The sequence below is a fragment of the Cupressus sempervirens genome, chromosome 10, assembly GCF_028749045.1.
Source record: "Cupressus sempervirens isolate cs-2001-9-10 chromosome 10, ASM2874904v1, whole genome shotgun sequence".
In the NCBI taxonomy this organism is placed as follows: Eukaryota; Viridiplantae; Streptophyta; class Pinopsida; order Cupressales; family Cupressaceae; genus Cupressus; species Cupressus sempervirens.
This window is the reverse complement of record NC_143127.1, coordinates 492,441,545-492,513,633: the sequence shown is the minus strand read 5'-3', so window position 1 is coordinate 492,513,633 and position 72,089 is coordinate 492,441,545.

Genomic DNA, 72,089 nt, shown 5'->3' with positions numbered 1-72,089 from the left:
AAATTTAGAGCTTGTTGTAGAAGTTGTTCCTTATCATGGAAAATTGGATACCAATGTTTTGTTGGATTGGATCTATATATGGAGAAGTTCTTTGAGTATGAAAACATTCCTGATAATAGGAAGGTAAAGATTTTAGTTACTAGGCTGAAAGGTCATGCTTCACTATGGTGAGAGCATTTGCAAACTGATAGGAAAAGGAGAGGAAAGGAGAAGATCAAAACTTGGCCAAAGATGGTGTAAAAGGTAAAGAACAAATTCCTTCCTATTGATTACAAAAGATGCAAAATTTGAAACAAAAGGACATGACTGTGAAAGAGTATACCGAGGAATTCTATAGCTTGGACATAAAATCTAGACATGTGGATGATGATTTTGAGAAAATTGCAAGGTGCATAAATGGATTCAAATCTAGAATTCAAGATGAAATAAGTTTTGTTAAGTTGGAAAGTGTTGAAGAAGCATATCAATATTCATTGAAAGCTAAGGACATCTTAGCAAAGAAGCATGAACAAAGACAAAGAGGTAGAGGTGGTAGATTCCAAAGAGGCAGAGACAAATCTTATGGTGAAGGTGGCAGATCTAAAAAATTTGTGCAGGATAAAGGAAAATCTAAATGGAAGAATGATGACAAAGATAAGACCGAGTGGAAAGGTGGTAGCTCATACCAAGGAGGTACTGGATCTTACCAAGGAAGAGGTAATTCTTATCCTAGAGGTGGTTTTCATGGTAATTATTTCAGATGTGGCAATGAAGGGCATAGATCTTTTGAATGAAAATCTTCTAAAAGTGGGAAAAATAATAGAAATGTTGTGATTCAAGAAGACATTGAGAGTTCACCAAGTGGACCTGAGGTTGGAGAGAATTTGATGGTGAGAAGAACCTTATGTAATAAACGAAGTGATGAGGAACCTGTCCATAGGAGAAGTCTTTTCAAGACCAGATGTAAGATGGTTGGAAAATGTTGCAAGGTAATCATTGATTGTAGAAGTTCTACAAATTTGGCATCAGAAGAGCTAGTTACAAAGTTGCAATTGCAAAGGCTGAATATTCCCAAACCTTATCATGTTTCATGGATCAAAGCTTAGCATAAGATATTGATAAGTGAACAATATGTTGTGAAGTTCAAAATTGGACATTACATTGATGAAGTTTTGTGTGATATTATTCATATGGATTTTTGTCATATTTTTTTGGGTAGACCTTGAAAATATAATAGATATGTTGTACATGATGGAAGATTGAATCAATATACTCTTTGGGTAAATGGGAAGAAACCAACATTGTTACCTCTTATTGAAAGTCAAGATGAGGTTAGTTGTACTGCAATAAAAGTTTGCATGGTTAATGGAAAGCGATTTGAAAAGGAAATAAAGAAGAATCAAGTCTATTTTGCTATAGTTCCTAGAGGATTAAGTGTTGGTAGCAATGACCAAGCAACAAAAGATGGTAATGACAAAATGACATCATAAATTATAGAATTGTTGAATGAATATAAGGATATTGTTTTAGATTATGGTAAAAATAGGTTTTGAAGGGACCCTGAAACCCTTTAACAAAAATAGAAAAGATTAAACATGAAGCACAACCAAGTTTTACAAGGACCTGAAACCTACTATTTAAACAATATCAAATTTAGGTTTTACAAGGACCTGGAACCTAGTTTAAACAACTAATTAAAACTAGATAATACTACCAAAAATAGAAACCATTTACCAGGACCAGTACATAAAACTAGGACAAGAACAAAATCTAGAGACCAAAGACTAGTGAATGTTGCTATTGCAGCTCTTTGATCATTTTGACCAGCTCTTTACCAATCTCTACAGTACCTTGAATCAAATCAGCAAGGATATTGTTGTAGATGATATTCCTAATGGTTTACCTCTAGTAAGAAGCATAAGTCATTGTATGGTTCTGATTCCTGGAGCTAGTTTGCCAAAAAAAGCACCATCTAGGTTGACACCTATAGAGAATGAAGAACTTAACAGACAAGTGCATGAACTGTTGCAAAAGGGTTTGATCAAGGAAAGTTTGAGTCCATGTGTTGTACTACTATATTAGCACCTAAAAAGAGTGGAGAATGGAGAGTGTGTACTAATTCCATAACTATTAACAAATCACAGTGAAATATAGGTTTCCTATGCTAAGGACAAATGACATAATGGATTGTTTGAGTGGAGCAAAGTATTTTACCAAGATTGATTTGAAGAGTGGTTATCATTAGATAGAAATCAGAGAAGGTGATGAATGGAAGACTGCTTTCAAGACAAAAGATGGTTTGTATGAATGGTTGGTTATGTCTTTTGGTTTGACTAATGAACCTAGTACTTTCATGAGGTTGATGAACGAAGTTCTGAAAAGATTTTTGGGTAATTTTTTTATTGTTTATTTTGATGATATTTTGATATTTAGTAAGACTAAGGAAGAACATCTTAAGCATATTAGACAAGTATTGTAGAGGTTGAAAGTGAAAATTTTTTTGATTAATCTGAAAAAGTGTTCTTTAATGCAAGAGGAGATTGTGTATTTGGGATTTCTGATTTTAGCTGATGGATTGAAGATAGATCCAGAGAAGGTTAAGGCTATTGTGGAATGGCCTACACCTAAGAATGTAGGTGAGGTAAGATCATGTCATGTATTGGCTAGTTTTTATAGAAAGTTTATAAAAAATTTAAGTGTTGTTTGTAATGCTATGATTGAGAAATGAGGGGAGATAAAAAGGAATTCAAGTGGAAACATGGAGCTGATAGGAGTTTTGAGACTTTGAAATAAAAGGTTGTTGAATTACCTATATTGACTTTGCCTGATTTCAACAAAGTATTTCAAGTTGAATGTGATGCAAGTAGTAATGCAACAGGAGTTTTTTTAAGTCAAGAAGGTAAACCCGTTGCTTTCTTTAGTGAAAAGTTGAATGATGCTAAAAGGAATTATTCTGTGTATGATCAAGAGTTTTATTGTTCAAGCCTTGAAGAACTGGAGACATTATTTGATTCCTAAGGAGTTTGTGTTGTATACTAATCATAAATATTTATAATACTTGGAAAGTCAACATAAATTGAATCAGAGGCATATGAAGTGGGTTAAGTACTTGCAGAGTTTCACATTTGTTATTAAAAATAAGAGTGGAGTTACTAACAAAGTTGTTGATGCATTGAGTAGAAGACATTCTTTGTTGACTGAAATGAAGGTTGAAGTTCTTAGCTTTGATGAAATGAAAGATTTGTATGATGTTGATCTTGATTTTTCTAAGGCATGGAGAGAGCGCAGAGCACGAAATCTGACAGATCACATAAGTATGATGAGTATTTCATTCAAGAAGGTATGTTGTTCAAAGCCATTCAGTTGTGTATTACTAGAGGTTCTATGAGGTTGAATTTGATTAGGGAAAAGCATAGTGGTGGAATTGCTAGACATTTTGGAATTGATAAGACATGGAGTTTGCTAAAAGAGAAGTATTATTGGCCACAAATGTATAAGGATGTTTAAAAATTTGTAAAGAGTTTTGGAGTTTGTCAAATTACAAAAGGAGTAAGTCAAAATACTAGTTTGTATACACCTATTACTATTCCTAAGAAACCTTGGAGTGACATCAATATGGATTTTGTTCTTGGATTACCTAAGATAGTGAAGGGGTATGATTCCATATTTGTTGAGGTGGACAGATTTTCTAAGATGGATCATTTCATACCATGTAAGAAGACATCAAATTCTGAGCATGTTGCTAAACTTTTCTTTAAAGAGATTGTGAGATTGCATGGATTACCAAGAAGTATTATTTCTGATAGAGATAGTAAGTTTGTTGGTTATTTTTGGAAGACTTTGTAGAAGAAGATGGATATTGAGTTGAAGTTTAGTTCTATATTCCATCCACAGATAGATGGATAGACAGAGGTTTTGAATAGAAGCTTGGGTAATTTGTTGAGATGTTTAGTTGGGAATAAGCCAAGTAATTGGAAAATAGTGTTAGCACAAGCTCAGTTTGCATCTAATAATTTTGTGAATAGGAGTACAAGAAAAAAACCATTTGAGATTGTTACTAGAATGCAGCTTAGAGGAGTATCATATTTGAGGGATGTTTCTTGTGAAGAGAAGAGAAGTGTTGCAAGAGAAGAATTTTCTAATTTTATGGAGTCTTTGCATAAGGAAGTGAAGTTGAGGTTGGAACAAAGTAATCAAAAGTATAAGGAGAATGCTGATAAGTCTAGAAGACATCAGGATTTTGAAGTTGGTGATGAGGTGATGGTTCATTTGAAGAAAGGAAGATTTCTTGTTGGAACATATAGTACGCTGAAGATGAAGAAATTTGGACCTTGTAAGATCTTGAAGAAGTTTGACAATGATAATGCTTATGAAGTTGAGTTACCTAATGACATGGATATATCTCCTATATTCAATGTTGCTGATTTATATAAGTATCATGAATCAGATGATGAAGTTGTTGTATCAGATGATTATCCTAAGAAGTAGATTGAAGAAGTTGAACAAATATTGGATCAGAGAGTTGGCAAGAGCACAAGAGGAAAATATTACTATGAATATTTGGTGAAGTGGAAGAATAGACCTATTGAAGATGCTTCATGAATTTCTCAATCTGAGTTGGTTTCAACTCAGGTTGTGACACCTCAATGATTAGGAGAATCATTTCTTCCAACCTTGGTTGTCTGATGTAGGAGCATCCTAGGTTTCCTTGTAAACCTACATTTTTTGTTCATTCTGTCAGTTGTTGCCAAGTTCCTATTATTGCTGAGTGTTAGCTGCTACCGAGTTCTAGTTGCTATTGAGTGCTGCTTGCTACTGAGTTCTAGTTGTTATCGAGTGCCAATTGTTGTTGAGTTACCCAGTGTATGTTGAATGACCCTTCATGTGTCGAGTTTTCTTTCTTATGTTGAGTGTTGGCATTTGGATGTAATTTCTATTAGCTGACTTGTGAGATTTATTTTGATCACAAAATTTATGTTAAGATCTTTCTTGGGATGTGTCTAGACCATTTTTGGGTTAGCCTTCCTCTTATGTAATGCTTTAGAATGATTGATAAGTTGTTTTGGAAAGTATATATAAAGTGTTTAGGCTTAAAGTTAGGCAAGCTTTTGGGGAAATTTTTTTGGGAAGAGGATTGGAGAGTAGAATTGGAAAGTGTGAATTTGTTGTTGGATCTTTGAATGTGAATGTATTTGTATTTGACCATAACCCAGAAGGCCTTATAGTTGGGTATTTATGATGATATTTTCATAAATCAATAAAGAATATTATTCTCCTTCTCTATGGTGTTGTTCTCTTTTGTGTTAGCTTTCATTATGTTAACTCTTGTAGGGTGGTTCAAAGAGCTACGTGTGCCTTTGGCCCTAGTTTTCCCCATCCTTCCTTATGTCAAATATGCATGAAAAAAAGAACTATTTGAATAAGAGAGTTATCTCTTTAGAGAGATTTAGAAAGATTCATGTAAGGATGTAGGAATATGTACCTGATGTATTATGAATTATTTAGTGTGAAGTAAACAATTATTGTCAAAGAAGTAAGAGTATGAACATGTTGTATTGAGACTTTTTAGTGTGTGGAAAACAGATGTTGGTCAGCAGTAGTAGTAGAACACTATTTGGTATTCTTGGAACTTAGATAGTTTTTCATCTATGTTGTCATCAATGCCAAAGGGGGAGATTGTTAGCATGAATGTTGATGATACTACTTTGGGGGAGTATCCTAGGCATTGGAGATTACTGACATCTTGCATTCATGTTTTACATTGATGTCAACATAGCATGGTTTCTATAAAGATTGGTTGAGTAGTACACATAGATCATAATGGTACTGACAATGGTTTGATTGTTTGGCAATGCACAATTATGGATATGTTTAGCATAATGTCTTGATAATGTGGTCAAGTGCGTAGAGTCTAAGTCAAAGATGTACATAAGTTGTACCTAATTTATACAAAGTAGTTCAAAGATAGAGTATTGGGAAGGTATTTCCTAATGTTTGTTTGCTATCTTACATCTTAGATGTAATGTGAAGATGTGTAGTTAGACAGTAATAGAGGATAGTCTATTGATGGTGTGTTGGCATTAAGTTACTATTTCCATTAGTGACAACACTTATCTATATCAGTATAGCTACCAAGCTTAGTACTCAATTTCCTACACTCACCAAGCTTAGAAGTGTTCAACAGTTTCCACTGAGCATCTTAGTATCCACCGAGCATCTCAATGTCTACCGAGTAGTCAGATTGAGCAGTCAGACTGTGTCATGAGAATTCAGTGTAAACCAAGCATGGAAGTTATAATGTTTATCGAGTGAAGCAAGGTAAACTCAACACTATATCTACCGAGTAACACTACATCTACTAAGTGACCAATGGTCACCGAGTTCAGAACTACATCGAGTGATTAGTATGGACCGAGCCTTCACTTCTACTGAGTGCATGACAATGTTGAGTAATGCAGTGGACACCAAGTATCAGAAGGTCACCAAGTTAGTTCAGTGAACCCAAGTTATTTACTATTGGGCCGACTCAATAATGTTTTGTTCACTTGTGTTTTAGCTAACCTTGCAATTATAATTATTGGAATGATATATATGTAATGTATTATATCATTTACAATGTATGCATGAGAGTATCAAGAGAAACATGCAATGTTTTAAAAAGTGAAAATGTGAATTAGTAGCAGAGCAAAATACTCAGCAAGGTCAACAAGGAATAGTAAAAGATTCATCAATCAAAAAAGGTGATTTTTACTTCAAGGGTCTAATCAACAATCAAGTTGTAAGTCAAATCTATTGTTTCATCATAACAGGTGAACCAGTTTCTAAATCCTTTAACAAGGTAGACTTAACAATCTTTTGTAAATCTCTTAACCAAGTGCATACTTCATTGTATGTTTTTAAAATCCTCTAACAAGGTGGACTTAGCAGTCCTTGTGCTCCTAACAGGGAAGATCATCAGAAGTGATCAATGTAAGCCTTAACAGGCCAACTTTATACTGCAGTATTGAAGTTTTATGGGTATCATCCCCACCCCAATTTTACTTTCTATTTGGAAGGTTTCTGGGTTACCAAATCACTGTGTACATGTGTTATGAATGTTTGATCTCTCATATATGGAGTAGATTAGATGAATGAATGGTGAATAGTATATATGGTTAAAGTGATGAATTGTTTTAAAGTTTTGAAGTTATTGATTCAGCCCTCCCCTCTTAGTAACGTGTCATATCTTGAATATTTTCAACAATTGGTATCAGAGCCTTGTGGTTCTCAAGATAAAGTTTGACAGCTTGAGCAAAGATCAAGGACAATGGAGATATTCAAACTTGACAAAGCTATTGAAAATGAAAAGCTAGATCTGGAAATGGCTATGGCTCAACTCAAAGAAGCAAAAGAGCTTATGTCCCAATCCCTGAAAAGAAGGAAGGAACTTGTAAGATAAATGAATGACCATTAGCATGTTGAAGAAAAGATTGAATACCTTTTACCATCAAGCAGTTCAGATGAAGCTAATGAGGCAATCAAGGAACTACTAGCAAATAATGGCTCTCTACAGGAAGAAGTAAGAAAGCTTAAAAGAGAACAAGAAATCCAATCAATCAGGCTATGTGAAGTTTTGCAACAAAGAAACAAGGCAAATGAAGACTTGGAGGAAAGAAATAATCAATCCAATCAGCATGAAGATCTTATAGATCAAATATCTAATGCAAATGAAGAAATTATGAATCTAAGATCTGAAAATGAAAGCTTGAGGAATGATTTAATCACTGAAAGACAAATCAATGAAAGCATACAAAGTGACTTAAGATCTGAAAAAAAAATCAATGAAATTTTGAAAAATGACTTAATCATTAAAAAGAAAGTCAATGAAAGGATAATGAAATCTCAAGCAGACATGACTCAATTAAATCAACAAAGTGAGCAAAATCTTCATAGAAGAAAAGGTAAAGCTAGTCTTGGTTATAAGGAAGAAGGTGAAACCTCCAAATAATGTGCCCAAAGGAATCAAAGACCTACTTGCAATCATTGTGGTAAGTTAGGTCACACATCAAAAAAATGTTGGAGCAATGGAAAAGGTAAATTCAATGGTAAATGCTATAATTGCAGTCAGCATGCTCATAAAGCTAATGAATGCAAGGAGAAACCAAAATTTAAAGGTAATTGTCACAAATGCAAGAAGCATGGTCACAAGGCATTCCAATGTAGATCAAAATCATTCAATCCAGTTGAAAAACTTGTTAAGGCAATCTTTGGATGGGATTACAATACCTGGTGCAGATGTCATTATTGTGGAGAATATGGACACATTGGCAAAGACTACTCAAGGCATCACTTGAGAAAAAGAGATACAACAATAAGATGTTATACATGCAATTAATCGGTCATATAGCCAAAAATTGCATGAATATAGGAAGAATTGAAAATGAAAAGAAAGCTAGACCTAATAACATTCGAAAGTAGATGAGGCAACAATGGATTCCTAAATCTACCAAGCAGAATAGTTCAAATGATGGCAATGTCACTCAAGAAGTGGGTGACTCCACCATTTCCATTAGATCCATAAACAAGGATATGGAACTGCATCTTCAAGTGACATCTCAAGCAGTTCCAAATGAAAGAAAGAAAAATGATCAAATCAGTATTTTAGATACAAAGGTTCACAAGAAATCGGGTCATACCAAGCATAGTCAGTCTCAGACTCATCCGAGCTAGGTCAAGAGTAACTAAATTTTTATTCAATCACCGAGTTGCAAGCTTCTACTGAGAAAGTGATTAAATGACAACTTGTCAAACACTATGTCATCTCAGCTACCTTTGTATCAAGCATTTATGGAAAAATTTTCATCAAAAGGGCAGAATTTGATTTCATTATTCATCATGATTTCAAAGCTAAGAGATTTCCAGGTGCACTCAAGCAAATTCCAAGCAATTCCAAGTGATTTTCTAGCAAAGAATTTTTTCAAATTTTTCTTACACCAACCAAGCAGTGATGACATCCGGGAGTAGCAGTAGCAGCAAGGCAAAGAAGGGTTAGGAGATGCTGGTAAAGGATGTAGAATGGAAAATGCCTAACTTCAAAATTGTTTCGACCATTGTAGAGTCACTTGACCCTAATGGAGCTCAATCTCAAATTCCACCAAAGGTACTCCTCATAAATGACATTCGTACTCATTTCAAATGAACTCTTCAAAAAATAGGAACACTAGAAATGGAGAATGCCCTGGGAGAACTGTGTACTGATGGAACCCTAAAACCTAAGCATAAGCACTTAGAAGAAAAAGGTTTGACCCATATCCTGCATCTGCCAAGAAACTTCCAAATTAAGTGGATTAGGTATATTTTGAGCCATGTGCACAATGTTTAGTTATGGTTAGAGTAGCCTATCATGATAAAAAAGAAGATGATTCACAAAATCACGGGTCTCCCTATGCTCAACAAAGTTAAGGTTACCAAAAACCCTAGGTTGGGATGAGTTACATAAGAAAACCCTAGCCGAGTGGGATGTCAGAGGACTGAAGATTAGCAATGTATCTAACATAGAACTCAGGTTTGGTATTCATATCATTGCACATAAGATATACAACTCTGGCAGACTAAATAGTGTGTCGTGTGAGGCTGTGGACTTAGCATATAAGATAGTTAAGAAGAATTTGAAGTATGACTTGTCTGAGCTATTGCTAAAGCAACTAAACAAAAACATGGATAGTATCAGATCATCAAAGAATAATCCCTATAAATTTGGCTACTTGTTAACTTGTTTATTTTTCTATGTTCAAAAATTCTTTCCATCCAAAGGAACTATTGTGTGGAGAAAAGATATTCCAATTCCATATCAGATTAATGAGTTCATTGTTGACATGGGTGAAAACTTTGAGAAGGTTATGGATAATTATTTTGAAGATTTCAAGGAAAGAATGAATAACAGGTTTTGAATTCCACCAAAATTGATTGAAAACTACAAAGATGATGTATGCTTCATGGTTGATTGTGATAGAGTATACATTTAGGTAGTCAAACCCCAAGTTGCATGGGTAAAATATCTTCCTTATGAGGTCAATATTGACAAAACTAGAGACATTATTGAAGCACTGGTGAATGAGCTTGTAGATCCTAAGATTCCTGCCTTTGGCACTTGTGATGAAGCAAAGGCTAGAATTGAGCTTGAAATCAAGCTACCCTAGGCTATAAGAAAAGGCAAGAGGAAGATAGAAAAATTGAAAACTGCAACTGGCCCTCTAATGCTCACTAAAGATAAAGGAGAGAATGAAGAAGAAGAAGAAGAAGAGGAAGGTGAAGAAAGAGAAGAACATGAATCTAGAAAAGAAGAGGAGTCGCCTAAGAAGAAAAGAAAGATGTTTATCACCAAACCTCAGAAGAAGCCAACTGCAGTATTCTCAAGGAGAACCAGGAAAGACAAGAAGGAGATTGCACTTGTCAAGCCTCCACTCACATCTGAGGAAAGGCTAAAATAGTTAAGGATTGGAACAGGTATCAGCAATTTTAAAGCTCTCAAATATGAAACTCGGACTCCTACAGAACAAAAGGAGATTGAAGACTTGGTAATGGAAAAGTTAGGAGCTTGAAAATTCTCTCCTAATCAATTTGCATCTCAAATTCCAGCAGTACTTCTTGACAAAATAAAAAATTAGATGGGAGAACATGGTACAAACTATCAAAGATATATTTGAGCAAAAACTGAAGGAATTAGTACCCAATCTGACAGATGTAGAAGTCAAAAAGGAATTGAAAGATCATGAAGGAAGAATGAATAAGAGATTCAATACTTGCCTCATATTATTAAAAGACATTGAATCAGTAGTCAAAAATGCTACAGATGTTTGGAATGATGCATATCATCTCAGGAAGCCATCAGATGATCTTGTTGAAATTAAGGATGATGATAGCAATGACAATGATTATTTTGATAGCACTCCATCTATTATGGTTACACCAGGATAGCTACATGCACTAATGGAAGAAAAGGAGGAAGAAGCACTTGAGGAAGAAAGAGATGAAGAAGATCTAGTAAAAATTGCAACAGAAGTTATTGCATCCCTTCCTCACTCTCCACCAAAGATTGGTAAATCTACTATGGAGATAGCTTCTGCAAGTGAAATTGTGAGCACAACAACAGTCACTTCAATTGCTCAATCTTCACTAGCCACATCCTAGCTCCAGGTATCTGAATAGAAGTGCCAAGCACTTTATCTACCAAGCTTCCTGTCACTTCTTCAGCTACCGAGTTAGTTACCTTAGCTCCTTCACCATCATTTAGTGTAACAGTAAGTTCTACAATTTTCTCTTCATCAATTCCAGTAAGTTCTATAGTTTTTCTTTCACCAACATTATCTATATCCACTACAACTCTAATCAGTACAAATACTACTATGGGTACTCTACCGAGTGTGACACCATTTTTGGGAAGTGTTTCAATTTTTGATCTGGTTAGCACTTCTATTGGCATTCAATCCTCGAGTCCTATCCCATTTTTCACTGCTAGCCCCTCTATCTCCACTATTGTGTTTGTTCCAAAGGTCAAACCAGTATTCACAGAAGTCAAACAAAAGCATCCATTAAAACTTCTAATCACTGGAAAGGAAATTTAAGAAGACATTGACTTAGACACAGAGATAGTGATACCAAAGATTGACTTTGACACTTCTATCATTGAAGAGATGAGGTTAGCTAGTCAACTCATAGAGATGAAAGCTACGCAGAAGTAGTTAAGGTCTGAAAGGGATAAGGAGTACAGAATAATTGAGAATGCCAAAGATATAATTATAGAAGCTATAGGCTTTGAAGTAGATTCCACTCAACACATTTTAATTCAGTTAGAAAAGGTGGTACACAAATTTAATGAAGATCCTTTTGGACAAGAGAAAATAATTGAGAAGGCTGAAAGGAAATTTGATGACAAGGTGCTAGAGCATATTGCTCAACAGATAGCAATCAAGCAAGTTGAATTGTCCACACTTTTGGGTAATTTTGAATTTTTTTTAATAATGCAGCATCACTTTTTGCCAAACTTTGTGATCTTTCTAGTTTTACTAAAGAAATAAAGGATAAGCTAAATAAGATTGACATTGATATGCAATCAAGTGCATCTAAGCTAAAGGTGGATTCCTCCTCAAAAATCTCCCTTCACACCAAAGTCAGATATCTGGCAGATGTGCAGGCAGAACTATTGAGAGAGGAAGCAAGGATCTAGTCTACACTAATAGACATCTAGAACATGATCCTTCCTATCATGGATACAATGCAGAAACATATTGCTCATTGCAAAACATTGGTCCAAGATCAAAACTTCTCAGTGGCTGATCGCATGATCCAATTATCAGCAGAAGTTCAAATTGCTCTCTCCACCAGTCAAATTTTGCAGCAAACTTGGGATAATAATTTTGCCACCATCCTTAAGGTACATCAATATTTTCTATCTCACTTTGGTGTAGCCATATAAACTATATATGTAGTCCTTTGGCATTATTGTCAAAAAGGGGGAGAGATTCAACATAATAAATGGGGAGAGTTATCAGTATAAGTGAAAGGGGGAGTTAGCACTTGTACATAAGTATCTTTGTATATACATTATAAGTCATCAAGAAGATATATAGAAATGTATACGCAACAATTCTACAAAGATCAATTTTGAAAAACCAAAATTCGGTGAGTCAGGTTATGTACATATGTTTTGCCTTATAAGTGTTTTTTCACTAATGCCAAAGGGGGAGATTATTGGCATTAAGTTACTATTGCCATTAGTGATAACACTTATCTATATCAGTATAGCTATCGAGCTTAGCACTTAGTTTTCTACACTCACTAAGCTTAGAAGTGTTCAACAGTTTCCACCGAGCATCTCAGTATCTATCAAGCAATCAAACTGTGTCATGAGAATTCAGTGTAAATCGAGCATGGAAGTTATAATGTTTACCGAGTGAAGCAAGGTAAACTCAACACTATATCTATCGAGTAACACTACATCTACTGAGTCATCAGTAGTCACCGAGTTCAAAACTACATCAATTGATTAGTATGGACCAAGCCTTCACTTCTACCGAGTGCATGACAATGCCGAGTAATGCAATGGATGCCGAGTATCAGAAGGTCATCGAGTCAGTTCAGTGAACCCGAGTTATTTACTATTGGGCTGACTCAGTAATGTTTTGTTCACTTGTGTTTTAGCCGAACTTGCAATTATAATTATTGGAATGATATATATGTAATGTATTATATCATTTACAATGTATACCTGAGAGTATCAAGAGAAACATGTAATGTTTTGAGAAGTGAAAATGCAAATCAATAGAAAAGCAGAATACTCAGCAAGGTCAACAGGGAACAGTAAAAGATTCATCAATCACAAAAGGTGATCTGTACTTCAAGGGTCTAATCAACAATCAAGTTGTAAGTCAAATCTACTATTTCATCCTAATAGGTGAACCAGTTTCTAAATCCTTTAACAAGGTAGACTTAACAGTCTTTTGTAAATCTCTTTACCGAGTGTATACTTCATTATATGTTTGTAAAATGCTCTAACAAGGTGGACCTAGTAGTCCTTGTGCTCCTAACAGGGAAGATCATCAAAAGTGGTCAATGTAAGCCTTAACATGCCAACTTTATACTACAGTATTGAAGTTTTGTGGGTATCATCCCCACCCCAGTTTTACTTTCTATTTGGAAGGTTTTTGGGTTACCAAATCACTATGTACATGTGTTATGAATGTTTGATATCTCATATATGCAGTAGATTAGATGAATGAATGGTGAATAGTATATATGGTTAAAGTGTTGAATTGTTTTAAAGTTTTGAAGTTACGAATTCACCCCTCCCCTCTCATTAACTTGTCATATCTTGAATATTTCCAATAGTCAGCAAGTGTGCAAGCCCTAGTATTGCATGTGTGAAGTGTTGTATAGACTGTAAGCCAACAATGCTATTGTAATTGTAGGTAATTAATTATCTTATTATAATTAACTAGGAAAGCCTCGAGGTCGACTTGAGGAATTATTTTGAAGATATGGTATAAAGGAAATTTTTTTTTCTTGTTTGTAAAGTATCCATTGTAGTGCGAAGTGTGAAAAGGAGCAAAGTGTTTGGTAAATGCGTGTAAGTGATCCAAGGGATTATTGGATACAAGATTTGTGATCTAGTTATAAGATTGGAAGGAGAAGAAGTATGGTTGACATGATAGAATAAGAGGAGGGAAGTACATTTTATTTCTACTATTCTAAAAGGAATAATATAGAGATTATTTGGACAGTGGGTTCATTGGTCTTGCCCTTGAAGCTATTTGGGCAATGGGTCTAGCTATATTTTATAGCTCCTAGCAAGGTTGACACAACTCCTAATAGGGTTAGAACCTCCTAACAAAGACTAATATCTAGTGAATGTTGTTATAGACTCCTAACAGGGTCCATCCTCTAACAAGGAATATTTGTATTAGTACATCATCTTGTGGGTAACATCCCCACTAGGGTTTTCCCTCTGACCAAGGGTTTCCCTAGTTAACATAACTAGTGTTATTGTGTATGAGTATCTTGTTGTAGTTTCAGTTTATATTGCTCATATGGTTAAGTTTGTTTAAATTTGATAATTTTGATAATAGTTGGTCTCAGTCATATCAGTGGACTATATATTCTATCAATTGCTATCAGAGCTTGGCCATAGGTTTGAATCTCCTCAAGTAATGTTGAGGGGGGATTTTTGAACCAACATCCAACATTCCCCTTTAGGATTCATGACATGGCTTAACCACCTCCTATGCTCTATAAGTCTAGTGGTTGTATTAGGCATTAATAGGTCAATCCTTTGGTGCAATGACAATCCTAGATTCTAACACTTTGGACACCTTAAGACATAGATTATGCTTTCAAATGGGTTAAAAGGGGTCATAGTGTACTGTATGATTCCTTTTTCACCAATTCAAACCATTATATGTGTGCTAATGTTCTCTTAGACACTTTAAGACACACATTATACTATCAAGTGGGTCAAAATGTGTCATAGGGTACCCTATGGCCTCTGTTGACCCACTAGATCCATTAGATGTATGTTAAGGGGTTTAAGGACCCTTTAAGATACATATTATGTGATCAAATGGGTTAAAAGTGGTGATAGGGTACCCTAAGACACCTTTTGAACCATTTAATCATATTATGTGTGCTATTGGGTCCTCAAACCTTTTACAACATACATTATGTGATCCAATGGGTCAAATGGCATCCTAGGGTTCCCTATGCTACCTTTGACCTATTCAAATCATTATCTATGTGTTAAATGATCCTCAAACCACTTAAGGCATATATTATTTGAGTGAATGAGTCAAAATGGGTTGTATGGTACCCTATGATCCATTTTGACCCAATCAAACCATTACATGTGTGTTAAGGGGTCTCTCAAGCCCTTTTGAAAATATTATGCAATACAGTGGGTTAAAAGGGGTTATAGGATTCCCTATGATTTCTTTTGACCCATTGGATCCATTATATGTGTGCTAAGGGGCTTGAAGACCCCTTAAGACATATATTGTATGATCAAATGTGTAAAAAGCGGTCATAGGGTGCCCTATGGCCTATTTCAACCCATTTAAACCACTATATGTGTACTAGTGGGTTTATAGACCCCTTAAGACACACATTATGTGATCAAATGTGTTAGTCCTAAGGTCTCTATGATCTCTGTCAATCCATTTCATCATATTATGTCTGCTGAGGGGCCCTCTAAGAAATACATTTATCATCAAATGGGTGGAGGGGGGTCATAGAATACCATATGACCCATTTTAACCCATTCAAACCATTATACATGTGCGCAAAGGGGTACTTACACCCCTTAAAATGCACATTATGTGATCAGATGGGTTGAAACGGATTATAGGGTACTCTATTTTGTTTTAAACCCATTTGATCCATTATATATGTGCTAAGGGGTCTACAAACCTCTTAAGATAGACATTATGCAATCAAATGGGTCAAAATGGATCATTCGATAATCTATAACCCCTTTTGACCTGTAATGCCTACCCTACTTGACTTTCCTGATTGTATTGTCAAATTCTTTTAGGCCAATTTTATGATTTCATTTTATGTTTAGCAGTGCTGGGTTACTAGAATTGATTAATCGTATTTCTTATTCAATTAATATATGTGTTGAGTTACTTTAGTACTAGTTATTTTAGTTATTTCATGATTGTTTCAATGATGATATCTATGTTCATTTAGTGACTTTCAGTTATTTAATGATGTTAGTTAAACGAATGATTTTTATGCAGTTTCTATGGATACTTACCCCATACTTGCATGTGTATGGTGTGCGTGTATGTTTTCTTTATGTTTGACATTTTTGATGTAGTTGAGGAAGGTAGTCGTAGTCACCTACTATTTGGGATCTACACGATGCACCACTTCCTACCATTGCTTGTAAAGTTTAGAATATATGTGTTTGTACATGCATGGATTTTATGCAAATTATAAGTACCAAGTATCGATTTCCTTGAATTGCCAGGATGAGCATATCGTATCACAATATTTCAATGGTATAAGTGAGGAGATAACTCTTAAGTCCAAATCCTAAACCCTAAGCTAGTTGTCCTAGAAAGTAGGACATGTATTTGAGTTAGTTTACCCATCCAAATTTGTCAAGTGATGTGAAATCATGATTTTGAACCTAGAGTTTGATTTTGTCCTTTGTCTTCAGCTGAGTTGTCATTTTTAGTTTTGGAGGTATGTGATGATTCTCTATTATAATTAAATCAAATTAAAAGATAATTTAATGGTTTAATTTAATGAAAATTTTATAAACAAAATTTAATATTTAATTATATTTAATTAATTGATAACTTAATTAAATAAAAGAATTAAATTTAAAAGATTTAATTAAAGTTTTAATTTTGACGTATTTATATTTATTTATTTTAATTATTATTATTTAGGAGTTCTATTTTAATAATGAATCCTAAATAATATTATTAGTTGAGTAATAAATATTATTTGATTAAAATGAAAATATTAAGATATGTGAATATTTGATTAATTAAAAAACTAATTAAATTTATGCTTTAAATAAAAAGTCTAAAATTATAAGTCCAAATCTAGAGGTCTAAAATTAGAAGTCTAAATTGAAAGGTTTAAAATTAGAGGTCTAAATTTAAAAAATTAGTTAAAGATAAATTAGAATATGATGTTATTTAATTACATTATTAAATATGTACTTCATTTAAAATACTTATTTTAAAAGTCTAAATTAAGAAGTTGAATAAAAATAGAATAAAAATATTAAAAGATTAAAGATTTAATATTGGTTTATTATGATTATTCAATTAATAATTATTAGATTGGAGTTGCATTTAAATAATGAGTTGTAATACTCTTATTAATTTAAATAATAAACTATGTTTTAAATAAGTGTTTGCACTAATTATTAAAGTGGAGGAAAATAAAATATAAAAGAATATTTTAATTAAAAAATTCTTTAAATGTGCATGAAATAATTAAATTTAAAAGACTATATTAAAGTTATATTTTTGATGTATTTATATTTATTTAATTTAGTGACAATTATTTAAGAGTTTTATTTTAATAATAAAATCTAAATAATATTATTAATTGAGTTAATTAATAATTTAGTAAAAAACATCTTGTGAATTTATTTAAATAAAAGAATGATAATTTAAAGATAAAGTTATGGTTCTGATTGTGGCATAGTTATATTTATTTAATTTAATGATAATTATTTAGGAGTTTTATTTTAATAATAAATTCTAAATAATATTATTAATTAAATTAATAAATATATTATTAAAAATGCTTTAAAAATTAATAAGGGAGAGAAAGCTTTAATTTAATAAAATTTATTTTAATTAAATTGCATAAAGTCTGTGCATGAAAATTAAAATATAATAATTATAGACAGAGTTTTCGCATGACTGCATGATCAAAGCCCTGATTTGGGGAGGAAAAAAACTCTTTATTAAGGAAATCAGAGCTCATTTCTAGACACACGGGTTTGGAGGAGCCAATTTTTGAAAAGAGGATTTTCAAAGGAGAAGGAAGATTCTTGCGTGTTTGTGCATTCATTATTTTAGCATTAGATCCAGGTAGGATCTTGTGAGTTTTTGTAGCAGTTGCTCGTTCTTTGAATTCTTGTCTTCTCTATGTCTGTTGTGTTTCTATTTTTAGAATTTCCTTGGGTTGAAACCCTTGCTTGAGAATATTGATTTCCATTATAGAATTATCTATGATTTAATCTAAAAACCGTTAGTAAATATTGAACTTTAGGGTTTTTAAAACCTAATGATTTATGAAATTCACTTTTGTATGTACTTTTTTTTATGATGTGTGATTTTACTATTGGGTGTTGGGTTGACTTAGCTTTGACCAGTCAAGATGTTTACCAGAGGTTTGGGAGTTTTGTCTATGATGTCATGATGATGTTTTGATCCTGATCTTTTATACTCAACCATGGTAATGTGTCTGGTATTCTCTATGAGGTGTTTTGATGTATTGAGTATTATTGCTTTCTAGTGTTTTTGTGTGAAATGGAGGTGAATGGTGTGACCTATCTAATATAACCTTTGAGTCTTCGATCAATTGTTTTTGGATTGCTTTCTAGTCACTTGTATAGGACTAAGGTGTTTATATGATTTGTGCTTGGTGATGCCATGTTATGGCATGGTTTGGTTTATGTATACTTGATTTTGGGATTAGTCCTATTAGGATGATCATTTTGGTGGAATCCATTATTATGATCAGTGATTTTTGGTACTCGTCAGTTGCTTGTTTCAGAACTGATGTATGATATGTGGTCTTTTGTGATCTTTTGATTTTACTGAGCTTAGGGTAGGTTACTTGTATGTCATGTTAGGAAGTGGCTTGCAATGGAGGCCAAGGCGCTAAAGAGGTTGATGGGTAACCCATTGTACGTTATTTAATAAGTGATAACATTTCATTAAATGTGTTTAAAATGAATTCATAAGAATCATTTTTTGCCTCGAGTGCTATTATAGGCTAGGATGAGAGTAGAGAGTGTGTTTGGTTGTGACCATGCTTCATTAGTATGCCTTGTTAGTACGAAAGGATACTAGTGCCACATAGTCACTAGGGGGATGGATGATTAAAAGACTAGCTAGGTAACCCTAGAGTTGGTTTGTGTGATGGCACTTGCCCACATGCATAATAGATTTCCTATGTGCCTATGTTACCTTTGGGATTTGATGTCATTTGTATCTTGGTACCTTTGAATTAGATTTCTTTCAAGTGATTCCTTGAACCTAGATGTTGGTTTTTGACTTTTGAGTTTTTTATCCATTTGGGACTTGAGTTTATCTCCTTAGCATGGTGGGAGTGGGCCTTTTTGGGTTCTACGAGGTCAGGTGGTAGTGCTTTTTCTTATACCATTGAGATCTAACCATTGGATGTCATTGTTGGATGTGTTTGTGTAGATGTTCCTTTCTATCCATTCCTGTATTTCTATGATGGATGGTTATACCTAGTGTATTGTATTTGATCTCATAGATCTTATGAGATAATATTATCTATTTCATGATGTATATTATTTTAGCCTTTCATACCCTGTGACCTATACAATGGAAGACTATGTATTCTATTTATTGCCAAGTGGCATCATATATAATTGTATATTGTTTAAATACAATTCGCACTTGTAGTTATTATTTAATATAATTGTGCTATATATTGGATTTGATTCAACATCATGGGATCCTTAAGGAATGTAATCTATCTATATTTTGCTTGTGTATGAATGTATGTTATTTCTTTCGCTATATTTATATATGATGTTGTTAAGTTATTATCTTTTTAAAAAATGTTTGTCAAACTTAGTGAAACTTTAGGTTAATTTCTTTTGGGTCACATGGCGGGGTGTTACATGACCCATTCAAACCATTATATGTGTGTTAAGGGGTCCTTAGACCCCTTATAACACACATTATGTGAAAATTTACAATATTTATTTTACATAGAAATATATTATTTTGGAAATTTATAAAGTACACTAGCGCAATTTTTTAAATTTTCTGAGCATGTGGTTCACACTATTTGAACTATAACACAATCCTACAACACTGTGATCACACTATTGCATGATCACACTATGCTTCAAATTGGAAAAATAAATGAAAGTGACATCATTTTGGTACCACAACTTTGTGCACTTACTTGAGTAGTGAACAATGATGTTTTGGGCCAAATGGAGGATATTTTATGTAAGTGTGGCCTTATTAATATCTTTGATGTGTGGAAGGGTGTTATTATTGGAAAACCTATTATAAGTGGGATTTAAGGGATTTTTCCTAGTCATTTACTTGAATACCTTGTTTTGATTCTCTCTTCTATGTTGATTTGACACCTTATTTCAATGAATGATCCTTCTAACTAGTCAAGGTTTGTCTTATTAAGTTCATTACTCTTGTGGAAGAGGATAATGCATATTTTGGTATGAAAATTATTTCTTGAATGGATCTCCTTCATGAAAATGGTTTTTTCTTGATAAGAACATTGTCTAGCAGCTCATTCAAGCCAACCACTTCATTTTGGTGTCCTCCCTTCCTATAGGGATGCACTCACTTAGTGATACTATGTGACTAAATCTTTTTTCTCTAAGTTTTTCCTTGTTCTAGAATGATGGGAGTTTGGATATAGAAGTTTTTGTTATATGTTTCTAGGAGTTTTTAAATCCCTTCACCTAGGGTTAGTGCTTTTAATGATTGAAAAAGGTTTTTGGTTTCCTAAGTAGGTGAGTTACTTATTGGTCCAATGGGAGGGATTTATATTTTAATATATCCTTTCTTTTTTCTATGATTATGTCATGGTTTCTTAGCTAGAAGTTTTTCTTAGGAGGGCCAGCATTATCATTTTGTGTTATTTTGTAAGGCTTTTCTCTAGCTAGTTGGAGTGCTTTTTTTATGGATCTATCTCGATCATTTATTTGACATAATTGGTGGTTCTTAGGATTTTAATCCTCTCATTTCAAAATTTCCTTGTTCTAGTGGCTTTTTTAAGTTGTGAAGATGTTATTAGTGTATGTGTCTTATGTGGATGCTATATTTTGGTTATTAGCACTTCTCTTCCTTGTAGTGATACCTATGGACTTTGGTTTTTCCTACATCCTTGAAGGTGTTGAAGTGCTACCAATGGGATTTAGAGCTTCTTGTGTTTAACATGATGATCCTCTATGAATTTACCATGGATTTTGTCAAGTTTTGTTAGACTTTTGTATGGAGGAAAATAATTATTTTGTGATCACTAGAAATGTGATGGGATGTGTTATATTAGAATGGTGATAATCCAACTTACTGAGGGGCTTCAGGATATTTGTGGGTCTTCTTTACTTCCCCACGTTATGATCCATAAGATGGTGCTTATCTTGGTTTACAAGGTTGAGCATTTTCTCCCTTTATAGTTGGGTTTCGATGGATGTTTATTATTGATACTGAGTTTTCTTTTCATTTTCTATGTTTCTTTGCTCTAAATTTTCATCTTAGTTGGTATATATATACTAATTTTATCTTTTTTAATGGCCAAATTAATGTTAATAGTTTTCAAGAACTCATCCTAGTCTTTGGTTTCTTTTGTTTCAAATTTGTAGTTAACTTGGGGACTATGTTTGACCTAATTGTGGAGCATCATTTTTTGGCCATGGTGAGAACTTGGTATACTAAATGCATTTCTTCTTTCCTTGTTTTTCCTATAGAGGTAAGAAATTTTCTTATGGAGGTAGTGATTAACTTCACAAAGGAGAAGTTTTGTTACTTTTTGGGTTGTCTTCTCCTTTCTATGCTACTTGGATGTAGGATGGATTTTTGGTTGGCTCTCCAATGTGATTATTTCTTCCTATTTTTCTCCTATTAAGGTGGGCTATTGGTTTGCTACAATGGAAATGATTTTATAGTTAGGAAAAGGACTCTCGTTTGAGGGGTGTTATTATTTACCACAAAGTAATCTTTCATACCACTCTATTACCATGTATGGATGCATAGGGAGCCTCTCAAAATCTACCTGTTATATTTCCCCACAAGTTTGGGTGTGTTAATAACCTCTTTTCATCATTGTACGATGTATGGTTAATCACCATCCTTTGTTTTGAAAGGAGCATTTCAGGAAGGAAACTAATCTACCAAAATGTACCTTTTGTCACATTAACTTATAAAAACTAGCACCTTTTATAATGTGTTGTTGATTATGTTGACATATTAGCCAAGTTTGTTATTAGTGACAACACTTATTCAGATTTTGTATGGCTACCAAGCTCATTGAACAATCTACAATGTTTGCCATGTAATTTAGTAACCATCGAGCTCTATAGTTGCTACTGAGTCTTTTGGACTAATTCTAGGTGGCCATTGAGCATTCCAGTGGTTACCAAGGGAATTCAATTAGTGTGAAGTGCAATAGTTCAAACCAAGCAGAATTAGGTAGTGTGAAGTCTAGCAGTTCAACCCGAGCACTCCAGTTTTTACTAAGCTTTGCAGTTTCTATTGAGCTAGTAGTTCATGTGATGTGAAGCTAGTGTTAACCAAGCCACATGTGATGATTAGTTTTTACTAAGTAATTCAGTTTATGACATGTGACACAGTATTTACTGAGTCACCAGTGTAGACCAAGTTTGAGACTGCTCTGAGGTGATTAGTATGGATCAAGCTTCTACTTCTACCAAATGCATGATGATGCTGAGTAATGATAGTGGATGTCGAGTATCATAACTTCACCAAGTCAGTCTTTAGAAATTGAGTGTCTTCATTTGGGTTGACTTTGTAATTTTCTAAATTGGATTGGTATATATATATATCTATATGTGTATATATATATCTATATGTATGTGTGTGTGTATATATATATATATATATATATATATATATATATATATAATGTATTGTATCATATCCAATGTAGTATGCTAGAAAATAATCATGTAAGAATGCGAATGTGATCAAGAAGCAAATAAAGTATTATTGAAGGCCATATCAAAAAAGGAGCGAAAGAGACATATCCATCACAAAAGGTGATCAGTACTTCAAAGAATTTCTATCAACAATTTAGTTGTAAGTCAGAGATCAACTGTTTCATTCTAACAGGTGAATTAATCTAAATCCTTTCAAAAGGTAGACTTAACAGTCTTTCTTAAATCTCTTAATAGAGTGCATACTTTATTATGTGTTTGTTAATCCTTCAACAAGGTGGACCTAGCAGTCCTAATTGCTTCTAATAGGGTAGATCATTAGAAGTGATCAATGTAAGCCTTAACAGGCCAATTTTATGCTGTAGTATTGAAGTTTTATGGGTATCATTCCCACCCTAATGTGTTCAAGTGTTATGAATGTTTTATGTTTTTATTTCTCATGCATGCAATTAGATCAGTAGATGATAACTGGTATATTGCTATAAAGTGCTGAATTTGATGAAGATTTAGAGGTTACTAATTCACCCCTCCCCTCTCAGTAACCTAGCATAGTCTTGAATATTTCCAACAATTGGTGTCAGAGCTCTGTGGTTCTAAAGAGAAAGTTTAATAGCTTGAGCAAAGATCAAGAATATGGAGATATTCAGACTTGATAAGGCAATTGAAAATAAAAGGTTGGATCTAGAAATGGCCATTGCACAACTCATGAAAGATAAGGAGCAACTTTCCCAATCCATGAAAAGAAAGAAGTAACTTGCAGATCAAATGAATGATCATCAGTACATTGAAGAAATAATTGAAGACTTTTTCCCTTCAAGTAGTTTAGATGAAGCAAATGATGCAATCAAAGAACTCTTAGAGAAGAATGGTTCCCTGCAAGAAGAAGTAAGAAAGCTCAAAAGAGAACAAGAAATTCAGTTAGTAAGGTTATGTGAAGTCTTGGAACAAAGAAACAAGATAAGAGAAGAAATGGATGGAAGAACAATGAGATCCAAAACCAATCCCTTCAGCATGCAGACCTTATGGATCAAATCTCCAATGTAAATGAGGAAATCATGAGCTAAAGACAGATCAATGAAAGATTAAGAAATGATCTAAATTTGGAAAGAAAAATCAATAAAAGAATAAGAAATGAGCTGAGATCTGAAAAGAAAATCAATGAAAGATTGAAAAATGACTTAAACATTAAAAAGAAAATCAATGAAAGAATGATGGAATGCCAAGTAGACATGAATCAATTAAATCAACTGAATGAGCAAAATCTCTATACACAAAAAGGTAAAGTAGGAATTGGATATAAAGAAGAAGGTGAATCTTTTGAAAAAGGTGCTCAAAGGAATTAAAGACCTACTTGCAATCACTGTGGTAAGATAGGTCATACATCAAAAAAATTTTGGATTAATGGTAAAGAAAAATTCAATGGTAAATGCTACAATTGAAATCAACATGGTCATAGGGCTAATGAATGCAAAGAGAAACCAAAATTTGATGGCAAGTGTCAAAAATGCACGAAACAAGGTCACAAGGCATCAAATTGTAGAACTAAGTCATTCAATTCAGTAGAGCAAATTGTGAAAGCAATATTCGGTTGGGACTACAAGACTTGGTGTAGATGTCATTATTGTGGATAATATGGACGCATTGGCATGAACTGTGTTAAACATCACATAAGGAAGAGAGATACCACTATAAGATGTTTCACTTGTACCAAACTTGGTCATCTAGCTAAGAATTGCATGAATAAATGTAGAGTTGAAGATGAAAAGAAAGCAAAAGCAGATAACATTCAAAAGTAGATGAGGTAGCAATGGATTCCTAAATCTACCGAGGAAGCTAGTTCAAGTAATGATGGTCATGTCACTCAAGAAGTGGGTGACTCCACCATTTTCACCTAGGTTTCCAAAGGAGAACTGGAACTGCGCTATCATGGTCACATTCAAACAATTCCAATTGAAAGGTGACAAAGATCTAAATCAGTATTCAAGATACAAAAGGATCACTAAGGAAGATCGGTATCAGCTATCACCAAGTTACCTTCTCTATTGAGTAAGGTTGAGTCATTGATTCTACCAAGCAAGGTCGAGAGTAACAAGTCACACATGGTTACCAAGTCACGAAACCTTCACCGAGTAATCAATTGAATAGTGGATGATAGGCTATCACACATACTATCGAGCATAATGTCAAGCATTATGTCAACCCAACTACTTTTGTACTGAGCATTAATGGTGAAGTTTTAACAAAAAGCATGAAATTGAATTCATTTTTCACCATGAAATCCAAGTGTTATTGCAAAGAAGTGAATTCTAGTGTGATCAAGCGACTTCAAGCAAATTTGTAGCAAGGTGTTCAAAGGGTTTTGATAATTTATTGAGTAATCATGGAATTAGGTAGCAACAACAACAAAGCAACAAAAGGGTCTAAGATGTTGGCTCAAGGAGTCAAGTGGAAAGTGCCAGATTTCAAACTTGTGCCCGCAATCGCAGAAACCCTCAACCCAAGCAGAGCTCAATCACAAATCCCACCTAAGGTACTCCTTATTAAAAATATCCGAACTCATTTCAAGTGTTCTATTCAAGAAATTGGTACCTTAGAAATGGATGATGCCCTAGGAGAATTATGTGTTTATGGATTTCTCAAACCCAAACATAAAATTCGGAAGACAAAGGCTTAATCCACATTCCTCACATGCCCTGAGGTTTTCAAATCAAATGGATCAGATGCATTCTAAGTCGGGTGAATAATGGTTAGCTATGGCTTGAATGACCAGTTTTAATTACCAAGAAAATGATTCATCATATCACCGGCCTCCCCATGCTCACTAAAGCTAGAACCACCAAAACCCTCAGTCAAGCTGAGCTAGAAAAGAAAACCCTAGCCAAGTGGAATGATAGAGGCATGAAAATTAGTGGTGTAACTGATGTAGAACTGAAATTTGAGATACATGTGATAGCTCACAAGATATACAGTTTGAGCCACGTCAATAGTGTATCATGTGAAGCTATAGACTTGGCTTGCAAAGTTGTGAAGAACAATTTTCCATATGACTTGGCAGATCTATTGTTGAAACAATTCAACAAGAACATGGAAAGTATTTAGACTTCCAAGAAAAACCCTTGCAAATTTTGCTCTCTATTGATTTGTTTGTTCTTCTATGTTCAAATATTCTTCCCTTCCAAAGGCATAGTAGTATGGAGAAAAGATGTGCCTATACCATATAAAATTAATGAGTATATTGCAGAAATGGGAGAGAATTTTGTTAGCATTATAGATAACTACTTTGAAGTTTTCAAAGAGAAAATGAATAATAGATTTAGAATACCTAAGAAATTGGTAGAAGATTACAAAGATGATTTTTTTTTCATGGTAGACTGTGACAGAGTCTACATTCAGATAGTAAAACCCAAAATTGTATTGGTAAAACCTCTTCCCTATGAGGTAAATATAGATGAAGCAAAGGATATAATTGAAGCTTTTATTAATGAACCTATTGATCTAAAGGCATCACACTTTGGAACATATGATGATGCAAAGGCAAGGATAGAGCTAAAGATAAAGCTCCCTTAAGCGGTTAACAAAGGTAAGAGGAGGATAGCAAAACTAAAATCAAGAACTTCTCTAATGTTAATCGAGGGAAAAGGAGAAGATATAGATGAAGAGGTAGAGGATGAGTCTAAAAAGGAAGAAGAACCCTTGAAGAAGAAAGGCAAGGTGATCGTTACCAAGCCACCCAAGCCATCCGTTGCAATTTTTATAAGGAGGTCCAAGAAGAAAGGTAGTGAAAATATCTTTAGCAAACCTCATCCCACCTTCCAAGAAAAATTGAAACAATTGGAAGAAGGTTTAGGTATAACAAACTTCAAATCCTTGAAGTATGAAACAAGATCTAATGTAGAAAAGAAACAGGTTGAAGAACTGGTGTTAACCAAAATGGGAAAATGGAAGTATTCGCCAAATCAGATAGCCTCCCAAATCTCTAATGAATTATTAGAGAAAATAAAGCCAAGATGGGACTTTGCTATGCAAACATCAAAATATATCTATGCACAAACCCTGAGGCAGTTGCTAGCTAGCATGAAAAATGTTGAGGTAAAAGAGTCCTTAAAGAAAAATGAAGATAAGATGACTCTTAGATTTAATACTTGTTTAATTTTGATCAAGGATATAGAGCATTTGGTTAATAATGCCACAAGAATGTGGAAGAATGTTTATCATTTGCATAAACAAAGTGACTTCCCAATAAATGTTAAGGATGACAAGGAAGAAGAAACTTACACTGAGCCCACACATTTTGGCAATGACGAAGTTGAAGAAGATAAAGAAGATGATGAGGAGACTGGCCCTATGAAGATAGTAGCTGTAGTCAATGCCTCACTTCCTCACTCTCCAACAAAATTAACAACCATATCAAGCTTGAAGATAGCTTTAGCAAGTTTGATTGTGACAAGTACAGGTAATTCAAACATCCAATCACTCTTTGCCCCACAAAGCTCAACACATCATTGATATAAGTGTCTACCACTTCATCTACCAAGTTGTAGCCTCCCTCTTCTTCAACTACCAAGTCATCAGGCATGAGTATAGTGGCTTCTGCAATTTTGAGCTCTTCAGTAGCAAGTACTTTAGTTTTGAATACTACAATTTTGTCTACTTCAGTTTTGGATTCAGCAAGCATTCCTATTAGTATTCTATCAATAAGTACTATATCAATTTTTACAATAAGTCCTAGTATATCTACAATTGTTTCCATTTCAGATTCAAAGGCATTAAGTACAAGGACAGTTGAACCAAAGGTTCAACCAAGTACAACATTTTTGGGTAGAGGAAAGGAGATAGAAGAGGATATAGACCTAGATGAGAAAATAGAAATTCCCAAATGGGACTTTGATAATCTCACTACGGATCAAATGCATATAGTTGGTCAACTCCTCCAAAAGAAAGCAAACCAGAAAAGATTGAGAGAGGAAAGAGACAGGGAATATAAAATTATTGATGATGCCAAGAACATTTTGTCTGAGGAAATAGGAATTGAGATAGATTTTCTCAACCTATTTTATTGCAATTAGAAGGGGTTGTCCAAAAGTTTAATGAGAACTCTAGTGGTCAAGACAAGTTAATTGAGAAAGCATAAAAGAAATTTGATAATAAAGTGCTTGAGCACATTGCTTAGCAAATTGCCATTCAACAAGTTGAGATTTCAAAAATTTTGACCAATCTTGAAACCTCTTACACCAATGTGACATCACTTTTTGTGAAGTTATGTGATGTTACCGCGTTCACAAAGGAGATAAAGAGAAAATTGACAAAGATTGACGAGGATTTGAAAGCTAGTGCACAACAATTGGAACTTGACCCTAGTTCAAGCTCTACACATCATATGAAGATCAAAGTTTTGTCAAACATACAGGTAGAGTTGTTGAGAGAAGAAGCAAGGATCCGATCTACATTGATAGATATTCAAAATATGATCCATCCTATCATGGATTCAATGCAAAAACATATTGTTTATTCAAAAAACTTGATCCATGACAACAACTTCTCTATTGCAGATCACATGATAGAACTCTTTATAGAAGTGCAAATTGCTCTCCATACATGCAAGATTTTACAAGAGAATTGGGATAAAACTCTAGCACTTATACTTAATGTACATTCTATGTTTCTATCTCATATTGGTGTCTCCATGTAAATAAGTTTTGAATAAATCTTTGGCATTATTGTCAAAAAGGGGGAGAGAATATGTATAGTGAGACACTATGTATATTGTATGGGGGAGAATCATGCAAAGGTAGAAAATGTATATAGAAGAGGAGAATTTTGCAGATATGTTGTATAGTATATTGTATATACCTAAAAGGACAAATTTCAAAAAATCTCAAAATAGTATACCCTACTGAGCTAGTATCATATGGTGATTTATATAAGTTTTGGCTAATAAGTTTTTTTTGTCACTAATGCCAAAGGGGGAGATTGTTGACATATCAGGCAAGTTTGTTATTAGTGACAACACTTATTCTAATTTTGTATGGCTACTGAGCTCATTGAACAATATACAGTGTTTGTCATGTAATTCAGTAGCCATCAAGCTCTACAATTGCTACCGAGTCTTCTGGACTAATTATAGGTGGCCACTGAGCATTCCAGTGGTTACCAAGGGAATTCATTTAGTGTGAAGTGCAACAGTTCAAACCAAGCAGAATTAGGTAGTGTGAAGTCTAACAGTTCAACCCAAGCACTATAATGGTTACCAAGCTTTGTAGTTCCTACTGAGCTAGCAGTTCATGTGATGTGAAGCTAGTGTTAACCAAGCCATATGTGATGATTAGTGTTTACCGAGTGATTCAGTTTATGACAAGTGACACAGTATTTACCGAGTCACCAGTGCATACCAAGTTCAAGACTACTCTAAGTTGATTAGTATGGACCTAGCTTCTACTTCTACTTCTACTGAATGCATGATGATGCCGAGTAATGATAGTGGACGCCGAGTATCAGAACTTTACCAAGTCAGTCTTTAGAACCCGAGTGTCTTCATTAGGGCCAACTTTGTAATATTGGTGTTAACTTGCCGACTTTGTAATTTTGTAAATTGGATTGGTATATATATATAATGTATTGTACCATATCCAATGTAGTATGCAAGAAAATGATCATGTAAGAATGCAAATGTGATCAAGCAGTAGATAAAGTATATATTGAAGGCCATATCAAAAAAGGAGCCGAAGAGACATATCTATCACAAAAAGTGATCAATACTTCAAAGAATCTCTATCAGCAATTTAGTTGTAAGTCAAAGATCAACTGTTTCATTCTAATAGGTGAATTAGTCTAAATCCTTTCACAAGGTAGACTTAACAGTCTTTCTTAAATCTCTTAACAAAGTGCATACTTTATTGTGTGTTTGTAAATCCTTCAACAAGGTGGACCTAGCAGTCCTAATTGCTCCTAACAGGGTAGGTCATTAGAAGTGATCAATGTAAGCCTTAACAAGCCAAATTTATGCTACAGTATTGAAGTTTTGTGGGTATCATTCCCACCCCAATTTTACTTTCTATTTGGAAGGTTTTTGGGTCACTAGATTATTGTGTTCAAGTGTTATGAATGTTTTATGTTTTTAGTTTCTCGTGCATGCAATTAAATCAATAGATGATAATTGGTATATTGCTATAAAGTGCTGAATTTGATAAAGTTTTAGAGGTTATTGATTCACCCCTCCCCTCTCAATAACCTAGCATAGTCTTGAATATTTCCAATAGATTATTCCACATCCCTTAAGCATTCATTTTTTAAGGGTCAAACCCTTGTTTCAATTGTTGATTAATATAAAAAACAATAGAAAATGTTAATTTCAATTTCAATATGACTTAATCTTTTACAATTATTTTTAGATTAACAAAATAGACATTTCTTAACACTAATTCAAATATTTAAACTTGTGTATTATATATATGAAATTGATATCTTATAAAAATATGTTTTATTTCGATTGGGTAGAACATGTTTTTCTATATTATCATATTATAGGATTAACATTTTAAGTTCTACATTTTCCATAGTAATGATCATATTTAAGATGTCCATTCCCTTCTACTTATGTAAAAAATTGAATAAAATATGTTTTCAATGTATTTCTTAACAAGTATTTATGTATATCATTTTCGATAAATTTTAAATTTACAATTATACTAACTCACCTTTAAAATCAATAATTTCTTTATTTTTCTTTATTTAATATACATGATATAAAAAGCATACATGATAGACATATGAACAATGAACATAAATATAAATAATATCTTTTACCCAAATACATAATTTCCTATATTTAATCATAAATACACTACATAAAATCTTATCATGTCTTATAATATTATTTCTACACTTTTGTCCATATAAATCACAATCTAAATCCAAAAGAAGAGATTAAACATACATTTACTGATCTATATAAAGAACATTATTACCCCCTATAATTTTAAAAACAAGATATTTATTTTTGCTTAAAATGAAGCGGATTTAAGTGGTTGAAAGCATTTTTAAAGGTGGTCTCATTCTTCCACCTACTCAATTTTTATCATTTGCCAAGGTTTGACCTTACCAAATTTAGTTTTCAAATTCCAACCGAGCTGACAATTTTGACAATACAAGATAAACATAACTTACCTCCATAAATTACTCCAATAAATTGCTTATGTTTGTGATTACAGCTAAAGCAAAGCTGTAATCAAATTATTAATTATTAATTATTCCCGCTTTGGCCCAACAATACAAAGTTGGCCCAACAATACAAATGCGTCCACTTTACATACAATGAATGCATGGGAAGGGCAGCTTCAAAGTCAAACATGTACATCTTACCAAAATTATATGAAAAAAATATATTATATGTTTACTTTTTATGGTAGTCATGTTCTCAAGAAGTCCATTAAGAAAGGCTTTAAATAAAGAAGCCTATAAAACATGGAAGTCAACTTAGGAAGGCTGAAATAAATATTAGGAGAAACTTGCACTCCACTCCCCACATGACTTTTGTTCCAAAAAATATATTTTTATAAGTTTATCAACACATGACCTATTTTGTATCATTCAAGCATTCAAACTAATTATATTTGCATCTAAAGTGGACTCGCAAAACCTTTATTTTCAATTTTAGGTTTTATGAAAATTGATTAAAATGTATATCTAAGTACTTTCCTCTTTGGAGCACATACGAGCACATTTTTCTATGAGTTTGATTATTAATGTTATTGTGTTTCAATTTCGTATTTCATCTTTACATATTAATCTTAATCTTAAATCATTTAATTGCTACTTTTAATTAGAATTATAGTAATGATCTAAACCATATTGTTTTCACAACCTCTTATCTAAAATCATATAGAGTTATCTTGTTTTACTAGTGTTTAACTTAACTAATGCAAATTATAGTGATGCTCTCTAGGTTCCTTAGTTTATAAATAAATTGGGTTAACTATATTCCTAGATCAGAAGTTATGGTCTGTACAAATTGGGTTCCATCTTAAGAAGTGTAAGAGAATCTATGACACATTAGAGCATTGCAAGAGGGAGGTGCACACATTAACCAAAAATAATAATCGATATATATATATATATATATATATATATATATATATATATATATATATATATATATATATATATATATATATATGACATGCTATTACGGCCCTCATAGTTCTTTGAATGGCTTGAATAAAACAAATTGACACCCAAATTGAAAGGATAACTATGTAACGGTATGAAAGATTCTTAAAGGACGTATTTTTAGATTTGGATGTTTGAACTCATCTAGGAGATTAGGATGCCACATGTGGGTGGTATAAGCTCATAATGTCACAATTTACTTTAATATGATTTTGGGTGTTGCTTATGGGTATTTGGGATGAAATTTAAAGTGTATTTTATAAGCATTTTGATGCTATGAGTGTTACTCAAAACTTAAATATCTTTACATTGTCTCTTATGAAGGTTCATTATGTTATAGCTAATAATTTTTGTTACTAAAATAAAAAATATTTTATATCATATTTTAATCCACCTCTCCCCTTACATTAGTCCAAGAAAATTACAAATTACAAGTTATCTTCATTTTTAAGCTGATAGACTTACATGTGGGAGCTTTGGTCCCGGATTTTACATTTTTTCTCTAGAGAATTGTCAGTCCAATCATAAAACAATATTTCCAGTTATTTTGAGTTACTTTCTAATTATTTTACTTTAATTTTAAATTCATTTCTTTTTATTTCCTTTCAAATTATTTCTATGCCTACTTATTCCTACTCTTTCTATTCTTTTTATTTCCTTTAAAAATCTCTCTATATAAATTTGTTTCTATTTTTATTAATTTAGGAATTTATTTTCAAATCTTTTACATGCTTTGTTGATGTCCTTAAAATAGCTATTTGTTTACATTTTTCAAAACCGTTCAATGAAGTTTTACTCAAATGAAGAAATCAAATCAAAATCTCAATTTCTATCCATAATTTTCTTTAAACCCTTCTTTGCAAGCAAATTGATGGCTTCAAGAGGTCTGGAGTTCAAAGCTCTAACTATTTGTTTACATTTTTCAAAAGCATTCAACTAAGTTTTACTTAAATGAAGAAATTAGATTGAAATCTCAATTTCTATCCAAAATTTTCTTTAAACTCTTCTTTACAAGAAAATCTATGGCTTCAAGAGGTATGGAGTTCAAAGCTTCATGCTTTACTATTTTAGTTTTTCATTTTTATGTAGAAGAATTGCTGAAAACTAGAGTGCTATATTAGGTGCTACATATTTGCACTAAAAACTAAATTTTTAAGGAACTTGATTTAATAGAATATAAATGTATTACCTATATGTCTTCTTTATGAAAGCTAATATGAAGAAATAAAGGTAGAAATGCAATTATTTACACATCTTAAGTATTAATGCCCCTTAATAATCCCCAATAAAGAATTTGTTTTGAATTATAGATTTTTAAATGTGATTTAAAGTAAATTTAGTTTTAAGGTAGAAATGCAATTATTTACACATCTTAAGTATTAATGCCCCTTAATAATCCCCAATAAAGAATTTGTTTTGAATTATAGATTTTTAAATGTGATTTAAAGTAAATTTAGTTTCTTGAGCAATTTTGACAACTTGAGAATATTATATTCTTAATATATTTAATTGTATTGTAAGATATTCAAGTTTTTTATTGTAAACTGGATAAATGAAAGAGTATATGTTGCATGTAACATTAAGTAAAATGGTAATGATGATTTTATTGTTTGATAATTTTAATCTTTCATTTTTGTATTATTGATGAATTATTCTAAATGTTTAGATAAAATATTAAGGTGATTTTTTAAAAAATAAATTAGTTAGCTATATGAGTTTTTTAATAGTGTGTCTTAGAGTACAATATTTATTAGTGTAAAATTTATAAGAATTTTGAAAAATAAATTAATTAAAAGAAATAATAATATAATTATTGAATTTATAATTGATATTATTTTAAGCTATTTTTCCAAATACTTTCATATTGCAACACATACTATTAAGATAATTTAACTTACTTTAGCTTTTCTAAATCTTAGATTTATGCATGAAAATAACTAAAATAAATTTATTTGTGTAATAATGCTCAATCTACTTTAGTTTGTTTGTAATATTATTTTAATTTATTTAACAAATTAGTATATTTGAAGTTTTATTCTCTTACATGTTTTTCTAACATTTAATTTTTTCATGTATATGAGATTCTAATTCTACTCGTCAAATTAGGACTTTTAAAATTTTGAATATTCATGTATTTCGAGTACTCAAGTCTATTTTTGATACTATACAAAACAAACACTTTCATAAAAACTTGAATTCTTATTGGCTCTTCATTGCACTCCTGAAAATGCATTTTATTTTTGGAAAAGTTGTAAACTTTTACTCGATAATTATCTTTTAAGATATAGTTTTAAAGTAATTTTTTATTTAATTTTTAAAAACAATAAAATGCTAATTTGATGTTAGCATAGACATTGGCTTATCTTTTCTAGTGAATATCAACTTTGTAAAAAAAATTAAATTTCCTAATTTTTTCATTTCTTTATCAAACAATATATTTAAAAACTTCCTATTTCTCAAAAAAAATTTAACCCAGTTTCCAATTTTATATACTTATCTTTTTATTTCTAATTATGAATAATTAATATTTTATAGTTTTGAATTGTGTTTGAAGTTTTATATGATTGTTTATATATTTAGAGAAATCTTTAATTTTTATTTAAATTTTAGTTTTGAACTTTTCCTATAAAATTAATTAATAAAAATAAATAATTTTAAACTCAGAATTCTTATAAAATTTAGGGTATATATATATATATATATATATAAGATTTATTCTAAAATTAAGTGATGATACATTTTTAAAATTAGAAATTATTTTAATTTTTAAAATATGAAATAATTTAAGGTGAAATGAAAAATAAAAATTAAATAGAAATGTAACTAATCTATGTTGCATTCATGTGTGATACTTCACTTTTATTCCACATCAAACATATCACTTTTATTGGCTTGTTGTTGCACACACATAAACATTCAACTACTAGTATTTGTATTTGTTATTAGAGCCTTATCATTGTTGGTGGTAGGAGGGTAAAAATACAAAGTTGTGCACAAAGAAATGATCAATGTTGATTCAATTTTTAAAATTGAATTGTGCTAGAAAGTGAAATATATAATGTCAATTTTGAAATGATGTAAACTAATAAAATATATACTTATTAGAATATTTTATATTTAAAGTTACTTTGAAAAATAAATTAAAATATATTTTGTAAAATAAACATTAACTTTAGATGTTTATAAAATGTTGACATTGAAGTTACGTGAAACATTACTCTTTATGTATTAAATTTTATCTTTTGACTTCATTTTTGTGTACAAATAACTTGAAACTTTAGTGTTTGTGGAATTGAGCAAAATAAGTTGTTTGAGTAGTTGAGAAGTTAGTATTCTTAGGTCTATGTTGCCCCTATATTTTTCACCTATGGTGAAATTTTAGTCTACATCATTTTCTTACATCATTAGAACTTTCCTTGCCTTAATTATTTTTATGGTAGGGGACTGAGGGTTTCTAATCGCCAATGATAGGATCTAGGTTGTCTATCACCTTTCAAAAACGTAATCATGATTTAGATGTCAAGTAGGAATTTTCTTCCAAAATGATGATTCTAGTAGGAATAATATTTGGTATCCTTTCTTTATTTAAGTTGACCTGAGTACACAACTATTTGAGTTGAGAGCACTTCATTTCCCTTGAAGAAATAAATATCCAATCTCGAAAGAATTTCAAGAACTATCATTCGAATCCAAAGGAGTGGGCAAGACCAAAGGAAAAATAAAGAAAAGAAAGTGACTTGTTTTGATTAAGTAAAAACAAGTTTTGATGGACTTCAAACCTTTTATAGAATACCAAATAGAAAAGCTAAGAAAACCCATGAGGAACTATGCATCAACACCAAAAAATAGTACAAACTATGACAAGTATCATTAAAACACTAGGCAAGAAATAAGACAACAAAAAGATAGTTATAAAGTTTTCACTAAATCCTACCAGTTTTGGCTTTGGTTTTCTTCCCTTCATCCTCCTCAAAATCCTCATCAAATCTCATCTCTATCTCATAATTCACCTTCTTATTTTTCCTTTTCTTAGCAGATGAGCTCCTAGGTGAAAGGTTTTTCCTCTTCTTGTCAACCATCTCATCATCTTCCTCCTTTGTTTCCTCTTTATAAACTTCATCCTAATCACTCCCCTCTGTATCACATTCCAAAGTTTTTTTTACTGATATAGGGTTTGTCCACTTTTTAGACTTAAAAAGATTTATAATCAACACCATCATGATCCCCCTCAGGATAATTTTGGATAGCTAAAATGGTATTATCTAGTGACTACCTTAGGTAGAAAGGGAAATTAATTCTTAACCTTTGCCTAAAGTGATTTACCAGCATAAAGTGGTGCCCAAAAATCTTTGTAAAATGACCATCAAGGGTTAGATATTCAATCACAACAAACATAATAAAACTCTACGGTCTAGAAATGGATTGAGGGATAAAATAGAAAATACCAATTTTGACCAACCTATTTCTCTCCTTGGTTGACTCTGTAAACTCAACAAAAACACAATCATACACTTTCCTATCCTTATAAAAGTTAATCCCCTCCATATCGAGATTGGTGGCTTCAACTATAATGTCCTCCATGATGTCCATTCTCTAGTTTCCAACCAAGATGCTTCCATTATTATGTGTCTTGATAAACTGGCAGGCTATGGATGGATTACTACCCTTTAACTTCTCCAAGAAGCATGTAAACTGACCTTGTTCTAAAATATCCCAAATTTCTATCTTTTTCTTCCATTCCTTGCAATTTATGGGCTCAAGCCTCTTTCTCCTCCCCCCCCCCCAAATATTCCTCAAACTACAACAATTCCTAACTTCCTTACAAGCTCAAACAAAGTGGAAATCTCTATGTCAAAATAACAACAAATTTTTCTTTTTTTACAGAAATACCCACAATCTGTGTAGTAATGAATGAGTTGACTAATAAAAAATAATCATAACCCACAACTCTCCATTCCTGCACATATCATAATTATTCCTACATGTCGCTTCCATTATTATTATAACTCTTTTGCATACTTCCAATCTTGTCATACTCTATCAAAGATAGCTTACTAGTAGGGATGTTGTCACCATAATTCCATGTCATCTTTGTATGGATTTTGCATGCCACATTCACAGCCCAAATGACCATTTTGTTAGTCACTATATACTTATGAGTGATAACACATTTTGCAAAGGAACTAATCAAATTAATAACCTTGCAAATAATATCATGGATCATCCATGAGGGGTTATTAACTTTGTTAAGACAACTAATAATATTAAGGGAGTCCCCTTCAAGCCAAATTTTCTCCATATTCTTTCTCCTGGCAAATAATAGACCATAGAGAGCTGCACTAGCTTTTACAACATGATTGGTTTGATCTTCAATAGGGATAGTCGTAACACCTAAACTACCCCCATTTTCATTTCTAATAATAATACCACAACCCACTATCCATGGGTTACCCTTTGAAGCCGCATCAAAATTAATCTTATACTAGCCCTATGGTGGGCAATCCCACCTAGCCATATTTGTAAGGTTACTATCCCTCTGGGAATAGTTGATCCCTTCCAAATTCCAATTCTAAATCACTTTGGTTTCCCACTCATCTTGAGGCTCTTGACCTTTCTTGATTATCCTGATATTCTTAGTCACCATATTCTTTATCTTATGAATATCTGATTGGAATTTGTCTCCTTGCCCTTGAAAACCCTGTTGAGATAATGGGTGTTGCACACATTGCATAATATTGTTATATTGTATTATTTTATTTTATTATGTAAAGTTGCACCTAGATGGACATGCAACATGTAAAGATTCCCATGGGATATACTTGATGAGTTGTATTGTAACATTATGAAAATACTTCATGTAATTATTTAATATTGGGGAAAAGAATTAAATGCCCAATATTAAATGTGGGGTTAGTGGGTTAGGTAGCACATGGTTTATGTAATACCACTCAGTAGTTTTGTAGGACTTGCTACTATATAAGCAGCCACAAGGGTAGTTGTTGTAGAGAGAGAAGGGAAAAAAAAGGCAAGATTCAAGTAGAACAAGGCTTGATAGGTTAGCCAAGGGAGCATTTATGAAGGTTGGAAGCATGGCGTGGGATGTGTGGATTCATGCTTGTTCATATAGGTTGCTTGGTTGTGGCTATGGCTTTGAAGGCTTCCATGGTTGTATTGCAATGATATTTTTGCTGAACAATACATGGTGATGGATGCTTTTGGAGGTTGGGTTTTTCCCTCAATGAGGGTTTCCCAGGTTATATCTTGTATCACATTTTTGTGGTTATGTTGTATATTCTCTTGCATGTGGATTTTAATTCCGTGTTTATTTCAAATTTATGATGGGTTATGTGGAAATATTTATATTCTTTATTGCAAGTTTCCTTACAAACCCTATCGTTCCTTTCCTTCCAAACACCCCAACATAGATATGGAAGAATGGAATTCCATAAATTAATAATCAAAGTATTATGAGAAGGAGACTGTCAAGTTAACAATAAATCTTCAATACTAAGGGGGAGAACCCATTCCACATCTAGAAGTCTACAAATCCTGTCCCATAACCTTCTAGTTGAAGAGCAATGAATAGTCAAATGATTACCTGACTCTTCCTCTTCCTTGCAAAGATAAAATCTGGTAACAAGATAGATACCTTTCTTCATTAAATTTTTAGTAGTAAGGATATTATCCTACAATAAGATCCAATAAAATATGTTAACTTTGGGTGCTAGGCTTTTAAACCAAACTTTAGCCCAGCAGGGCACATGACAGTCTTCAAAAGTATTACCATATAGAGATGAAATAGAAAACAATCTATTAAGATTAAATTTCCACATTAAAGCATCTTCCTCATGAACTAAATAGACAACATTCATCATTTTGTTAAGGTCATTAAGAGCCTCATCACTCTGGTAAGATCCACCCATTTATCTTCTTCCTAATAATCAGCAACATATGTCCCAAAAATAGTCTTGCATTAATCCATATACCCATTCCACTATTGATCAGAACTCAAAGCATGATCAAGAGTCCATTTTTTATCCTGTAATTGAATAGCCCTACCATTTCTAACCTTCCATCTCACCCCTTTATTGATAATCTACTTATTTATATGAGCCTACTTCCAAATCACAGAACCCCCTTGAGTATCCTCACTACCAAGGAAAAGATTGAATCTTTGGTTCTCCCTACATTTATCATTCCATATGTCTTTCCATTCTCCATCTATATTATATAATCTCCAAATAATCTTAGCAAGTGAAAAATCGTTCATGCTATTAATCGTTCCTAAACCCAACCCTCATTTTTTGACAGGCATACAAACCTTATCCCAAGAAATCAAAGCCATCCTTTTCTTCTTTTCCATACTAGTCCATAAGATTCTTTTCCTAAATTTTTTCAATGGAAAAAGAATACTTTCTAAGTATCTTAAAAACACTTAAAGTCCAAGATTATTGAAAGGAGGGTGAGGAGGGTGAATCACTAATCTATCAAACCCAAAAAAAAAATCACTTATCAAATAAAAATTAATCAAAAAAGATCTTAACCATTAAACCTTTCACTATATGCATGCAATATAAACTTGTGAAATTATGATTAAGACAACTAATGAAACATCCACACAAGCCAAAGATTAAAAAAAGGGCATGGAAATCTAAAGACATCCCTAAGAAGGTGGTTGAAATAATAGAAGTCCAAGGCAATCAAAGTAAGGAGAATCTATTGGAAGAAGTGGAAATATCTTGGAAAAATGAAGGCTCTAGTCTCAAGGATAAAGAGGAGTGTGAAAATACAATGACCCAGATGGTTATCTATCAAACTAAAGATCTTGATTTGGAATGTTTTAAAGATTTTGAGGAGACTAAGGAAGGATAAATTCTTGAGGAAAGAAGTGGTCAACTTGATGAGATTGATATTTCAGAGGAGACACAAAATGAAGAATTTTAGACCCTCTTGAGACCCTTATGTCAAGAGTTTTTGAGTTTTGAAAGTGTTTTAGAGTCTAACTATATGGATTTGATTACTAACAAGAAAGAATCTATAAAGAAACAAGGTTAAAGGAAGAAAATAAAGAAAATGTAACCCTAACCCTATACCTATAGGAGTCAAAACTCAGAGAAGTAAAATAGAAATTGGCTCTCTCAAATTGAAACTAAATGTTGGAACTCCAGAGAAACTTAATATAAAATCTACTAGGAAGACAAGAGAAAGTGAGAGCTTATGAATATTGATGATGGGAAACAAACAACTATTCTAAATTTTACTCCTAAAAAGTTATGATGAAAGTGATCACTTGGAATATTATAGGGATGAACAATATTCATAAACTTGTTATTGTTTGAAATTTTGTTAGAGAGCATAAACCTGATATCTTAGTGCTCCAAGAAACTAAAATGGAAAAACACAAATCTAAAAAGCTAAAATCTTTTAACAATTATTGTATAATGGCTAGTAATTCTGAAGGTGATTATGGGGGAATGATGATTTTGTGGAAGCATTTTTTTTTTTTTATACTTCGTTGGATGCTAATAAACATTTTATGGTGGTTAAGATAAAGATTTTGACCCAAAATAACTATTGGTATTAGTTAATGTGTATGCACCCAATAACAAGAATTCTAGAAAAAAAAATCAGACTCTTTATCTAAGATTAAGAGTAATGATTATTATGGCACATGGTTATTTCTGGGGGATTTTAATGTTCCTCTTTATGAACATGAAAAAAAAGGTGGAAGCGTTATTCAATTGGAAGGATGGATGGATTTAATGGAATTTATAAACAAGGATGGATTAATGGGCTTAGATCTTCAAGGGATTGATTTCACATGGAGTAATAAAAGAGTTGGAAATAATTGCATCTGAGCTCACTTGGAAAGATTCCTAATATCTCCCAATTGGACTAAAGATTTTGTGTGTAATCTCAAGGCTATCCAAAAGATTGCTTATGACCATTTTCCTCTTTTATTTATGGCAAAGGTTATTCAAGCTAGGAAGAACTTCCTGTTTAGATATGAGAAAATGTAGATGCAACATCCCTAGCTTGAGGATCGGCTAGAAGAATGGTAAACTATTAATATTGAAGGAATGACTTTATTATATGTGGCTTCTAAACTCAAAATGTTAAAAAGAAAGTTAGGGAATGGAATAAAAAATATTTTGGGAATATATTTGAAATTAAATTAAATATAAAAGATGATCTAAAAGTTATCCAAGATAGAATTCAACAGGAGGGATACTCAATGGATTTGGTGAAAGAAGAAAATAAAAAATTGGTGGAGTACCATGACATCATTTCTAAAGAAGAGATCTACCAAAGACAGAGGTCTAGATTCATTTGACTCAAAGAAGAAGACACAAATAATAAAAAAATTCATTTGTCTACTTTGAAACACCAAGCCCAAAATTGTATTTCTAGTCTCACTAAAGGAAGACATAAAATCACTAAGAAAATGATATTCCTAATAAAATAATTTCCTTTTATCTTTCCTTGTTGTCTTTAGACCTCGATATTGATGAGACCAAATAGGTTGAGTTGTTGGATGCAATTCCCTCTTTGGTCACCTTTGAGAAGAATAAAATTTTGTGTTATTCCTAAGGTAGAGGAAATCTTCAAAGTTGTTTGCTTGCTTGAAAGAGATAAGTCACCAAGGATGAAAGGCTTTCCTATGCTTTTTTCCTGAAAGAGTGGAAACTAGTTGACAAAGATGTATGTGATGCTATCAAAGAATTCTATAGGGCTAAAAGAATGCTAAAGGAAGTTAACTCTACCTTTCTTTGTTTGATTCCAAAGAAGATTAGAGCCAATTCTCCAAATCAGTACAGACCTATTAGTCTTTGCAATTGAATTTATAAAATCATTTCTAAAGTCCTTACTCGGAGATTGTTAAACATTCTTCCTAATTTGATTTCTGACCAACATAATGGTTTTATTCCTGGTAGTCAAATCCTTAACTCTATAATTTTTGTGCATGAAAATATCCATTATTTATCTCTTTCTAACAATTAGGGTTTTATTATGAAATTTGATATAGCTAAAGCCTATGATAGAGTTTAATGGTCTTTCCTTTATAAGATCTTACTTTCTTTTGGTTTTAACATCAATGTGGTTAAGCTTATTATGCAGATGGTTTCTACCATTTCTATTGTTGTGTAGCTGGTCAATTGGAGATCTACAGATTTTTTAAAACCCTTAAGGGGGTTTAGGTGGGGCAATCCTTTATCTCTGATTCTCTTTACTATTATGGCTAATTGCTTGGACAGATATATTGGGAAGTTGGTTTCAAAAGGGGAAATTCAAGTTTTGAGACCCTCATCTCATCCTCTTGTCTATTCTCATAAAAATTGTGGTTGATACCATTTTCCTTGGTAAAGATGATGTTAGGGAGGCGAGAAATCTTTAAAAAGCCCTCAATCTTCATTCCTCTACTTCTGGATAGTTGATTAATTGGAACGAGAGCTCCTTATTTTTATTAATACTCTTACTTTCAGACAGGGAAAGATTGCTAATATTCTTGGTCGCTCTATAAGATCTCTTCCATATACTTATCTCTGTCTCCCCCTGAGGTTTGCTTCTTCAAATATTTTTTGGGAGGTTCTTGTTAAGAGATTCAATAAGAAACTTTTAGGGTGAAAAGGTAATATGCTAAGTCAAGCTGGTAAAATTATTCTTTTCAAAGTTTGTCTTCAAAGTATCCCTACTTATGCTTTGAGCCTGTATAGGATTCCAACTAAATTTGTAGATTTTATTGATAAAATTCAAAGGAGTTTTCTATGGTCTAGAATAGAGGAAAAGAAGAGAATGGCCTTGATAGCTTGGGAAAAGATCTATAAACCCAAAATGGAAGGTGGATTGGGTATCAAATCTATAAGAAATATGAATAAAGCCTTATTAGCTAAACAAGGATGAAGAGTCTATCATGATAATAAGGATCAGAGTTCCATATGGAAAAAAAAGTACCTATATGAGGCTCCTTCTTTTTTTGATTTTCTATCCTACCCTAATGTTCCTTCATCTTCTGTTGTTTGGAATGTGGTCCAAGGAGCTAAACATATTTTAGATAAAGAATGTGAGTGGAAAGTGGGTAACAAGAGTAAAGTCAGATTTTGAGATGATGAGTGGCTCTTAGATCATCCTTTGATTGAGGATTTTTAGGATTGGACTTTTGTTGATATATGTAAATAGACTTATAGCAATTTTGTGGAGAATTATTGGATTAATAGTGAATGGGTTAATATTGCTGAGATTAATCATGATTTTTCCAGCATTTAGTTGTCTTTGAATGTGTATAGCCTTAATCCACAAAAAGAGGATATTATGGTTTGGGGGATTGAACCTAGAGGATGCTTCAAGGTCTCCATTGTTTTTATACCAAAGGAGAAAGGAAATCCTCTAGTGTGGGCTAAAGCATGGATTAAAGGACTTATTGCAAAAATCAATATCCTTTTTTTGGACTATGCTTGAAAACAAAATTCTAACTTTGGATAACTTGCAAAAAAGAGGGGTTTATTTGCCTAGTAGGTGCTACCTTTTCAAGGTGGATTATGAAGATAAGAATCATTGCTTTTTAAATTGTAGGTTTAGCTAGAATGTTTGGATTCATCTCCTTCACTACTAGTATATTGATTAGGTTTAACGTAATAACATTGATCAATGTTTTCAGAGCTAGACATGTCCCACAAAGGATGTTGATATTGGTTTTATTTGGAAGATTTCTCTTCCTCATCTCTAGTGGGGTATTTGGAAACAGAGAAATAATGGAATTTTTAGAAATAAGGAAACTCCTGATTGGATTTTGGGTCAAAATATTATTAGAATCATCAGAGATAACTTCAAATCTCAAAAGAAAATGTTTTATGCTACCCAAGTAAGTAATCCTAAAGAGGGGTTTATTTGGTCAATAGGTGCTACTTTTGCAAGGTGGATTCTGAAGATAGCGATCACCTCTTTTTAAATTTTAGGTTTAGCTAGAACATCTGAAGTCATATCCTTCACTACTAGTATATTTATTGGGTTTAGCATAATAACATTGATCAATGTTTTCAAAGATGGACATGTCCCACAAAGGATATTAATATTAGTTTTTTTTGGAAAATTTTTCTTCCTCATCTCTGGTGGGGTATCTAGAAAGAGTGACACAATAGAATTTTTAGAAATAAGGAAACTCTTGATTGCATTTTGGGTCAAAATATTATTAGAGCCATTAAAGAGAACTTCAAATCTCATAAGAAAATGTTTGATGCTACTCAAGCAAGTAATCCTATAAATGGTAAAGGTATTGTAATTGTATGATTTCGATCACTGTCATCTAGTGTACGCCTTGTATTCTTTTTCCTCATTTTCTGATAAGGAAAAAAATATTAATTTATAGATTAGTAACATGATAAAAAGACAACCCTCATGATAGAAATGGAGCAAGTATCATGAAAAACAGGGAAAAAATAGCTATAAAGTAATTTTTTTATGCATATGAAATTTAGCAAATAGTTATAGAAATTTTTCTTACTTTATGCTAAAAGTATTATATGATTGATTTTGCAAATTTTTATTGACCAAGGAATATTAGCAATGGTAAGATGTAAACATCTTTACAAGGGAAAGAATAGATACAATAGAATTCAACCAAAAATTTTACATGGTGCACAAACATCAACTATGTGTTATGATAACGATCAAACAAATCAAGAAGATGAAGATTCCAAGATAATTTCAAATGCCACTAATACAGGGAAAGATTTGAAAATATCTTTAAATACCACTGAAATATTAAATAAACATAAAAAAAATTTCAGTTTATTACATTTATATTTGAAAGTCAACATGAAATCTTTTGACTCATAACATGTGCAACATTAATGCCATATATCTATATAGAAGACATTTAAATTATCATAGAACAATCATAAAAAGTGGGGCTTTTCAATAATCATTAGCATTTCCAAGAAAACCAAAATCCCCATCACTCGTGTCTATATCTGCTTGATTTTCTTCATCATCCTCATCTGTGACATGTAGTACATTCTCTCTCTCAATTTCTTCATTGGCAATCAAAATATCTTCTTCAATAACTCTCTCATCGTCTTCATCCACTTCTTCAAATGTTTCTTGTAAATTAACATATTGCCCATTACGCAATACATTGGAAGCTTCCATGAATTTTCGTATGGAACAAGACTCTATTTGAATGACATATGACCAACCTGGGCTTCTGCAATCATCAATCAAGAACGACTGGTTGATTTGAAAAGGGGAAACATACGGCTCATCTGTCTCTGATAAAAATTGTTGTGTATGTGTACATACAAATCCATACTCATCAAATTGTACTAAGGATGGTTGGATCCACTTACATTTTAATAATATTGGGCTATTTTCACCAAAGTCAACTTGAATAATATCTTGAATGAATCCAACATAAAATTTCTTCTCAGTATCGTGAAAAAAATCAGCACTAACAACACAATCACAATTTATCTTCCCTTTGTCTTTTTCTTCAACTCTTAAATGGTTGCCATAGGCCCACATTCCACCATAACGCATAGCCAATATATGTGGAGATTGTGAGAGCTCACTTTCCTCTGTTGTTATATCTTCACCTTCTTCTTTTGCATCATTGATTGCATTAGCAATCCATTCTTCAAAGTTTGGAAAAGAATTGCCTCTAATCAAAGTATTACATTTGCGCTTTTGAGGCCGATGTTGCATCCAAATTTCATGATCTCGTTCATATTTTCTACATAGAATATGTAACGAAAATAGTAAGATAAATAACATAAATATGTAAATACAATTGAGAAAATAAATTATTGTTAATTTTTTTCTACCTGCGCCACTTATCGAAGGAAGCTGTGTTCTGAAGAACAAAGGCATGTATTGCACTTCTTTCCTGATATGATAACTTGAAGCGAAATCCATTGCCTTCTAATACTTCACCTGCAAATTTGTCATCTTTGTCATCATCCCATACACGTCGATTGACATTTTTAAAATTCTTCATATATTCTGTACAAAATCCCATGGCCTCTTGCATTGAATATCCCTCAGACATGCTGCCTTCTGGTTTTGCCCTAGTACGAACAAATTTTTTCAAAACCTTCATATATCATTCTATAGGATACATCCATCTCGTTCTTACTGGGCCACAATACTCTAATTCATATTCTAGATGTATCAAAAGATGCATAGAAATGTTAAAGATTGCTGGTGGAAATTCTTGTTCCAATAGACAAAGAACTTCAACAACCTCCTCTCTCAAACTATCAAAGTTTGAAGAATCTAATACATGTGAACTCATTCTCTTTAGTATAAACCCCAACCTTATAATTGCCAATCTTGGTCCCTTTGTGAGTCTTGATATATTTGCCACAACGGGTAAAATATTTTCAATTATGACATGATAATCATGAGTCTTGAGGCCTCTGAAGCTATTAATGTCATTTTGACTTTTGATGCTGCTACTTACATATCTTGTAGGAAAGCAAGTCTCAGACATTAACTGTAAGAATTCAGCACGTTGTTCCCTTGTCTAGACATAAGGTGCATTGGGCTTTCTATATTTTTCATTATCATATTTCTCAACCCAAAGATTTCGACGAATCTTTATTTCTCGAAAGTCTTCACGTGATGAAATAGTATCAATAGCACCAAAAAGAGTCTCTATGATAGCATAAGCTATATTTTTCTCGGTATGCATAAAGTCAACAATGTGCCTAATAGATATATCCTTGAAGTATGGTAACTTGTACAATATGCACAATCGTTTTACACCACTTTCATTGCATGGATCATACCCGCTGCCAATAATTCCATCATTCTCAATAAATGACATTCTTTTTTGTCCATTCTCAATAATATAATCACTTGCTATTGATAATGGTGCTTCGCGATTCTCTTCTTGACCATTGAAACGTGTTTTTTGTTGACGGTATGGATGGTCCATTTTAAGGTAAGCACGGTGTCCACAATAAATACACTTGCGTAAACTTCTTGAGTGCCTCACAAAATCCTTAAAATTACAAGCTGGACATCCATGGTATCCACGAACAGAGAGACCAGATAATGTGCCATATGCTGGAAGGTCATGAATTATAAATAATAAGGAAGCTCTTAAAGTGAATTTGATTGAGTGACCATCTGCTAAAGATTGAATTGCTTCAACTCCTTTCCACAATTCCATTAGCTCATCATATAGTGGCTCTAGATAAGCATCTATTGTTTGTGAAGTCATGCTTTTCTATCCTAGTATAATCAATGTTAACATTAAGAAAAATTGTTGGGTTGCTAACCATGGAGGCAAGTTATAATTTATTAGAAACACTAACCAAGTTGACCATTTAGTACTTTGATCTGAAAATGGGTTCACCCCATCTAGAGCCGAACCCAACCTTATATTACGAGGATCTTGAGAAAACTCAAGCCACCTGTTATCAAATTCCATCCACGTCTTAGAATCAGGCACATGTCGTTGTTTTCCATCAGTGCTCTTATTTTTATCATGCCATTGCATAAGTTCAGCTATGTCTCTGCACCTATACTTTTTGAGTAATCGTGGGATTATTGGGAAGTGTCGAAGAACCTTTCTAGGAACCATAGCTGATTTCAGCCCTTGTCTATACCTAGCTTCATGACATCTTGGACACTCACTCTCATTTTCAAGAGTTTTATGAAATAATACACAACCATTCACACATGTGTGGATGTTCTTGTATACCAAGCCGAGCTTGCTGATTTGATTTTTACATTGACTTCATTTTTTTGGCAATGTAGAGTCATTTGGTAGTAATGAACTTAATAATGCCAATAACTGATCTACACTCTCATTTGTCCAACCATGAACCACTTGCAAGTTAAGAATTTGAAGGATTGTTGTCAGATGACTTAACCTGCAATTAGCATACACAGGCTTTAAAATATCCTCCATTGACTTAGCCCAATCATCATTTAGACCCTCTTCGAACATTCTAGCCACTTCAATCCCTTCGTCAAATATTTCTTCTTCTTCATCTATGTTTGTTACCTCTTCACCTGTGTTTTGTGCCACTTTGTCTATGTTTGTTATATCTTCATCTCTCACTGGCTGCAAATCTATCATATCTTCATAGTAATTATCAGCCCAAGGGCTTATACCACTATGCCCATACCTAATCATATGATTGTAAATCACATTCCTTTTTTTCACCTTTCCACCAAGACATATTTTGCATGGACATGGATATTTGTCCATGTTCCCCTCATTGGCTATTCTTTCATCATATGCATGATATTGACCTGTAGTCAACCTTTGATGTTGATCCATCTGTAATGTTATGAATTCAAGAGTTAATTTAGTTTCTGGTTTAAAGAAAAGGCACACGAATCTCAGAATAAAGATGGGAAATTATTGTTGAAAATACTCGATTTTAGAAGAGAGTATAATAAAAAGAAGACAAAATTATGATTTGTCCTCAAGATACATTTATTTGACATTAACCTAACCAGAATGAAATATGTATGTTTTGGATTTCAAATTGCCTTTGAATTTTTTTCAAAGGACCTCACTGAATTCAAATTCTTTACAACACACTCTGAATTCTTTGCCCGCCTTTTCAAAAGTCTCCAAGTTCTATCCAAAAAAGATTTATCACCCATACAATTTCTTCAATACGTGTCAACGAGAATAACAAATTTTAATAACTATGATGAGGGTAAGAAGACCAAGCATTTAGAAGAAAATAATGTGTAATTTACAATAGCAGGCATAAACAAATTTATTATAATATTATCAAAACTAGTAACAAGACAATCATCAAAGGTGGTCAACAATATATATATATATATATATATACACACACACACACACTTGCGGATCTTGTCCTATCTACTAAGGAGAACTTAGTACTTACAATAACTTGAATAAATTCTTGATGCAGGAGCATCCCATGCTCATCAGGGGCACATTGGAGATTCAAGGGCATATAGAGGTCTTGGAACATCTTCTAGGGTCAATTGGACAATCCTACCACCCATCATGGCTCATGGAGACATCTAATGTTATTATATTGCATAATGTCCTAAAGGACTCATATGATGAAAAACTTGTAAAAGAGTCATGAATTAGGATTTTAGTAATGCATAGGTTAGGAAAGGCATTTGATAGGTTCAGATAGGTCATCATAGTCTCATCATATCATTTGATAGATTGGAGAACTCAAAAGGATCAGCAAATGCTTGTTTTAGTGTTTTGCAAATTCAAATTTTAAATTGTAACGGCTAGTCTCCTTTTGGAGGAAAAGCCAATAATTTAAAATCTAAGCATGATTAAGAGATAAAACCGATTGGAGGTGGTTAGGAATGTTAGTTTCCACCCTCCCAACATTATAGATGATGGATGTATGGACTGTACAGAGAATAGTACGGACTGCCTCACTTTTTGGCATGTAAAAGCTTGGTTTTAAAGAGTAAATTGAAGGGTTCTTTGGGTTTTTGCATCTCTTTGGTTTTGGAATGCATGGTACTATATTATCAGACATATTTTGATGTTTTAAACCAGGTTTGAAGTCCATTTGGTGAGTTGTTCAATCAATTTCATTCATTATTGGCTGGAAATACAATTTTTAAAGCATTTTGAAGGGTTTTCACACTAACCGTGTTCATTCCATGGAATGTCTGACTGTTTCTTCATGGAAGAGACATTTATGACATGTAAATTATGTTCTAACACTGACATAACCAGATAAACCAAGGAATGGGTGATCACCTATAGCAAAGGAGTGGAAAAGAGGGTTAATTTGAAGGGTATAACCTTGCAGCAGGGTATTTGCCTGAACAAGGGCATGGTTTGAGTTTTGAAACAAGTTTAGTATGTTAAAAAATTTATTTTTTAACTTCCAATTGTTCCTAGAAGTTCTGGCACGTGGGAGATTTAGCAAGCCCTAGATATAAGGGTTTCAAGAGGGCAATTAGGGCTTTTGGGGTTAGAAAGATCTTAGACTGAAATTGGTTGGGAAATCCTCTAATTGGGGAAATTTTATGAGCCTATGCAAAGTTTGGAGACCAGATCTTAAATCTTTCTAGTGGTTGCTTTGTAAATGCATCTTTCCTACATCGTTAAAAATTAGGAGAAGTGTGAAAGTTCATTGATATTTTCCAAAGGAAGGGTATCTAAGTTTTATATATATTTTGTACAAGGATAAAGGGTATCCAAAAAATCCATTTTTTCAAGGAGTCTTTTGGGAAAAACAAAAGTTATTGATCAATTTGTCTTGCTGCTGTCACAGAATTGTAAAATTGCATTGACAACAATTTGGCATGATGTGCATTTTGGATTGAAAGGTATTGAAACTCAAGGGTAAGGGTTGGAACATGGTGAATATGTCCAAAAAAACTCATTAAAGCCTTAAAACCTCCTGAAGTTGATCATTTGTGGGATTTGACCATTAGTACCTAGAAGGGTCACTTGGCACATTGTTACAATTTTGCTCATTTTTGATTGTTTAAAGGGCTCATCATACTTCCCTATGAACCAAGTGGTATCAGAGCATCAGCAAGATCTCTTTGGGTATTGAAAGTGAAGGTTTCATCATCATAGAAGTCTTTTGGAATCTTTAGTATACTAGTCCCTTTGTTGAGACCTTGGAGTGTCGAATTCCTCCTTGTGTGTTCTAGAGTTGAAAGGTATACCAGAGGTGTCAAAAGGAATTCTTGGTGAGGAAAAGGTTTTTGGATAGAGAAAAGATAGAGGTATATTGTATTTTATTTTATTTGTTTGACATAATGGCTCCCAGGAATGCAGGTTTGGTAAAGGAAGTTCAAGAATTGAAGGAGAAGAATGCTAAGTTGCAAGACTCCTATAATGCACTATTGGCAAGGTTAGAGGCAATAGAATCCAATCAGAGAAGGACAGAAAATGATGATGAAGATACCGAAGAAGAAGAAGAAGAGAACAATGAGGAAGAGCAAGAAGAACAGATTGATCCTGAAGAGCAGAGGACACTTAGGATCCTGAAGGCTATGAAAGGGGATAACCATAAAGTAAGAAAGGATATTTCAATGTACGATGGAAGTCTGAAGGAGGAGGAACTCCTGGATTGGATTGCATCTATAGATGCTTACTTTGAAAGTGAAGATATTCCTGAAGGACAAAGGGTCAAGTTGGCAAAGACCAAACTGAAAGGACATGCACTCCTATGGTGGGATCATGAGGAGGCTGAAAGGAGAAAAAGAGGTAAGTCTAAAAAGAATAATTTCCTTCCTAAAGATTTTGAGGTTTAAATGCATAAGATGTAGGGCTTGAAACAAAAGGACCTAGATGTGAAGGCATACACGGATGAGTTCTACAAGCTTAGCATGAGATCAAGTTTGGAAGAAGAGGAAGTTGTTAAAGTTGCAAGGTAATTAGGAGGTTTGAAATTTTCTATTCAAGATGAGTTTGTTGTTGCTAATCCTAGAAGTGTGAAAGAGTGTTACCAGATGGCTTTGAGGATAGAGGAAAAGTTAAAGAGGAAAAATGAAAGGCACAAAAATACAAGGGGAGGATCTTCCATAAGAGGAAGAGGAGGAAGGTCAACTAAGGTTTGGGAGGAGAAGGACAAAGGTCCAAGTTCAGATTCAAGAGGAGGGCAAAATCAAAGAGGAGGTAGGAGTGGACAAGGAAGAGGAAGTGGTATGTTCACAGGTACATGATTCACATGTGGAGGAGTGGGGCATCAATCCTACCAGTGCCCTGAAAATGGAAGGAGAAGAGGATACACTTAATTCAAGAGGAAAATAAAGAAGAAGAGGAAGTAAGGAAAACTGGTAGGACAGACCCTGAGATAGGAGAATCCTTAATTATTAGGAGAGGCAAGAAATGGACACCACAAGTAAGTATTTTCAGGACTAATTGTTTGATACAAGGTGAAGTTTATAAATTGGTCATAGATTCAGGTACTTGCAGCAATTTGATTTCATGGGATGTTGTCAATGCATTGAAGTTACCTATTCAACACCATCCTAAGCCATACTATGCTACATGGGTGGAAGACAATCAGAATTTCATAGTGCATCATCAAGCCATGATAACCTTTTCAATTGGTGAGTACGCTGATCAAGTACTATGTGATGTTGTTAACATGAACTGTGCACATGTTATCCTAGGAAGGTCTTGGCAAGTTTCTAGGAAAGTGGTACATGACTATTCTACTAACATTTATCAAGTGTGGAGTAATAGAAAAAGGTTTGAGTTGCTACCATTACCTTGCAAAGGAAATGAATCTCTCCTTATAGGAAGGGTAAAGGAACTGGATACAGGTCAGTCAGAGAGAAGAATAAAGATGGGACAACAAGTAGTGGATAAAGGACAGAAAATTATGAGTTTTGTGACAGAGTTAGGGACTGAGAATAAAGGTGGTGAAGGAGTAATAGTGGGAGAATGGTACTTTCCTATTAGAGGGCATGAAAAGGACAATGAAAAGATGGTGCAGCAGCACATGAAAGGACAGCCAAGGTACTATCATAAGCAGGCAGAAATAATGACTGCTCAGGCAGCAAGAAACAACATCAAGACAGCAAAGGTGACTGCCCCAAGAGCAGAGATTATGAATTCTAATCAATGCTTGAATGTTTTGTATGTAGGTAATAGGAAGAGAGGACATTTTACTTTGAAGGATTTCATTCCTATTCACCATATGCAGAGATATGAAGGAAACGAGACTTTGTATGCAAGTCAAAGTTCTTGGGACAAGAACTTCTTTAAAGGTGGTGAATTTGATGCAGGAGCATCCCATGCTCATCAGGGGCACATTGGAGATTCAAGGGCATACAGAGGTCTTGGAACATCTTCTAGGGTCAATTGGAAAATCCTAGCACCCATCATGGCTCATGGAGACATCTAATGTTATTATATTGCATAATGTCCTGAAGGACTCATATGATGAAAAACTTGTAAAAGAGTCATGAATTAGGATTTTAGTAATGCATAGGTTAGGAGAGGCATTTGATAGGTTCAGATAGGTCATCATAGTCTCATCATATCATTTGATAGATTGGAGAACTCAAAAGGATCAGCAAATGCTTGTTTTAGTGTTTTGCAAATTCAAATTTTAAATTGTAACGGCTAGTCTCCTTTTGGAGGGAAAGCCAATAATTTAAAATCTAAGCATGATTAAGAGATAAAACTGATTGGAGGTTGTTAGGAATGTTAGTTTCCACCCTCCCAACATTATAGATGATGGATGTACGGACTGTACAGAGAATAGTACGGACTGTCTCACTTTTTGGCATGTAAAAGCTTGGTTTTAAAGAGTAAATTGAAGGGTTCTTTGGGTTTTTGCATCTCTTTGGTTTTGGAATGCATGGTACTATCTTATTAGACATATTTTGATGTTTTAAACCAGGTTTGAAGTCCATTTGGTGAGTTGTTCAATCAATTTCATTCATTATTGGCTGGAAATACAGTTTTTAAAGCATTTTGAAGGGTTTTCACACTAACCGTGTTCATTCCATGGAATGTCTGACTGTTTCTTCATGGAATGAGACATTTATGACATGTACATTATGTTCTAACACTGAAATGACCAGATAAACCAAGGAATGGGTGATCACCTATAGCAAAGGAGTGGAAAAGAGGGTTAATTTGAAGGGTATAACCTTGCAGCAGGGTATTTCCCTCAACAAGGGCATGGTTTGAGTTTTGAAACAAGTTTAGTATGTTAAAAAATTGATGTTTTCACTTCCAATTGTTCCTAGAAGTTCTGGCACGTGGGAGATTTAGCAAGCCCTAGATATAAGGGTTTCAAGAGGGCAAATTAGGGCTTTTGGGGTTAGAAAGCTCTTAGACTGAAATTGGTTGGGAAATCCTCTAATTGGGGACATTTTATGAGCCTATGCAAAGTTTGGAGACCAGATCTTAAATCTTTCTAGTGGTTGCTTTGTAAATGCATCTTTCCTACATCGTTAAAAATTAGGAGAAGTGTGAAAGTTCATTGATATTTTACAAAGGAAGGGTATCTAATTTTTATATATATTTTGTACAAGGATAAAGGGTATCCAAAACATCCATTTTTTCAAGAAGTCTTTTGGGAAAAACAAAAGTTATTGATCAATTTGTCTTGCTGCTGTCACAGAATTGTAAAATTGCATTGACAACAATTTGGCATGATGTGCATTTTGGCTTGAAAGGTATTGAAACTCAAGGGTAAGGGTTGGAAAATGGTGAATATGTCCAAAAAAACTCATTGATGCTTTAAAACCTCCTGGAGTTGATCATTTGTGGGATTTGACCATCAGGACCTAGAAGGGTCACTTGGCACATTGTTACAATTTTGCTCATTTTGGGTTGTTTAAAGTGCTCATCATACTTCCCTATGCACCAATTCTAGCTCCGAGAGATTTTCAAGGAAATAACATAAAAATCAGATGATTTTGCTAGAACTAAATGTGATGCTAGTAGACAGAAATATGACAAATCCTTTAACTCTGGGATTGTGGAGCTGATTTCCTTTCTGAGTTCCTGTAGAAAGAAGAGCTAAAGATACCTTTAATAAAAATTTGTCTACATAGTCTCACGGCATGATCTAGCCAGTAACAAGATTAAAAAGAATGACACATTTTACATGTATTAAATGGCTAAATGTAATGCTGTCATGATTAGACACATTCCCAAAGTCCCAAAATAAAATGAAGGTTTAACACCCATTAGTAATTACACCCCTCAATGTCTCATAGCCAACATTTCTAAGTAAATTACAGGTATTAAAATGAGTTACCATGAAGGGTTCAGCTTCATAAATTATGGAGTTTAAGTACAGGGGTTCTTACACTTTTGGACCTTAGGTACAGGGCAGCAAGGTATATAGAAGGAAAAAAAATATTAAAACTATCAAAAGTTGTAGAAAATGAAATATTAGCCATAATATGGTTTTAAAAGAATAAAGTAACCATAAAAAAACTAGAGATTTTCTCTATGATACACCGAGTTTCCAGCATGTTGAATATTCAATCATATGATGTAGCTAGGTCTATTGTCATTTCTTCATATGCCAATGCCATACCATTTCATGGCAGGCTCTCCATATAAAGAAATGTTTTTAGATGTAAGTATTGTTAATCCTTCAATTATTACTCTCTGAAAAACATAAGCTAGGATGAGTATTACAAGTTGGTGATGGAGATGATGAAACAAATTTTACTAATGGATGGTTGCTCTATCATTATAGACGGGTGGACAAATATTAAACATTGATCACCAATTAACATCACTATCACTTGTTCAAACAGTCCTCCATTTCTCTTGGCCATGGATTGATTGGAAAAGTAAGATATAAACATGTATTGTCAGACTTTCAAAGATACCATAGAAAAGGTTTGGCTATTGAATGGTTGTGAAAAACTAATTCTGTCTATGTTAAGTATGTAAGTTGACTTGATCGTGGAGGGTGTTTACAAGCACAATTTTTGGACCCGTGTGTGTGTGTGTGTGTGTGTGTGTGTGTTGAACAGAGCATTTAAATCAAATAAACTAAACATTATATATATAATGGCACATCCTCCTTTGCCTAAAAAATAAAAAATAAAAAAGTATAGATATCTTAAATATATCTATCTAGAGAATTGTGGATAACTGTCCATTATAAAGTGATCAAAATTTAATTTACCGAACAAACAAGCATTTGTTTTTTGAGTAAAACATTATACAAAATGCACATGACAAAGGAAGACAATAATTAAACCACCTTAAAAAAAGATCTAAAAGTAATTAATAAATAGTGACTCCTTTCATAATTTTCAAATGATGTTACATCTCCTAAAATGGTGAATAAAATCTCTCAAGCCATTCTGCAAAGTGTGATGTATCTCACAAAATAATGCTTTGAGACCCATTTCACCATTGACAAATTATATGAACTGGTGGAATGGATTGAATCAGTGGAAGAAGGATTTTTTGGATTTCTTTTATGCTACATAAGTTTCCAAGAACAGGGTAGTGTGCTAGATGCCATTTCGATGATGCCCTAGCCTAATATCTTCATGCATTAGGCTTGTTTTGCATAGGTAGACTAAGGGTTTGATAAAAGGGTGAGTTGATGAGAGTTCCAAGTAATGAAAATTGTGGATTTATACCATATGTAACATTTCCAAGGCTCAGAAATCGAGTGTAGAAGTCTAGAGTGGAGGAATCCAATAGGTAATTTGTAAAAGTGGCCTAAATAGGCCAAGTTTCATACTACCAATCAATTATTGAGTCATTTTATCCTGAAACACCCTACCTCTATTTTGGATATGTAGACGAAGGCTGCAAATAGGTATCCTAATATGCTTTTACATTTGACTCATGACCTAGGAATGGAAATTTATGCTCAAAATATCTTGTTGGAGGTCTACTAGCAGGCAAGCCTAATTGTACATAAAGTATGACTTGATAAGGTCCTTGGTGTAAGTTGGCAGGTTTATTTTTGTAGAACACATTTTTATGAAATATGGTATCAATAGTCTAATAGCTACCTTCCATCTGCATCAATTTTATTCTCATATTTTAACAACCTCTTATAGTGATTTTCCTTCACTACCGAGGCCTCTTAGTCCTCCTAGATTTCCTGCCATTCTAAATTTAAGAATAATGGACACATATTTGGGTGTATGTAATGGTCTTGTGATCTTTTAACCATTCATTTATTGTTGGTAATGGACTAAAGGCACGATCACAACCTTAGAAATGTTTTCGTTGGAGATTTATTGTGGCTATTTTCGTGGTTTTGCTTCAATGTATTGTAATTCTTTTCCATTTTACATGTTTAGTTATTATTTATTCTTGAGCTAATGGGTCATAAAGATAAGTAACTTGCAAAGACATACCAAATTAACATAATTTATCTATGAACAAATGTGCATTAGGCGTAGCACTGCTTTTACCTAAATATAAGTTATCCATCATAAGAGAGAAATTTGTGTGCCAATGAAATTAGATAGGTGCATACCTGAGCTAGTTACAATTAAACTTTTGATAAGATTAGTTGGGGTTTCTCATTAGCCAATTCTGAGGTCCAAGGTCTGAACTAAGTAGCTATTCCATGTTCTCTCTATAGCTTTCTTATTAACATAATAGATTGGGAAAAGTAAATGGTTTGGCATTTCATAAAGTTTAATGATAGCAATTCATTGATTTTAAAGCTTGTTATATGCATTGATTGATCTCATAAACCTACAAATCTAATATGCTAATATTATTATGATCAAGTGGACATAACTACCCAGTAAATTGTTACTAGGAGAAACAATGTACTAATAACATTTTTGCAACATTGATAGTTCTAGATATAAATTTAGTTGTGTAAAAGCACAATATCCATTGAGGATTGGGGATTTTGCAAAGCCATTATAGGCTTTTCTTTACAGAGAAGTCATTAAGTATCCTTTGGTTGCAGGGCTAGTTCTTTGGGCATCACAATTCCTTGGTTTTCTCAATTCAAGATTCTAATATGACATATCCATTTCAAGATTTTGGCTTCATTGAAGATAGGATTAATAAGGTCAATGTGCCAACTAGTGAGAGAACTTTTGAAGCCCTTTCTATATCAGAAAAGATCACTTATCTAACAAAGGTTTGATTAGAAGGAGAATGATGTGAAGGTTGTTGGAAGATTGACCTTTGAAGCATGAATGCTGATGATATTCCTATGGGGGAGTATTGTAGATATGTTACTATGATGATATGTTACATTTACGACTGAGTTTGTCATTGATGTCAACATAGCAGTTTTCTGTGGTATCTGATAGAAGAACGGAAAGATCAAGTTGGTACGAACGGCTAGTTGAGTGTTTACACTATCCGAGGTTACGGGAGATACTTATGAGTATCTAGTATATGCAATTAATTGTTGGAAGAAGAAAGGATAAAAATAGAAGAATTTATGTAAGTTTTGGTGATGTTTGTTCTGAGATAGAGTTTACAGAGGCATGTTCTCGTAAACTTGTTATACCTCTTAGCAGAATTGTTATTCTGAGAATCAAGGTCGAGGACATGAAGAAGACATGTTGATGATGATGTCGCTAAGCTCGCTCGTCATAATATTGCATGTACAAAGAGTTATTCAAGTTGCAAGGTGGGAGATTTATGTTATCGCTAAGTGTAACGTGTTCTTAATGTGGTCCTATAATAATTAATTGAGAAGGTCTAACAGTCGACTCAAGGAATTGTTTTGAGGACTCGGTATAAAGGAAGGACATTTTCCTTTATCATGGTATGGAATGATATGGCTAGATATTTGATGATAAACAACAGCAAGAGCGAAATGCAAAGTTGAGTAGAGCAGTACGGAAGTGAAGGAAACTTCATTGTCAAGGTTTTATTGAGTGATTTGAGGTTCGTGACCTAGTCTACAAGGTCTAACAATGATTGGTTCAGTTGATAGAACAAAGGAAAGAAGAAGATAACAGTAAATTACATGTTTGAGTAGTGGGCTCTTCTTGTAGTTGAAACTGCATGTTTGGGAAGTGGGCTCATCTTTCCTACATTGTACCACAACTCCTAATAGGGTTGGAATCTCCTAACAGGGACTCTATGTACTAAATGTTGTAATAGATTCCTAACAGGGTCCAGGGTCCATTCTCCAACAAGGAATATTTATATTAGTACATCATCTTGTGGGTATCATTCCTACCAGGGTTTTCCCTCTGATCAAGGGTTTCCCTAGTCAACATATCTAGTGTAATTGTCTATGTGCATTTGATTATGGTTGTTGTTTACTTTGGTTGAATGGTTAAGTTTGTTTAAAGAAGATAAATGTTTTAATTGTTGGATAACTGATTCACCCCCCCTCTCAGTAATCTTGGTGGACTATTTTTTCTAACAAAGGTCTTGTGCATTTTCCTATTTTGTTTTGTCAGTTTTTGTTTTACTATTGCAAGAGAGATAGGAGAATATATGCTTGGACACAGTAGTTAGACCTTGAAAGCATATAGAAAAGTACCTTAAAGAGCATTATTAACAAAGGGAGTAAGTGACGAAGACAAAATTTTATCATGAAAGGGCAGTCATAACTTGAGTGTAAGAGGGATCCTACACTATCAACCATGAAAGCATCCTAAAGAAGGAACAAGAAGAGACAATGCTAGAGCACGTGCTTTCAAGAGGACAGTCATGCTTGAACATGAAATCAATGCAATGATAGTCAAAAAGGACTTTCAATGCATAGTATATTAGCTCATGTGACACTTTAAGGAGGAGGTATCTATGGGAGCAAAGACAAGGAAGACAAATTATCTTCCAATGGTCTTTAAGAGTGTTCATGCAAACAATAATTCTTGAAAAGGAATGTGAAATATTGTTGAAGGAATGAATAAAAGGACAATGATGGAATTTCATCACGATTGGTTACATTAAGTTTCAAGAAAAGTGATAAGAGGTAGAGCCTCATAGAAAATGGGACAATCATGAATATATAGTCCCTAAGAGAACTATGATGACAAGTGAAAAATGACTAGCGTTAAAACCTTACCACCACTTTCAATAGTCTAAGACAACAATATAAGGTATTTTTGATGATTGAACAACAAATAGGCTGTGTTATGGATATACTACCATGACTGAAGCATGGAATGCAAAAACAGACCTAATAGCCATCTTTCCATTAGAGACAGTTACAAAATTGGCAAGGTTAATGGAAGAACTAGTGTTTCTATAGCAAGATCTGAGGGTTCTATCATGATGCCCGCATTTCAAAATTTTCACATAATAGATTGGGAAAGGAAATGGTTTGGCATTTAATAAAGTTAAATGGTTGCAAATCCTGTTACCTAAATTGGATGATGTAATAAACTCCCAAATCTAAGATGCTAATATGATTATGGCCAAATGGACCTCAGTACCTACTATGGGGGATAATTTGTTGATAACATTATTTATACAACATTATTAGCTATGGATACACACTTAGTTTTGTACATGCACAATAGCACTTTGAAGATTGGGGATTTCAAAGTGCTGTTGTTGGCATTTAATCCTTAAGTTTTGAAGAGCAGCATTACTCGTTTATTCATCATTCATTTCAATGGAAGTGGGGTTTCATTATTTTGCTTGGCCTTTGTGACTTGACCACCAATAGTTTCTAGTTTCTGAACCCTTTAAATCCTTATTCTGCTCACCTTCCTTTCATAGAGGATGAAAAGCCAAGGATTCCACTCCATATCCAGATGTTTTATTCATATAAATGCATAATGTAAAATGCAGCATCAGTCTTACTTGTTTGTTGTCTATCCAAACACTTACAGCTGCTTATGAAGGTGAATTGAGGATTTCTTGCAGCTGGTTATGAAGGTGAATTGAGGATTATGAAGGTGAATTGAGGATTTCTTCTTTTCTCTGCATCTGTAATTCTTTTATCCTAATATACATGGAATGAACGGTCTATGTCAATCTAGGAGAATCATGTATTTGCAAAGCAAATAATATGTGCCACGAATTTCACAAATTCAACAATCAAACCTATTCCAATTCATAATTATAATGGAAAGAAAATAGATTGCATCTGAGGCATAATTCATTAATATTATCAGCAATATTGGAACAGTACCGTCTTTCTTAATAGAAAATGTTCATTACTAGTTATCTGTCTCTCTATGATATCAACAAAGAAAATTGTTAGTCATTTTTCAAATATATAAAATAAAATCGCCATTACCAATTAAATAAAATTTTATATAATCCATCTCATTAAAGTCCCTGTCTTGGCAAAGGCTATCATATGCACCACTTCTGAATAACTTTTATAAAAACCATGCAAAGCTATAAATGACTATTCATCTTTTTGTTGTTCTGGAAGTTCAAAAAAGTGTATTGATTTCTAATTTATTTCCAGGTACATTTCAAGAAAAACGAGGACAAATTAATTTCTCTCCCTTGTAATTTTCAGTAATTGCGATAAACTGACTGATTAGAAGGGCTTACTGTTTTTATATTATTGAGCTTATTGCTCATTATGATTCAAATTTTTTAATCCTAATCAATTCCCAACCCGTTTGATATTCTTATCTCTGACACTTGAGGAAAAATATTAATATTGAAATAATTATGCTGTCTATTCGTAATATATATTCATTTTCCAATTTGAATATTCTATTATCCAATCATGTTCAATGATATTGCCTATTGCCTCTCTAGTGATGTCTAGGTTTAAGAGATGTCTTGGTTTAATGCTTATCTCTAGTTATGTCTAGGATTAATGTATAAGCATGTGAGCCTTTAAAACAAGGGCTGCAGGGCAGCATAGTTTCTGCCAAAAGATAGTAGGAAAATTTTAGGTAGTATGATAGTTGTTACTGATCAATTTCTAAGGAGATCAAAGGAGATCAAATTAGTACGAAAATAGACAGTTGAATTGTGATAAACTAGTTGATAATCCAGAATCTGTTCGTAAAACCAGTCTAAATTTTCACAATTAGAATCTACCTACTAATTATACTCAACTGTGTACAATTTCTACATCCTCAATAGTATTAGGCATTGACAAATGAAAAACACCAGCACAACCATTAATGGCCACTTTGATCTGAAACAATTTTAGCCTTTTATTTCGCCCCTTCAATTGGGTTCTTGATCATAAAATAGAGGATAAGAGAGCTAAAGGATGATAAAGGTGAGCTGGAATTTTTTTGGTTAGTTGATCTTTGAACAAACATTTTTGAACATGCTCAGATCTTTGATATTTGATAGCTTTCATTTAGAGTCGATATTCCTTCATTTCAAGAGAGGCTGATTAATATCAACTAAAAAATTATCACTAATGCCTTTGGATCCACTTCTACCATGATATTAAACAACATTTTTGTATCCCTAAGTCTTGGAAACATCCCCTACCGGGGACACTCCTACATGGAACATTGCAGAAAAATCCGAACTTTGGTTTGAGATACCGATTGAATATACAATGTTGGGAAGCTCCATATCCCACTTTGGCTTCCATGCAGAGGCATCAGTCTCAAAAATCAAGACAAGTACATGTACTCTGGATAGCCTCTAAGAGCGGCATCATTACTGTCAATGATTTTTCAGCTGGATACTTCTTCAAAACTGGTGATAGCCTCTAAGAGCGGCATCATTACACATTTCATACTTCTGACGTCAAATTGTTCCAATCTTAAAATAACTTCAGTTCAGATTAATTTAAACCCATTTTATATTTCTGATGTCAACCCTTTTAATAAAAAAAAGAGCAGTTTAGAATCATTTTTTTAATGTAAAAAGCAATTGTAATAGAAGTTAAAGAAACTAGCATTGGTAAATAATGGAGCGCCACAGCAATCTGAAATCCTCTCCAGACATCCACAAGTCTGTGAAATATAATTTAAAAGGTGTTTGCATTTTAACTTACTAATTTACATAAATGTTTGCACAAAACTCTTCTATTGATTCCCACCTGTGAACCCTAATTATCAAGTCTTCTTGTTTTACTGTCATGTGCATAGTGGGATAGGTGGATGGCCATGGTAGTGTAAAAGACTGGAGGAACTAAAATCCTAGAGTTTCTGGAGGAACTAAAATCGGAGGCAGAAAAAATATGCAACTTTTAAGTTGCATATAATAGAAATGACATTTATAAGAAAACATCTTACAAGTTGATTGGTCAGATTTAAAAAGCCAACACACCACACACTCATCTCGCCAGAACTAATTTCCACCATGTGCTGTGGATTTAGAAAGATATTTTAGTTAATTTTGCGTTGTTATTGTGTCCATTGAGAAGATGTTTCAATTACTGTTCGCGTCTCTATTCCATACTCAATACATTTCCTGTGGGCAATGTTCTGTGATCTTTTAAAAAAATCAGATAATCAAAACTATGTTCTAAAATGATTGTAATGGATCGATAAATATGGGGCTGTCTGATTGCTGCATATGCAATTGTCTTTGAAAAGCTTGTATGGATAGACAAAATGGCTTAAATGAGGTTGGATTGCAACCGAAATGGAGATATGGTAGAGGCAGAAAATGAGTGTTGGGAAGAAGATAAATACCGTTGGGAGCCGTGAATACAGGTTCACTTGAATTGCGGAGCCTTCTTCACACCAGAATGTTTAGTTAGAATGACTGTTAATATAATAGTAACTGCCAAGTCTCCACCTTTTTTACTGTCCTAGACCACAGATCTATGCCCTGGACGGACGCGTATAGAATGCATGCAACATTTGGGACTTTTGATAATCTGTAGGTTTGATTGTATTTGTGACATGTCAGTTAGCATGCAAATAACAGTCAAATAGCATGCAACATTTGGGCCTTCTCTTGCGTCAGAATGTGTGTTAGATCCTCTAAAAAACCTAAACATCTGCAATGCCTCTAATGTGGCCCAGGAGAACCTGCCAGCACTCCACAACTGATAAAATTCAATAAGTCTCTATTGTAAATGTTGATAAAATCTAATAAGCAATGTTGAATTATAGTATAGCAAAAGAGAAATTAAATGAGGCTATTGGTTGTTTGAGATTGTTCAATCACCATTTAATAGTTTAGCCTTCAGCAATACATTGAATTGAGTAATAGGTTGATGTATCTTAAGAAAAGGATGAAGTGAGCATAGAACTAGGGAGGAAGAGAAAGTGTGTAGTGTGCACTTTTTCCTATTATGCATTGAAATCTATATTGATCACTGATGATAAAGTAAATGAAGTAATATAAATATTTATAATATGACCATTTAAAAGATGATTCTTTATTTTAAATTTTGTCCATATATATATATATATATATATATATATAGCTAACTTCTTTCAAGAATAATTATGAACATCCTCAAGGAATTAGCGGAGGATTAATAGTAAGGTGATTCCTAATCCATCTAAATAGTGACTATTGGATGATGACCCATCAATTATTTGTAGTCAATCATTCAAAATAACAAACAACTTACTTGTAACTTATAACTATCAAATATTGAACACAGTATAAATTAGTGTACTCAAAGATTGTGATGTTGCTACTAGGATTCAACTGTGTAGCCTTTTTAGCAGAACACATCGACCTATGTTTCATGATTAGTGGTTCGCATGAACTCATCTCTCATGAAAATGAATAGAACACTTAGCACTCATTGAATATAGGTGATGCTCACATAGGCGAAGCACTTGTTGGTTCACAAAACCGTAGATTGGAATCCTACGAGCCTTGTCTGCTCGATGTTGGGATATACAACCGGTTAAGGCCAACTTGACGGGATTGATCGATGTGATCTTAATCCTCTATGCTTCTAGCTCTACAAAATCGAAGTGGTTGTACCTAATCCTGGACTACAACCTTGAGTCCAAGATGCTTATAGTAGATAAATTAGAATGTGAATGCAACAAAAGCTTTTCAAAACGGCAAGAATTATAAAAAGCTTTAATCTTGCAAATTATGAACTGAGAATAAAAGTAAATGATTGTAGAAATGTGATAATGTTTTAAATAAAGAATAATTATAGATTACTACAACAAATGAATATATTAACTCTTCAAAGGAAAGAAATGAAACAGTTGCTAGCATATGGATTATGAATTAAGAATAAAAGACCAATGCTTGATTAAATGGGCAATTAGAGTCAATATTATTAGTTGAAGTGTACAACTTTATAAATTCAATGTATTTAAACTATAAAGAATTTTAACAATTCAGATGCGACAGATCAATTATATAACACGATTTTAAGCTAGTCTAAGATGTACTTTAACTCTTGTGGAGACAAATTAGACATAAATACAGAAACAATAAAATATTTCACAATATCTATGTTCATCAAATTTAAAATGCAATAATGACCCAGTTCATTTGTCACAATTTTAAAATATTTATAGAAAATAAATAAAATATTTATAAATGACACAACTTAATAATAATTTAAAACTCTAATGCAAATAAATTAAAATAAATATTTCTTACTGATTCGAAAATAAAATTATACTAGAGATACTCCTTACGAATGATCCATCCAATATAGTTTGACTCCAGAATCGCACAAGAATTCATTTATTCCTGTGAATGTTTCTCTATGTAATCTTCTATCCACTGAACAACTTCTTTCTCCAAATCATAATCTGTAATATTCCACTTTCTTTTCCACACAATATTCAAATCATATAGGGCCCGTTTGGCAACGGGAATACCCTTGGAATAGGGATTTGTGAATCCCGATTCTTTGTTTGGGTGCAAAACTTTAGAATGGGAATAGGAATACGATTGGAATAAGTATTCCAATTTTACCCAAAAAATGGGCTTATACAAGTCCACCAAAATAGATGGAATAGGAATACTTATTCCTATTCCATACATTACTATGTTACAAAATATAAAATTTCTGGTCCGTGCCCTCAGCTTTTCGTTTCATGCGTTTGCCACTTGCCGCTCATTTTTCCAACTTGTTGATGTCGATGCTGTTAATGCTCCACAAGCAGTGTTCCATTTTTTGTCTTCGTTCTTTCGTCGATGCTCCAGTTGTCAAGCAGTGTTTTTTTTCTACGTTTTGGTTTTTGTTTTTATTATTCCATGCTAAATATATGTGTTTGAATGGTTGTGTAGGGTTTTAGGGCAAGAAGCTTCTACAGAGGGTTTGGTCTCATAGCATTGGTGGATTTGGTCTCACGCATCGACGATTGTTCACAGGTATTTATTTTATGCCCTGAAAAGGCAGAAACCAGATGCTTCACATGATTTAAAATTCCAATCGCGGACATGAAAGTTAATTTAATAACAGTTTTCAGCACTTGATCATTGACCTCTAGTTTAGCTATATCCCCATTGGCTTATTCATTTGAAATTATCCATCAGTCAAAACTATGTTCACAAGAATGTTGGCATGGACCTCTAGGCACATTTCTTCTACATTGACTTTGTTCCTCTCTGTCAATCTGATTTTTGGTTCTTATATCTGAGAAGGGTGATTTTGCTAATGTATGTGATACTTGTGTCTTTAGTTGGATGATTTGATTGAAGATAACTAATTGAATGTTGAACAATACACCAGACTTTAGAGTTTTTGAAAAACCAATTGAATGTTTAACAATGCACTTGAATTCATAATTTTGAAATAAAATATTACCATGATCGTCTCTGATTTTTAATGTGAATATGTTTTCTACGTTGTTTTACAATGCTATTTTTCCACTATTTTGTTGTGCTTTTACTTACATTAGCTAAATATTGCTACAAATGTAAGCGTTACGTTTAATCTTACAATAAAAATGAATTATTCGAACTAGACAAATACGAAAAGTTACAAAGGTAGTGATTTCAAACCTCGAGATCCATTGGACATTTCGTTGCCAAATGCAACGCTGTATTGTGAGAATTGTCACGATCCCCGCTAACCATTTTTTTAAAAAAATCATTTTTTGTCTTTTAGAAGATTCTTTACTACTTCAAGTTGATTATACTGGACAACAAAGTGCAAAACAAATTTATGGTCTGAATTGCGAATTTCAACAGAGTCTGGTCTTTTGGAAATAAACTTTGTGATTATGTCCCAACGGCCATGCATAGCTGCTACATGAATTGCACACCTTCGGACTTATCTTGCTTTGCCATTAAATCATCATGCCAGGTGCCATGATCTAGTATCTTCCCTACAATCTCAACAGATGCTCCCTGAACGACTGCATACAAAAGGGAGGTCTCACCTGTAATATTCAATTCAACCCACCTTATTCCATGCAAGGTGAAATCTTACCAAATACTTCAATTTTAATTTAATAAAAAAAATGAGTAAATTTATTTACCTCCCCTATTACTTGTTTGGCTTTCAGACTGGTAGATGTGGGAATTAGAGGTTGAAACTGTAATCAATTCAGTCCAAAATTATTCAATCCAATGTGAAAAGCTACTAAATTGTTTTAACTCATAAAAAATGAGCGCAATTTCTTACCTCTCTCATAAGATTCCTGGGTTTCTGTCGTATGCTAAGGCAACTAATTATATTCTAGTCTGTACTTATACTCGATAATTTGATAATGTATATAATACTTTGAGTTTGTTAAGGCCAACCATGATCATGTTTAATTGGCAGCATTTTCATGTCCTATTTGTAACGAACAACAGCCTATTCATTCTATTCAACTCTATTTTCAGGATTTCTCTGGCTTCTTTCGAACCCTTCAAAATCATGGGTTCGGTACAATTTGTTTTTAACTACTAGTCAACCAGAATAAAAATTATAATAAAAATCAAGCTGAGTTAAAACTTGTCCATTCTTGATGGTGTACGTCTTTGGAAGCTACAGTTGTGTAAGTCCTCCTCACATGATGAGAAGGTGAATACGTGTTACTACCGCCATGACTTTGTGAACGCAACATATTTGAATCTAGAGCACCTAATTGAATTGCAGGCACATGGTTTTCCTGAGGTATGGGCTGAATTCTCCTCGCCTTTTGTCTGCCTTTACAAAACTTATTAGCCAAATAGATGGATAGTAATGTGAAATATGCAGCTGTCGAGATAACGAATAAACCCCAAAAGTTCTTTGGGCTCAATTTCCCACTGTCATTGCCACCTTGCCCTTTAGAAGCATTAATCTTATCATATTTGCAAGATTCTGAACCAAACCACCAGTTTCGAATTGAATTTAGCTCTGTTTTGTTTTGAGTAATATTTAGGACTGCAGATGTCATTTTCGGAATGACTGGAGACCCTTTCGCAAATACCTACAAGACATCATACTTGGGGTTAGAGTGCATTTCAATCCAAGAGAAATAAAAATGCACAATCTCTTGGAATACATACTTACAAATCCAAATCCTCCCTTGTAGAATGGCCGACTTACAATCTCAAACTCACCACAGTTTTTTGACATGAGCATGTTAATGTATGGAATCTCATCAACAACAGCACCAATAGAACCATTCTTGAGAGAATCAACATAGTCTTTTGCCCTAGAAAAAGCTCTTAATCTCCTCTCATCGATTTTTAGTTCATCCATTAGGTAATTTTTAACAAAGGAGCCGTCCATATGGCCTATGAAGATATTGCTTACTCTAAATCAGAATGACTAGCAATTGGGCTATGATTAATTGTTGTTAAGCAATGCAACTAGATCTTATTAATCTTATCTTCGATGAAGCCAAAATCTTGAAATGGAGATGTCATATTAGAATCTTGAATTGAGAAAACCAAAGAATTGTGATGCCCAAAGAACTGGCCCTGCAACCAAAGGATACTTAATGGCTTCTCTGTAAAGAAAAGGCTGTAATGGTCTTGTGAAATCCCCAATCCTCAATGGATATTGTGCGTTTACACAACTAAATCTATATCTAGAACTATCAATGTTGCAAAAATGTTATTAGGACATTGTTTCTCCTACTAACAATTTACTAGGTAGTGGTGTCCACTTGATCATAATCATATTAGCATATTAGATTTGTAGGTTTATGAGATCAATCAATGCATATAGCAAGCTTTAAAATCAATGAATTGCTATAATTAAACTTTATGAAATGCCAAACCATTTACTTTTCCCAATCTATTATGTTAATAAGAAACCTGTAGAGAGAACATGGAATATCTACTTAGTTCAGACCTTGGACCTCAGAATTGGCTAATGAGAAACCCCAACTAATCTTATCAAAAGTTTATTTGTAACTAGCTCAAGTATACACATATCTAATTTCGTTGGCACAGAAATTTCTCTCTTATGATGGATAACTTATATTTAGGTAAAAGCAGTGCTACGCCTAATGCACATTTGTTCATAGATAAATTATGTTTATTTGGTATGTCTTTGCAAGTTACTTATCTTTATGACCCATTAACTCATGAATAAATAATAACTAAACATGTAAAATGGAAAATACATTGAAGCAAAACCACAAAAATACCCACAATAAATCTCCAATGAAAACATTTCTAAGGTTCTGATCGTGCCTTTAGTCCATTACCAACAATAAATGAATGGTTAAAAGATCACAAGACCATTACATACACCCAAATATGTGTCCATTATTCTTAAATTCAGAATGGCAGGAAATCTAGGAGGACTAAGAGGCCTCAGTAGTGAAGGAAAATCAGTATAAGAGGTTGTTAAAATATGAGAATAAAATTGATGCAGATGGAAGGTAGCTATTAGACTATTGATACCATATTTCACAAAAATGGGTTCTACAAAAATAAAACTTCCAACTTACACCAAGGACCTTATCAAGTCATACTTTATGTACGATTAGGCTTGCCTGCTAGTAGACCTCCAACAAGATATTTTGAGCATAAATTTCCATTCCTAGGTCATGAGTCAAATGTAAAAGCATATTGGGATACCTATTTGCAGCCTTTGTCTACATATCCAAAATAGAGTTAGTGTGTTTCAGGATAAAATGACTCAATAATTGATTGGTAGTCTGAAACTTGGCCTATTTAGGCCACTTTTACAAATTACCTATTGGATTCCTCCACTCTAGACTTCTACACTCGATTTCTGAGCCTTGGACATGTTACATATGGTATAAATCCACAATTTTCAACACTTGGAACCCTCATCAACTCACCCTTTTATCAAACCCTTAGTCTACCTATGTAAAACAAGCCTAATGCATGAAGATATTAGGCTAGGGCATCATCGAAATGGCATCTAGCACACTACCCTGTTCTTGGAAACTTATGTAGCATAAAAGAAATCCAAAAAATCCTTCTTCCACTGATTCATTCCATTCCACCAATTCATATAATTTGTCAATGGTGAAATGGGTCTCAAAGCATTATTTTGTGATTCAAATTGCCACAGCCAGGGTTTCAGGACTAAATTTAGTAAAATCACTCTAACTTCCACAAATATAAATGAAAAATGAACTAACCAGTTGAAAGTGATATTGGATTAAGACGATCGTCCAAACAAATAGGTTTTACACAAGTTAGGGGTCATACATGACCATATAGAGCTCTGCCTCAGCGAGAAAATTAGAAAAATGCAGGAAATCAGAGGTAGTTTTATTGCTTTTGCCATCAATCACATCCAATCCTTCCTTGTTCTGACACAAGGTATTTACATAACTATCTATTATCTCCAGTGGTTACAACTTCCATTTGAATTTTAATTAACTAAAAACAACCACTTGTCCATTATGACAACTTAATATGGAGTAGTAAAGAGGAACCATGTAGAGCCGTACTGGTGTTAGTAGGGCCCTTCATGCATAAACAATTAAAACATGTTGTTCATGACCACAATCAGATTTTTGTTGAATTTCGTATCCGTTCTGATCTTCTCAAAGGTATTCCTTTCTGCTATTTTTTATCTACTCCCTGCATTATACATATACAAACTATTCTTAAGATATGCTCCTAGAAGGAAATCAGCTACAAAATTAAAATAGCAAGACTAATAACAGTGGAGTAGGATAAACATGATCTTGTTCATCATGGAATCCCTCCAAAATCAGTAACAATTTCAACTAAAAATGAGAATGTATGCATGCCCATTGTAAAAACGTGTTGACGAAAGATGAGATTACATACTTGTTTATAAAAAGAACAGTTCGACTTTGCTGCCTTCTGGAGCCGATCTGATTTTCTGACTGGCATTAATTTTTGTTGCTTCTTATCATTATCCTGCACCATACAAACATAAACTTTTCTTAGAAATTTCCCATGAGAAAAATCATGAAGATGATGATTTGCTGCAACAGACGAAGATTACAACAGATTATTGTGCAACAGAGATGACTATCAAGGGCATATGTTATAAAATAAATAGCCCAATGGACAAAGAAGCCATTGAATGACATAAAAAAATAGTACAATGAAAAACTAGAGTGTATATCATACCATATGCTTAGTCAATGGAGGAATAACTCTTATGAAAAATTGCTTCAAATATATTGAAATGAGCAGTAAAGATAAGAATACAAAATAAAAGAAACACTTATTAGATTCTTCTACACTCTCAAGGGAAATAGAATCACCTTTGCCACTGATGTGAGACCTATAGAAGAAGAATTTTTCATATATATTCCTCCAGTTATTATACTTTCTTGGTTTGTGGTAGAAGCTGAATTGTGCTTCCGAGCTTTCATATTGGAAATGTGAATTGCATTTCCTTTTATACTTGAATCATTCCACTTGCTATCTTTCTTTTTTCCAAAAGAGCTGACTGCCTGTGCTGGACAATACTCATTTAGAAAAAGCATGCTAGGCACAGACGAAACCTTCTTCTGCATTTTCAAAAATTGCATTAGAGGATATTGTGGCATAGTATTGTTCATCCTTGCTTGAATTCCTTCAACTGATTCTAGGCAAGTCTTAGAAGAACAATATATTGCCCTTCTTTTATGCCAATTAAGCACTAGTGCTTCTGCACACAAAAATCCACCCATAATTCTGTAAAGAAAGGGACTTCCACAAGATTTAATTGAAGTGCTAGATAATATTGCTCCCAAACGTTTGGAATCTTTTGCAGTTGCAAGAACATCCAGTACTCCCAAATGCTCAGATTCTTCTTCAATTGCAATAACATCCAATAGCCATTCCTTGGCCTTCTTTACCTCTGACATACCATCTTCCATGGGATTAGGCCTCTCCATATTTACCTCTGATATTGCATATTCCATGTGATTGGGGCTCTCCAATGCTACTGTTTTGGATAGGCCAACTAAAATGCTACTAGGGACTCTAAAATTGTACATCCTCTCAAATTCAGGAGTGCCAAACTGCTCAAGTACCGAAAGACCATGTGGTTCATATCCATCAATTGACATGTCGATATGCTCTGTACTATCATTGATTTGCAGACCAAAGTCATCTGAATATTTGTTAATTAATAGGGCCAGTTCATTAGCATATTTATTTGTTGGCAGGTCCAACTCCTTTGAACTTTCACTAATTGGCATATGGGCTCCAAATTTATATATGCTCTCAAATTTAGGTGTGCCAAACTATTTAAATAGTGAAAGACCCTGTGTTTCATACCCATCAATTGACAAGTTTATATGCTCCATATTTTCATTGATTTGAAGGCCAGATTCTTCTGGATCTTTGTTAATTAACAGGCCCATTTCATCTGCAATTTCAATAATTAGCATGTCCATTTCCTCTAAACATTCACTGATTGGAAGACCAAAATCATCACTGAGAGCTTGCAATTTG